The sequence below is a fragment of the Malania oleifera genome, chromosome 9 (genome assembly GCF_029873635.1).
Source record: "Malania oleifera isolate guangnan ecotype guangnan chromosome 9, ASM2987363v1, whole genome shotgun sequence".
Classification (NCBI taxonomy): Eukaryota; Viridiplantae; Streptophyta; class Magnoliopsida; order Santalales; family Ximeniaceae; genus Malania; species Malania oleifera.
Genome location: NC_080425.1, coordinates 57,076,023 through 57,148,111, shown reverse-complemented (window position 1 = coordinate 57,148,111; position 72,089 = coordinate 57,076,023). Strand labels below are relative to the sequence as shown.

General features: G+C 35.4%; 2 protein-coding genes across 6 annotated transcripts in view; one reads left to right on the top strand and one right to left on the bottom strand.

Annotated features, from left to right (window-relative positions):
* Positions 1-557, bottom strand: part of LOC131164158 (bifunctional adenosine 5'-phosphosulfate phosphorylase/adenylylsulfatase HINT4) — a 13,559-nt gene extending 13,002 nt beyond the window's left edge. For all 3 annotated transcript variants that reach the window (XM_058121150.1, XM_058121151.1, XM_058121152.1), the window contains exons 1-2: positions 393-557; positions 271-317 (exon numbers count right to left, since the gene is read on the bottom strand). In XM_058121150.1, the coding sequence (XP_057977133.1) occupies positions 271-317; positions 393-467 (122 nt within the window). In that variant the 5' untranslated portion in view covers positions 468-557. The remainder of the gene's footprint in view (positions 1-270; positions 318-392) is intronic.
* Positions 558-36,574: 36,017 nt separating this feature from the next.
* Positions 36,575-62,523, top strand: LOC131164804 (protein arginine N-methyltransferase 1.6). Of its 3 annotated transcripts, XM_058122270.1 has the most exons (15): positions 36,615-36,683; positions 36,795-37,053; positions 37,177-37,411; positions 38,225-38,350; positions 38,890-39,051; positions 39,131-39,249; positions 39,362-39,465; positions 43,745-44,016; positions 47,074-47,307; positions 47,659-47,732; positions 58,933-59,026; positions 59,107-59,256; positions 59,366-59,440; positions 61,292-61,388; positions 61,568-62,523. In XM_058122270.1, the coding sequence occupies exons 1-15, from the start codon at positions 36,656-36,658 to the stop codon at positions 61,723-61,725; spliced, it is 2,187 nt and encodes a 728-aa protein (XP_057978253.1). In that variant the 5' UTR covers positions 36,615-36,655; the 3' UTR covers positions 61,726-62,523. The 3 variants fall into 3 exon arrangements, with proteins under 3 accessions (XP_057978251.1, XP_057978254.1, XP_057978253.1); XM_058122268.1 differs by having other exon boundaries at positions 36,575-37,053; XM_058122271.1 differs by lacking the exon at positions 38,225-38,350 and having other exon boundaries at positions 36,592-37,053.
* Positions 62,524-72,089: the final 9,566 nt, after the last annotated feature.

Here is a 72,089-nt window from a genome sequence, read left to right as displayed (position 1 = left end):
AAAAGATAGATTTTCATAATTATAGCCCTTCGCAGGGCTCAGATAAATTATACACCCGCGGGGGGGAAGGGGAAGCAAAAAAGGCGCATATTGACACCCAATCAGGTGTTTGATCGATACCAGAGATTCTCAAATTTCTGACTTTTCCTGCCCAATTTAGGATCAACATCTCAATACTCAATCGCTGAAACAACCAAATCGGCGACTGAGCTAAATATAAAACCCAGATACAAAGTGGGTATCCAAAAAACAAAAAACATTACGAAGTACCTGAACGCGGACGGATTAATGTCTTCAAATGCCACAACCCTCTCATCCTGCGGAACCAAACCTATATCAAAAACCGAAATTATATAATATAATAATTTACACCAGAGAGAGAGAGATCAGACGGAGTGGAGAAGAGTGGTGGAAGTGGAAGACAGGGCAATTTGACAGAATATGCAGCGTGAGGATGCTCCCGCCATTGGCGTCAACGATCAAGTCCCGCCTCCGACCACGAGGTTCGGACTTTAGTTGCAGAGACAGTCGACGCATCGGGAATTGGGGTAGTCAAATATCCGGTTTCAAACGACGTCGTGTTTAAAAGTCGCCTCTTCCATGGAGATCGGGGCTTAGCACTATTTGGTAAAAGCGGAACTAATTGACCGACGGATCCAGTCCGTTCAATAAGAATTTTGTATATTTTTGGTTATTCCATTTTTTATTCGGCATGTATTTGGAAACATTCTTATATTAATTTTAATTGAACATCATGATTTAGCCTCATCATCGAATGTTTTAGAGGCATTTTGGTATTGGTCTTGATTAGCTTCTATAAAGAAGCATATGCATCTTGAAAGATGTTGAGGCTAGTTGAGACATTTTAGCATATAGTCTCATTATGCGATGTACTGAGACATTTTCAGTTTAATCTCGATAAGCTTCCTAGAAGTTAGAGCATCTTGGTCACATGCTCTTACCATTTGTAGAATAGGCATGTGGATTACATTTTGTCATGTTATTTTAACCACACTCTCATGTTGCATGTATAGTCATAAGATTGTGTATATTTTGGTAGTGTAAAGTTAGTACCCCTATGGGCATGTATACTTACATTGTTGGATATGCATGATTTCATTATGGACCTAGTGTACAGTCATGAGGTTACGTGTGTTTTGACTTCTATAATGTTAGTATCCCATTGGATATGATTTCTCTACATTGTTGGATATGCATGACCTCATTATGGACCATTGTATTGGATGATGCTTGTTTATGTTTGATATTATTTGTTATGGCTACATATTTTGTATTGTAGTCTAAAGAATTTATTTTTTTTCTTTATAAAACTTTAACTATGTAGTCTAAGTGGGAGAGTGCTAAACGCGGACTTCTATAGGTCTTTAATAAAACCTAGATTAAATGAATATCAAACATTTTGGGAGCATGGATCAATAGGGCTTATGGTAAGTGCTTATTTTTATAAAACCTGGATTGAATGAATATTAGACATTTTGGGAGCATGGATTAATAGGCCCTATGGTAAGTATTGACCAACATTATGGTTATGGGCCTAAAGTACTAGTCCATGGGATTTTTGTATATGTGGACCTTGTTTGCACAAGGATCTCAATAATGGGTAAGGTTTCCTTATGCTAGTACATAAGCAAAGAGGACAGGTCATGCCCTCACTTTAGTTATTAGTGTGGTTCCCCATCAAGTCACACATATAGAATGGGAAGAGGGTAGTAGATTCTCCTCAAACTTTTTAGAACTTTTCAGACCTTTAACGATGGAATCTGTGCAAGGTACACGTTATAAAACCTTATCTATTTCATATATGCATGCAATAGATTCGGTGATTGTTTTAATGTTCCAAAAACTATTATTGTGTTCCGAAGTAAAGTTTTCAAGAATCACCTACATTGTAGCTTCTATGAGCTATGATTACTCGCTACAAAAAACTTGAAGCCCTTCATTAATGGAGGATGCGTAATAACCCCAAAAATGTAAAATAATAATAATAGTCATTTAGTTAGTATCAAAACGAAAGTATTTTTCTGTTAGGATCCTTGATTCCATGTTAGATGCCTAAGAAAAACCTTGTCTAAGCGAATGCTCAGAGACCATTGTGGCTCAGTTGCACCTTGAAAGTCGGCTTGGTCAAAATAAAATTTCATAAGATAAATAGAGTAAACACTATTTATACACGTAAATAAGTACATACACATAAAATAATATTTTGACTGACATAATTTATAATAATAATAATAATAATAATAATATAGGCATCCTATGCGGGGCTCACAAGACCATGTGGGGTGCACATGAGTTTTCGAAATTTGAACTTAGTTCTTTTTTCATAAAAAAGAAAATAAAACAGAATTTAAAAATAATAACAATGATAACAATAATAAATAATAATAATGATTTCAAAAAATAATTAATTAATTAATTAATTAAATGGGAGTGTTGGCAAACACTCTCATTTTCCCCACATGTACTCCCATCCCCATCTCATATCTTCCATCCCAAGTCCATCTCATGTCCATTCCATGCTCCTTCCTTGCCCATTCCTTTATTTTAAAAAAATTATAATTTCACCCCTTTCTTCACACTTTTACAAACTTTTTTCTTCCCAAAAAATTTCCTATAAATAGGAAGCTCTCAACCTTCATTTTTCATAAAAATTTTTCAAAGGAAGAGATTGATAGTGAGTGAAATAATTAGTGGTGGAGGGAGAATTTTTGTTATAATTAAAATTCTTACTCACCCACTCTTTCCGCTCTCATTTTTAGAGATATTCGTTGTGACCGTATTACAAGGTTAAGTAAGAGGTAAGTAAATTTTGATTATGTTAATTATTTTCATAAAATTTTTTCGAATTTATTTTTACGCATATTTAATTATATTTGTTTTTTCTTTAATATACTTGCATTTATTTTTTAGTTAAAAAATGTTCTAAACCCCTCGGGTATTTTACAGTATTAATTTCTATTAAAGAAAATATTTTTAACATGAAAATCGCGTGGCATAAGTTTATTTTTATATTACATATTTCACGAAAATATGAGCAAAAATAACATGAGTTTATTTTTAGTTGTGTATTTCATGAAAATATGAGTAAAAATGAAATCTTTATGATATTATTTTAATTGCATAAATTATATATTAAAATGTTTTCAAAACCCCTTCTAGCTCAGAGGATACAAAAAATTATGAATGTTCGGTACCGTAACTTAAAATTTAAACAGATTAGAGTGCACTCACACTATTACAAAGTGGTTTTATATGACATTGAATTTCTCCTAAGTGCACATCTGGGTCGGACCAGGGCTTAATAGAGAAACTTTAACTTAATGATGATGTACGTTGATTTAGTTTGGCCGGCCAGCCAGCTAAGTCTAGTATTTGGACTGCACAACCCAGTCATAGAGGTAAACATGACTTACGATTAACAGGCTTAAGGGTGATTTTTACAGTATATGTATTACAACAAAACAACAAAACCAAGCCTTAGTCCCACTAAGTGGGGTCGGCTATATAAATCATTTTCCGCCAATTTGTGCCTAAATGATAATCTAAAAGAAACATACAAGGAAAAATATATATGTATATAATTAAATATTATAATTACAACTTTAAAGTTAAAAGTTTAATTTAACAATTACAATATATGGTTATAAAATTTTACTGCTGTAATTGATGGTGAAAGTTTTATGTATAAATTTTTAAATTTACATTTATTTTAAAAGCAGTTTTGAAGTTATAGTATTAAATTTTATTTTATGAAATTATAATATTATGGAAACTCATTTTGATCACACACTAATAATAATCTTATTTACTTACTGAGCGTCGTCTCACCCCAATCGTTATTCTACATTTCAAATAACCTTGAAGAGCACACAAAAAATCAAGAGTAGCAAATGCATGGGTGGGGATTAGAAAGAGTTGTTAGAAATAATATTGATGTAATATTAAATGGTTACGTTTTAAATGTTTTCTTTTTTATAATATTGAAGCTATTGATGTAATGGGGTCAATTAGTACTTTGGTAATAATAAAAAATAATTTAGTTTTATTTGCTTCTTCTGAAAAATTTATATTTAGGAACCCACTCGATTTTGGATCCTTACAGGATGTGGTTTCTAACAAAGAGTAAGAATGAATGGAGAATAAGAGGGTGAAAGCCTCTGCCTCCTAAAGCCTCTTGTCCAAAAATAGCTCCATTTGTTATGCACACAGGGCAGCCTATTCCTTATATAGGTTGTCGACTCCCTTTTTTTTATTTAATTATTTTTTTGTTTTAAAATTATTGTTGCAATTGATTGGAGAGAATCTCTAATTAACAATTCATTTTTCAATTATTTTTTTGCTTGTTTTTGTTGAAAAAACAAGGGGTTGCCATGTGTGATTTAGTTGGGGAGAGAATATGAGTGGTTAAGAGGGGGCTAGGGTGTATGTGTGCACACTAAACTAGGGTGTGAGGGAATTTTGGGTTAGATTAGGCGTGTACATGTGCATTTAGTGCATATGTATGCGATTAGTAAGATGAGAGGTTATATCAATGTGATGTAATGCACTATAAGTGACAAAATTAAATGTGATGAATGTGAAATTTGGTATTAAGTGCAGCGTGCAAAATTGTACACGGGAAATTGAGTGTATTGTGTGAATTTGGATAAGGTATAGGTGTGTTATGTGAAAGAAATGTGTGAATTTGGTTTCAATTTGGTGCATGTTGTGTCAATTTGTGTTCAACATAAAGGTTTGGGATTGAATTAAGTTTAAAATGTAAATTTGATCAGGGATTTTATTTTTTGCATTCAAGGCTCAATTGAGCTTTGAAATATTAAAGTTTGATTGAGCCTCAATTTTCAAAATCAGAATCCAATTTGACCTTAATTTTGCAATTAAAGGTCAATTAGGCCCAAATTCTAAAAATTAAGGTTTAATTGGATTTTAATTCAAAGATTAGAGATTAATTGAACCTCAATTTGAAAATTGAGTCAAATTTGGTGAAAGTGAGATTCTATGATTTAAGTTTGAAGTTTGTGTGACTTTATAATGCTCTTGTGTCTATGTCAGGCTTTTTGATTGAAATTTGATGATTTTGTGTGTGTTTTGTAGTTGAAAGTGTCATGAAGATGAAGCTTGTTGATTTTCTGTTGGTTTTGTGATGTTAAGATCGAATGTGGATTTGTTAAGTTGTGAAGATTGCATTTGAGAATGTGAAGGTGTAGCATAGACACACAATAAAGAACAAAACCCCTTTCATTTTTTATTCTTGATGAAATGAGAGGATGATAATGAAGAAAGTAAGACTTATAGGGAGATTGAATATGCAAAATCCTTAAGAGCCTGAGTAACCACTAGAAGATAGGGGAGAAAGGGAAAGTAAAGGAAAATAAGAGATCTTTTAGCATTTTAGTACTTAAAGAAGAACACTTTTTGATTTTATAATTTTTTAAGGCTTAAATAAAGAAAAATTAAGGGAGTTTTTGAAGATTTCATTTAATCAAAATGAGACAAATCAACTAAAAATAAAAATGATGTAAAAACGCAAAGAAAATGGCTAAGAGGCCTTATTTAAAGAAATCGCACTGACAATCCCCTTAAAAGGCCAAAGAGATCCTAAATAGGGTTTGCAAGGGCTCAAACTAGGCTTGGTCAAAATTGGGTGGGTACAACATAACATCAAAGTAGATAGAAGATAATAGTCCGTCATAGTACAAATTTATGTTCAAATGGAAAATAAGATTTATCAATCCCTTAACTCCAACTCTCTAGATGTCCTAGTAACCTTAACAATTCAAATGAAATTTTAAAGAGAAATAAATTCCCAACTTCCTTACTTAAGTCCATGGCCCTCACTCGAACATAAAAAATGGAGCACTCCAAATTAATCTTCAGCAAACATGAAATTTTAAACACTAACAAGTTAAATAACTAAAATACATGCCTTTTACATTTAAAAAATGAAATCACGAATTAATATCAAACATATGAAATACAGAAAAGAATATATTATAAAGCTACCGTTCTTAATTTTTTGAGGTCTTCCAAGTCTTCTTCCTCACTAATCAATTTTGTCAATCACTGATCTAATCTTGAGCACATAGAAAGGCTCATGATATCGTAGTTGTAAGAACCCTAACCGTAGTATGTGGATTAAATATTTGAAAGAAGGGTAAAGTGGTAATTTGGGCAAGCTTTGTTAACGAAGTCGCTTTTGTTCTCGGCGACGAATATCAGTGTCTCGTCAACGAGGAGATCCCGTTTATTGACGAGGCCACCGTCTCGTCGACGAGGGTAATGGTGGACTCATCGACGAGGACGCCAATTCGTCGACGAATCCACCTGAGTCAAAGGGCTATAAATATCCAAATGGGTTACTTCCAAGCTAAGTTAGCTTAAAAATCTCTCCCTCTCTCTCTAGAACTCGAAGCTCTCTCTCTCTCTTGATTTCTTCATCGTTCGTCGCCTGATTCGTAAACCCAACGTTACTGCGAGGATCAAGGAAGGATTCTCTACATTTCTAGCAGATTGGAATCCCGTTTCGAGCGTTTTTGGGTTTCGGACCAAAATCAAGGTAAGGCTCGATTTTCTTTTATGTTTCAGAATATGTATAGTAGTAAGGATTGTAAGCATGTATCGTACTATGGTTTCTAGGTTTCGGAGTCTCGGTTCATAGTTTTGGGGACCGTAGAGTTCGTAGTTGGAATTCAGGTTAAGTTAAGGGAATTCAGTTTATATCAGTTATTTTTGAAATCGAGATCGGTAAGCTTGTAGGCTACGATCGTATGTATGCTTTGGTAACTTATTTGGGAAAATATATCGGGTAAAATAAGAAATTTTTGGGTTACAATTTTCGGGAAAAATTGAGGATTTTGGGTATCATCTCTGCTTTGTTTGGAAAACTGTTTATTTTGTTTAAACTGTATTATTGAGATGACTATTATCCATGTTTGTATAAACTGTATACTTGAATTGGAAAACGATATGATTAGCTGTAAACCAAATAAGTGTGGTATGTATGGTTGTATGTAATTATTCTAGGTATTTTGTAAAACAGCTATGTGGCGACTAATTACCGTACGGTGATGAGTATAGGAACATGAGTTCCAAAATGATTTCAGGTTTTGTGAAATCGGCTAAGGGCGGCTAATTACTGTACGCCGAAACAGTTATATGGCGGCTAATTATCGTACGCTGCGCCATGTACCAGTGTCAAAATCATGGGCGAGAGTGTCCGACTCTATATCCGAGGGTGTGAAATATCACTACGTATCCCGGCTAGTTACCGAGGGGTGTGAGCTACACTGTAATGACAATGTAATCACTGTGAAGCTTCGGGTTTCATGGAGTAGTTGCGTATTAGTGTGAGCTACATCGTATTGGCAATGTAATCACTGTGAAGTTTCGGGTTTCATAGCGTAGTTGCGTATTAGTGTGACAACACTGACCGTATGTTTGGTAATCGTATGTACTGGAATGGATTTGTGAAAATACTAGAACTGTATGGAATTGTATGGAAATGTTTTTTAACTATATCGTATTGTATGGTGTTATATTTTACGTAAAATAACAGTGGTATGCCACACACTGATATAACCTGCTTTCTTCCTTACTAAGAGGTGTCTCACCCCGAATGTACGTACAAATGTTTTACAGGTCCTTCAAGTACCTGTAACTAGCATCCTAGCATTGGGAGGAGGGGGTGTCGTTAGCTGCTGTTAGTGCCTATTTAGGTACGAGTTTTTGTATCCGGGTCGTCGGGATGGTTTTTGTAGACAACCGAAGTATGTTTTGTAATTATAGGAATGTATATCGTAGCTTTGTATAAACTCTGGTACAGTATTATACATGTATAGAAAGACCATATTTCGTTGTGTATCTAATGAGTATGGATTTGTATGTAATGATTGTATGGGCATCCGTGTACCCCACGGGGTCGGACCCTCTCTTGGTATTGTATCATGTATGTTTTAATTGATACAGAGACAGGATAGGTTACAATAATCACACCTAGGACCCATCTACGAGTTCAGGGTCTGACAGTAGTAGTCAAATAATTTCTACATACATCAAGAACTTGCCCCACCAATAGTAAATGCATATTCGAAAGAAATTGTGGAGATGGGAACTACCAACAAGGGAAATCTTAAGCTATTAACTTTCCACTATTATAAAATATCATATAAAACTTCATTTTCTTTAGTGTCTTTACTTAAATATCTATCTAACTCTGATTTGGCATCCCCACTACAACTCTTGGTCTTGAAATTTTTCTACAAAATCTTCAATTGTAATCTTAACTTGTGTTATGGTTCTCCATCACTTGAACTCTAGCCCTTTGCATTTGAGAAATCACATAGAGGTTCTATCTTAGTCTTATATACATTGAATAATTCATATATGGCATCACTCGCTCTATTCTCTATGGATTTATCAAAATCACCTTCATATATTTTTGAAAGTGCAAAGTCAACATACCTTAATTAATAAAAAAAAAAAATACCAACCTTTTTTCTAACATTTTCCCTATCAAACTTGTAGACACCCTAATTTTTACCAACACTCCCTAATAGGTGAGGTGCATGAGATCAATGAAATTTTTAGGCCCCCGTTTGGAACATTCATTTGAATCTTAATCTGAAAGCAAGATCCCGTCTATGGACCCTTGAGAGCAAACCTTGTTATGAAAGTCCTTGACATTTAAGTTCAATCCATAGTCCAAGTCTGCAATCATCTTGTTGTTTTTAAATTAAGTCCATAGTTTCCTTTTACCATGGTCCAAGTCGGTAATCATCATGTTGTGTCCATAGATTCTTTAAATCATCTTGTTTTTTTTAGATTTAGTCCATAGGTCCTTTTGTTATAGTTGAATACTTAGTTTTCTTTTCAATTTTGTAGTCGAGTCCATATGTTCTCTTAGTTGAGTCCGTATTGTTAACATGATTGAGACCATATTGTTGAAATCTAGTTTTTGTTAAGGTGTTTATAAAGTCCTATTCAAGGTCAAATGTTTAAAATTGGGTCTTTCTGTTGATATGTCTAGGTTGTCTTCTTTATTTTTTAAATTACGCCTTTATTTTTTTGGGAGTCTTGGCTGACTTATATGAGTTTTTTCAAGAAACAAGTCCTTATTCTTATTGTAATTACCATTGAGTCCCATTTTTGAGTCTAGTGTTAAAATCCTGAAATTAGGGTGCCCATGTGGCAGCAAAAAGAAGGAGTCAACATTTTTATTATTATTCTATCATTAGAGTACACAGAGGCATGTGCCAAATAGGATATAGTACAGGATTGCAAAATACAAGGCAAAATACAAAGAAAATACACAAAAAATATCTTCAGAGGGGCAGAGCCACGCCCATGTGGTTGGGAATATTCCACTACATCTCCAAGATACTTGCTCACCAATTCAGAAACAAAGTCAATGCAAATGGGAGGGAAATTCAAATAAATCAAAGAATTAAAAGAGAATTTACAAAAATTGAAAAGCATGCGCAGAGATACCTTGATTCCGAATCAATTTGGAAACAATCCTCACTACAAAAAAACAGGTTAGTGACAAAAATATTAGTGACGGTTTAAAAACCATACTAATAGTGTTGTATTAGTCACAGTTCTTCAAAATCGTCACTAATACTTTCGTCACTAAAAACTGCACGGTAAACAATTTTCGAGCGAAATTTTTTCCGAGAAAATATTAGCGACGATTTTATGGTATTAGTGACGGATTAAATTTGTCACTAAAAGTCACTTATTAGTGATGATTAACCAACCGTCACTACTAATATTTATGAATATATAAAAAATTTAGTTAAGGATATTAGGTCAGAGTATTAGTAACAAATTACAAAATTCGTCACTATTGGTCATTATTAGTGACGGATTTGACAACTGTCACTAATACTTCACTTTTTTAAAATAAAAAATAAAAAAAATTAAGTTCAGAGTATTAGTGACAAATTTGTAAATTCGTCACTATTGTTCTTTTATTAGTGATGGATTCGAGAACCATCACTAATACTTCCTATTTTTTAAAAAATTAAAAATTTTAAGTTTAGAGTATTAGTGGTGAATTCATGAATTTGTCACTATTGGTCCCTTATTAGTGACGGATTTGAAAACGTCACTAATAATGCTTTTTTTAAAAACAAATTAAAAAAATTTCAGTTCAGAGTATTAGTGACGATGTTGTAAATTCGTCACTAATAAGTGACCAATAGTGACGAATTTGTAGATTCGTCACTAATACTTCTCTTTTAAAAAATAAAATAAAAAATTTTAAGTTCAGAGTATTAGTGATGAATTTACAAATTCGTTACCATTGGTCCCTTATTAGTGACGAATTTCTAGATTCGTCACTAATAGGCCATTATTAGTGACGAATTATGGACTGTTACTAATGTTATGCCATTTTAAAAAATATATATATTAGACGGAGAGTAGTAATGACGGTTTTGAAACCGTCATTAATGCCCAAAACTCTTATCCCTTCCCGTGGGATATTTTCCCACACTTTCCCCTGCTCCTTGCTTTTCCCTCCTGCTCCAGCTGGCTCCTCCTCCTCCCCTTCTACGCCCGCGAACATCTCTCCCAATCTCCCACTACTCTCGGCCTGGTACGTGCTGTTCGCCGGACGTCTCAGGCTTTGTAAGAGCCCTAACGGACTCGCGACCCCCGTCGAACCCCTTTCCCAGTCTCCTGCTATTCCCAGCCGACTGACGACCTTCTTGTCAGACATTTTGGGTTTGGTCAGCGCCCTAGCCAACTCGCGACCCTTGTCGAACCCCTCTCCCAGTCTCTTGCTACTCCCAGGTATCTCTTGAGACCTATACGCCTATTTTGTATTCTAGAAATATTTTGCATTTTGTTGGTGCTTTGGAGTATCTATTTATGTATTGTTTCTGCTTTTGCTGCTGCGTTTATTATTTGTTAATTTTGAATTTTTGTGCGTAAAATAGTAGGAAATCATTTCATTCAAATATGCTTTATTTGAGATTTTATTTTGATTTTTGAAGTGTCCAAAATTGGAACACTTCGGAAGCAAAAAAAATTCACTTTGTTGGAATTGTTTTAGGAAATGGTCTGCAATGTTGTGAAAATGTTGCCTTTCAAAATTGTTTGGACTTTGGATGCAGGTTGTTCTTGATGAGCACATCATCATCCAAGAACCATCATTTTGTGTTGTTCTCAATTAATGGAGAGTTCCCATTGAATACTCAAAATTTATTTTCTATCATTTACTTTTTTTTTTATTTTGAGTAATACATTGTAGTTTAAAAATGCATTGGCCATTCTCATTTTGCTTTATAAGCTTGAGAGAGAGAGAGAGAGAGAGAGAGAGAGAGAGAGAGAGAGAGAGAGAGAGAGAGAAGACATGAACTTTTGTGCATTTCAATTGATTTCAAGTTTTCTGACTGAAAAAGAGATTTCAATGGAAACATACAAATATTAAAAGTGATCAATTTAACTTTATTTTGTTTGACATAATTTCATTTTTATTTTAGGGATGATTTTATCCTATTTAAATTTAATGCATACCTCTAATAAAACCTTTCAAAATTATGTTAAATAGATATTCTGAAACCTGTCCATCATCAGATCAAGTAGGCATCATCACATCAAGTGGGCACTTTGTTGAAGCTTAAGAAGGTGATGTCCAACTCATGATGTGAATGAAATGCTAGTGTTTAAAATATTGCAAATAAATAATGACTTATTTTTCTTCAAAAATGAACTGAAGTTTGTAATATTTCATTTATTGGGATCAATGTCCAATGATATCAAATGAACTCAAATGTGCCAATATTTGTGTTTAATCTTTGGAGGGTAGAGGGACAAATGCGCCATCCATTATGAGTACCGTCATTATTAGGTTGAATTTGAATTTGAGTAAATACGGATAAATTTTAATTTAATTGTATATATTCAAATTGAAGGCTCTCTAAAATATAAGATTTTTATATTTACATGTCTTTTAGGAAGATAAATTTATCTTTTTATGAGAAGTCAAAATGTATAATAATAATAATAATAATAATAATAATAATAATAATAATAATAAAAATAGCATCTCGCTTTGATAGCACCGACCATGTACTATGGACTCATATAAGATTACATTTATGTAAATAATATTATTATGATTATTATTATTATCAAATAAAGTATTTTACTTAGAGTAGTTGAGTAGGCTATATACACCAATTATTATATATCCTCTATTATAATGATGATAGAGGTTTTTATTAGGCTCTTAAAAATTATGCAGCTATATGTTAGACTCTCTTTTCATCCCAAATGCAATGAATTGAGGGCGGGTTTAGGTCAACAATAAAGTTGCTCATTTGTTATCAATTAGGCATGGTCAACAATAAACATACACCACAAAGACATGGCATGATCACATAAATACCAAATGCGCCATTTGCCCTTCCTAGAAGGGGCACATGGAGGGCAAGTTCAATGCACATTATGAATAATTCTGATGATTTATTGTCCAAAATAGCGTAGCTTGCGAACAATCTTCAGATGTGGCACATCTACGTGCACAAAGTTGAGCAAGACTGCTAAGTGCTGATCCAAATGAGTAGCAATTTGAATAGTAGACCTAGTTTGGTTACATCAGCTGGCTGGGTCAGCTGGGGAGAGTGGAATTTTTGGATTTTGTAATTTTAAGGTTTTTCAACATTTCGAATTGCATACTGATAGTGGAATTAGGTTCTCGCATGCTCAAACTCACTGGTATCAGCATAATGCGTATTATTGTGATTTGTTTGTTTGAATCTATCAAGTTTTAGTGCAGGATTTTTTTGGGAAATGCCCAATTTACAGACGGCATGCTGCCAAAATTTCGTTAAAATTTGTCCATAATAAAATTATGTACAAAGAAATGTATGCATGATCAGTTAAAACTTAAAATCATTCTAACTCACGTCTATCACGTGTTGAAATTTGTAAGAAAAGAGATGATCTTAGGCTTATATATTCAATTATTAGATTCTGTATTCTGATCACTTTTTTTTTTTCATCTCCTTGCTTGAATTTTTATGCTTGGCTTCAACAATGTCCAACTCTTGTTTTCAACAATGTTAAACTCATCTACTATTCAAATTTAATATATACAATTTCATCTCATCCAAGCCGCTCCCACCACTAATAAATTTAATATAAGTCCCTAATATATTAACTTAAATGGTACATTCTAGTTTACACATAAAATAATGCACAATATGCTCGATATAAATCCATTCAAGGCAAAAGGATGCAAAGAACTATGTAATTTAAGAAATTAAATTAATAAATAAAATTATAATTGGTTGGTTTATTTCCTTATGCAAAATTTCATTATGCACAATATATTTCCTTGTGGCTTGTGTCTCTATTTAAAGGTATTCTTGTCCTTGTGCATGAGTTGCATATTTACGAGCTCCTCCATAGCTCCTACAGTTTGGTGTTCGTTTATGGAGTTTGTTGTGGATTAATAGCTTATTTGCCAAAATTAATTCATACAAATAATTTCATACTTTAGGATGTTTTAACACGTGGTGATAAAGATACTTTTATTTCCCAATATAATTACGTATATTTAATGAAAAACATTGACACTTGAAAATTTTAGGATATTTCTCAAAGAAATTGCAAATTAATTCAAGAAAATAATATGTTGGAGGAGTGACAAAAGAAACAAAAAGGAATCGTTTGTCTTTGCACTGTGTTTGTTAGGTAAGAGGAAGGAAAAAGGGAATGAAAAGGTGAGTGGAAAATCCTGTTTTTCTTCATTTGGTAAATACAATAGTTTGAGTGTTTTTAGGTTAAAGGGTTGGGAGTTGGAACTTCCATACTGGTCTCAGGTTTGAATTATTGAAAGGGTGGGATTTTTAACCCTGCTATAATGGTAGAATAGAAAGTTCGGACGACCGAAATTTTTGAGGTTCGGTCGATTGAGTAAGAAATGAACTATATGGTCGGTCGACTAGGGGAAGACAAATTTTTCATTTCGCGCGGTTCGATCGACCAGGGGAAAATGAACTAAGGGCTCGGTCGACCGAAAGTGGGCAATTTCCTATTTCTCCAAGGTTCGGTCGACTGGACCATTTTGAACTGGCTGGTTCGGTCGACCAGACGGCTGAGAATTTTCTCGAGGACCCTCGGTCGACCAGGTAGTTGGAGTACAAAATGGCTTAGTTAACCAGATGGTCAAAATGTTAACCAAAGAGGGTTTCGGTCGACTGGGGGGTTTTGAACTACATGGTTCGGTTGACCAGGGCCTTGGTCAACTGTTGACCCAGGCCTATTTCGGTCAACTAGGGCAAAATGAACTACCATGGCCGGTCGACCGAAAGTGCACCATGTGTGTATTTTGGTCCTATTATGCATCACACAAACCCTAATCAAGTGTCTAACAAACATATGTGCAAATGTGTGTGTCCTAGGGTCACTTAGGGTCCAAAATTAAGACACCAAAAAAGTCCGGTGTCGGTCGATCGAACCCTAAGGTCCATCTATGGTCTTGAACTTATCGATCCTACCATGCAGGTAAGACATTAAATTATATACCATATTCACCTAATTACTATTACAGACCCAAATAATGATTAAATTACAATACAACATAAATAGGGTCTTCAGGTCTTCACTTCATGTGTCGTGTGCGTGCACCATATGATACGTTCGATCGGTCCTGCACACAAACTCATCAAACCATTAAATATTGTATTTGTCACAATCAAAACAAGGTATGACCCATAAAGTCAACAATAGTGTAGCTTGCGAACAATCTTCAGATGGGGCACATCTACGTGCACAAAGTTGAGCAGGATTGTTAAGTGCTGATCCAAATGAGTAGCACTTTGAACAGTAGACCTAGTTTGGTTACATCAGCCGGCTGGGTCAGCTGGGGAGAGTGGAATTTTTGGATTTTGTAATTGAAAGGTTTTTCAACATTGTGAATTGCATGCTAGTAGTGGAATTAGGTTCTCGCATGCTCAAACTCATTGGTATCTGCATGGTGCATATTATTGTGATTTGTTTGCTTGAATCTATCAAGTTTTTGTGCAAGAATTTTTTGGAAAATGTCCAATTTACAAACGGCATGCTACCGAAATTTCGTTAAATGGAATATGAAGTAAAATGCCAAATTAATTACTGTCATTTCATGTATTCATTGAAACTTAGACCCGTTCAAGAACGATTTCTATACATTCATTCCTAATCCTACATGTGAGACAAATCAATTGTTATATTTCAATTGATTATTAGTCATACTATGTTGACTAATAATCACTTGAACATATTAATTATTTGTTTCACTTAAGATTAGTAATGTTTGTATTTCAACCATTCTTGGATTGTCCAATGTGGACAGTTCAGGAAGTTGTATTTACATTATTGTAATCGTTCACGCTTTGTCAATTGTCATTATATATTTCGAGTGCTTCTTTACTTATGTTCTCTAGGTGCATAGTGGGGTGTCGTGACAATTTGTTAGTGATGAAAAACTAGCAAAATTTTCACTTCCCCCATCTCGTGTACTTGGAGAGCCATGGGGAGATGCTGCCGAAATTTATAACGACTATAACGAAGGAATTTGAGCGATTGATCGCAATGTAAATGCAACATTCCTGAATGGGATAGGATCCGTACCCTTTAGAGTATAATGGTTGATTATAGGATTCACGATGCATGCATGATAAACATTATGAGAATATAATGAATACCATTTACTTGAACATATTATAGGGTAATTAATGAACATGCATAAGAGTTGGATGAATGCTTGGGGTAGGTTTTTTCTAAAATACGTGAAAGGGGTACATGATTTCATATAGTTCGCGCGTCCTCGTGCAGACAAAGCCAGTAGAATAAGGTGTCCTTGCAAGAAATGCCAAAACATAACATTCAAACACATTGATCTGGTCCATTCACATTTGTTAGACTTTGGAATAGAGAAAAGGTACACAAGATGGGTGTTCCACGGTGAAGATTACGCAGTTCAAAGCGATAATGATGACGATAAAGATGAGGGGGCAAATATAGTAGGTGGTGATACACGTTCGAAAGGGTTAATATAAATGTTAGGTGACTTGCAAAGGGGGATTGTAGTGGACACGGGTGATGTCAGTGTGTCGCGTACTGGTGATGAAACTACTTCAGCGGGTACCATACCTTGCAATCCTAGTACGTTGAATCGACTCAGTAAACCATTTGCTAATCTCATGAGGGATGCATAGGTGCTCCTATATCCAAACTGTAAAAATTTTTCAAAATTAGAGTTTCTAATAAAGTTGTTTCATGCAAGGACAATGCGTGGGTTATCTCAGAGCGCATTCAACATGCATTTAAGCCTCATTAAGGCAGCACTGCCTGATGGTGAAACACTTCCCAAGTCTTTTTATGAGGTGAAGACATACATGCGTGAATTGGGTCTCGGTTACACTCTAATACATGCATGTAGGTATGATTGTGCACTCTTTTATGGTGAACATGAAAATGCGAACGAGTGCCTAGAATGTGGTGAACCGAGGTATACAACTAATCAGAAGAAGGGTAAAAAGATCCCCAAAAAAGTTTTACGATATTGTCCATTAATCCCACGACTACAACGATTGTATATGTGCAAAAAGACTGCTACAGATACGAGATGACATCAAGAGAAACGTCTTCAAGATGGAAACACCCTTAGCCATCCAGCGGACTCTGAAGCTTGGGCCGAATTTGATAAAATGCATCCATGGTTTGCTAGTGATCCTCGCAATATCAGACTTGGCCTTGCTTCAGATGAGTTCAATCCTTCGATAACATGACCAACCCATATAGCATGTAGCCAGTTATGATGATGCCATACAATATGCCGCCATGGCGATGTATGAAAGAACCTTTCATTTATATGTCTCTGCTGATTCCCAGACCGAGAGCACCTGGTAATGATATTGATGTTTACCTGCGTCCATTAATTGACGAGTTGAAAGAATTATGGGAAAAAGGAGTGGAGACATTCGATGTTGAAACCGGGACAACATTTCGGATGCATGTTACAGTCTTGTGGACAATTAATGATTTCCCCGCATACGGCAACCTATCAAGTTGGAGCATAAAAGGTTACTTAGCATTCCCAGTATGTAATAAGGATGTTGGGTCCTTATCCTTGAAGTATGGCCGCAAGTTATGTTTTATGTGTCATCGCCGTTTTCTATGAACTGGACATCCTTGGAGGACTCGTGGCATCAGAAGCTTCAATGGAAAACTTGAACGAAGGTTGCCGCCAAAGCGGCTAAGTGGGGAAGAGATATTAAACCAGTTAAGGTTGATCGGAGATGTGAAATTTGGGAAACCACCGACTAGTAGAAAAAGAAAACGTGCTGAGTGGGAGTTGAATTGGACAGAGAGAAGCATCTTCTTCGAGTTGCCATACTGGAAAGATCTTCTACCATGCCACAACTTGGATGTCATGGATATCGAAAAGAACATTTGTCAGAATATCATTGGTACATTGCTTGATATAAATGGGAAGACAAAAGACACCGCAAATGCTCGCCGAGATATGGAAGACATAGGAATACGACCTGAGCTGCACCTGTTTCGTGATGGGGACAAAATTCTCATGTCGTCAGCTTGTTACACATTTTCGAAGGATGAGAAGAATAAATTCTTCGAATGGTTGAAATCAGTGAAGTTTCCCGATGGATATGCATCGAACATAGCTCGATGCATAAACATGAAGGAAGGGAAGATGCTAGGAATGAAAAGTCATGATTGTCACGTCCTTCTATAACGGGTTCTACCCGTTTTCCTTTTTGAACACTTGACTGAAGATGTTCGCTTGGTGCTGATTGAGCTGGGATTCTTTTTTCGGCGGTTGTGCTAAAAAAAATTGAGCATAAACATACTTGAATGGTTAGCGGATGACATCGTGATCATACTATGCAAGCTGGAGAAAATTTTTCCGCCAACATTCTTCGATGTGATGGTCCACTTAGCTGTCTATTTACCAAGGGAGGTCATAATTAGAGGATCGGTTCAATATCGTTGGATGTATCCTATTGAGAGGTAAAGTATAAAGTTCTTGTATAATGGTCACGTGATTTTCTTGTTTTTATTTTTTTTTCTTTATTGTGTCTACAAGTCTATAATGCTACGTAAAATGCACAGGTTCTTATCCACTTTGAAGGGGTACGTGCGCAATAAGGCACGACCGAAAGGCTCAATCATTGAGGCATACATTGACAGTGAATGTCTTGCATTTTGCTCAATGTATCTGCATGATATTGACACAATGTTCACTCGTGATGAGCGAAATGCAGACATTCATGCTATTAATGCCGAAGATGAAGAACCCAGGAGCTCTATATTTCGAGAAAATGTTCGGCCTCTCGGTGCACGAGTTTACGATTTCATTGATATGGACAATCTAGAAAAGGCTCATTTTTACGTCTTCAACAATTGTGATGAAAATATTCCATATATCGAGTACGTGGTTCCAAACTCCTTACTTTGCATTGTATTTACATATGCATAATTATATACTTACTTGACATTAACATGTACTAATGTTGCATATAGCGAACATAAAGCTGAACTTTTGACCCAAAATGAACAGAATGTTGACGAAAGACATAAAAAGAATTTATCAACTGGTTTGGGAGTCGTTTAAGTAACAAAAACTGCTTGAGTGAGAAGCAATGTATGTTTTCATTATTGATGGTTTATTCTTCTAAACTTCTGTTTATTTAATAGATGAAAGTCATGTTTTACAATAAGGAACCAATGGCAAGTAAAGATTTGTACGCGTTGGCATGTGGCCTCGATCAACGAGTTAACCACAACAGCAGTTGCAATGTTAACGGGTTACGATTTCATACAAAGTCCCTCGAACTATATAGAAGAACCCAAAATTGTGGGGTTGCGGTGCTAGGCACAAAAGGAGATGAAGAAATTGACTACTTTGGTGTGTTGGATGACATTATAGAGCTTAGCTATGGAGCAAACAGAGTCGTCCACCTGTTCAAGTGTACCTGGTGGGACATCGGCAATAAAAAGATTGGGATAAACACCGATGCCTACTTTCCCAATGTCAATTTTAGCAAGACCTGGTATCAAAATGACCCTTTCGTGCTTGCGACGCAGGCAAAACAAGTGTTTACCTTAAAGACACCAAATTGAAGGGTGAATGACATGTGGCCCAAAAGATTCCTCCCCGAAGTTTGTATGCTATTTCAAAAGTTGTAGATAGTGAGATGAGTGCCAGTGAGACTGCATTCCAAGAAGATGAGCCATCTATCCATGCAGCAGTGCAATCTGCTACAGATGTTGTCAAAGAAGGCGCTGATCCTATACCATTGCATAGGGATGGTGCTAGGGCAGAACATGTAGGGACGGATGACATTACAATTGAGCCTTTTGTAGACGTTCACTTCATCGACAATGAGGAAACTGATGGGGAAGATGAAATAGGTGGTCGAGTACTGTAGTGAAGAGGAAGACACTTTAGAAAGTGAGGATGATACTGATATTGAGGACGTATAGGGGGGTAAGCATGTTATTTTTGTCACTATATATCTAACATGTGTAAATAACTTAAAAATAGATGTATGCTGCATCCATCTGATATTCGTACTTCTTATATTTACTTGTCTATTAATTTGCAGATATGGCACCAGGAGGCCGACGTTGGAGAAATCCTTCCAGGCACACGAGTACATCACATGAGGATGATCCGACATCCTCTAGACCGGTAGACCTCGTCGATCCTGATGCGACGGCACCATTGTCTGAGCCATTGGAACCTCGGCCAGACATGGATACCACTTATGCGATTGACACGCAGGGTGAGTTGCCGACCGTTATGAGCAGTGTTGGTATGGATACAATTAATTTATTTACATGTCAAGATGATAGTTATTCACGTGTATGATTATAATGTTGTTCTTAAATTAACTCTACTTTTAGCATCTACGTCCACGGTCAGGTCAGGCCGTGGTGCAGCAAAGAACATGTCGCTGAAGAAGCACTTGGATAGGACTAAACAGCAGATTCGGATTGACATTCCTTCAGGATACACCGCTTCACTGAACGATTGGTGCACCGCGTGGATGAGGGAGCTCGACATTATATGCCGACAGTATGCTCCAATCACCGCATTCAACTACCCGTAGGTGACTCAGGAGCAGCGCATGGTTCTTTACATGCGCATTTTGGTAAGTTCCCAAACCCTATAAAGCTGTTTTTAATTTAAATATTTTTTTTACTTTTAATATACTAGTCAATTAACAACTGTCTAACATTGTAATTGTATTACCTATATATGCAGGAGGAGTTTGATATGGACATCCTCGAGGATGACCATATGAGGAGGGCGGTCGACGTCCAATTGTGTAATAAATTTAAGAGCTATCACTCGAAAATGCGCTCTCATTTTTTAGCGATGGGAGATAAAGCAGAAGCGCGGTCATACGATAAGATATCCCAAGAAGATTGGGACGTCGTGTCTCACCATTTCCACGACCCGCGCTATCAGGTGATGTGTTTGTATTATAATCACTAATTTTTCACAATGATGTCGCTAATATGTCGTCATTACATCTTCCTTGTAGGCCATATGTGAAACAAATTCTGCGAACAGCAGCAAACTCTTTACAATGCATTGCGATGGATTGAGGTTATTCGCAAATCATCGCTAGGTAATTACTATATATAAAATTATCTGACCATTACATGACATAATACTAATGATGTCTCATATGATAATGTAGCGTGATCCTGAGACTGGCGCAGAGGAGCCGCTGCCGGATCTGTATCAGAGAACACACCAACGGCGATCGAGGGAGTGGTGCAAGGGTGCGCAGGACAGACATGTAAGTGAAGCAAAAGATTTAGTTTATTACTTTATTCAAAACATCAAAGTTGTAGTCTTACTTATTCCTTTTTATCATTTTCATAATTGAAATTAGGCACGGATGGTCGAGTTGAGGGATGCACTTGTTTCAGAGGGGAGTCAGCACATGATAGATTTCAAGATCACTTCCGAGGTGCTTGGGCAACGAGCGGGGGGCTGGGTGAAAGGTCTTGTAAGTGGTTACATCGCCCCAACAGCATCATCATCCATGGGTCCGGCGGCTCATGCAGAGATGGAACGACAACATCGAGAGGCCAAGTATGATAAGCAGGAGATGGCTCGACAAATGCAGATGATCGCTATAGAGAACGCGGAATTGAGATTGGAGGTCTCCAGCTTTCGAGCCCAGATGCAAGCCATGATGGATAGGCAAGCGCGGTTAGAGGAAAGGATGCGCCAATCTGGACCAAATGATGCGGGTGGCTCCTCTAATTAATTATAAGGTATTATGATTACAAATTGAGTTTCATGTTAAATCATGCTAGTCTAGAATGCCTTCTGCATGGCGGATGCAGTTGATGTTTATTGCATTAATAGGCAACATAAATTTGAAGGCTAATTCACCATTGTGAATGTTTTGGGTTCCATAGAAGATGGTTGGACTAAAATTCGAAGAGTTATGAGCCGAATAGATCGAGAGAGGAAGGGTCTCAATGGAGTTAAAATGTAGGTTTTGAGATGTGAAATTTCTATTTAATATAAGGGTAAACTTAACATTACATATTTATCACTTTAAGGACTATCAAAATTTTCTTTTATTCTTTAAGAAGTAGTTCAATGCTAGTTGGAAGGTCATATGTATTGCATGTAATTTTATGTAAATAATAATGTGTAAAATATTTTTATAATTTCAATAAACTTTAGATATATTTTCAAGATGAGTTAATAATATATTGTCATAATTTAGTTTACCAATATTAAAGTGTGACTATTCAGAGTTATTTATAAAAATTAACACCTTGTTTAAAAATTATAAAATACAAACATTGATATGAGATATTATTATAACACCATATAAATATAGGACTTATGGATGTGAAAAATCTTAATAAAAAAGAATATGACACTAACCTTTTGAAAAAAATTGAAATTTTAATATTTACATAATAAGATGTTTTTTCATTGTTTTTTTTTTATTATAAAAATCTTGGTATATGAATTCTTAGGAAAATATTAATAATTTATTATAATTTATAAATTGTCATTTGCTATATAAAATCTTAATCAATTAGTGAGTTTTTTTTTTTTTGATTGTATACCTTTCCCTCTTCATCAATTCAGATAGCACCCAACACCTCCGGTGTCTTCAGTGAATACATAGGAGCTGAGTTCAAACATGTCACATTTTCAGACGTACCCATTAACCCACAAGTCCAATTCCACTTCATTCTCTCCTTCGCCATTGATTACACTGCCTTAACTTCTCCTCGTCCAACAAATGGAAACTTAAGCATCTTTTGGGATTCAGATGATCTTAGCCCCTCCCATGTTTCTTCCATTAAGGGTAAACATTCGAATGTCAAAGTAGCATTTTAAAGCTGATCCTAAAACTTTTGCTCAGTGCATAGGGCAGCTCATAGCAGCCCTTAAGGACAATGGGGTAATCTCTTTTGCTTCTTTAGCTCCATCTGATGATAACGAAGTTCAGAAACATTACTTGGCTCTGTGGAAAAGTTATGGGAACCTCATAGACTATGTTAATTTTCAGTTTTACGCATATGATAATAGAACATTTGTGTCTCAGTTCATTAGCTACTTCAATACCCAGATGATTCGGAGGCATGTTATTTTGTATATAGTACGTTAGTGGCAAAGCAGATTCATGTCTATTTGGGTCTCACATCGATTTTTTAGGATATGTTTAAGTCATTTAAAAACTTTTCAATGAGCATATTATCGGATGACTCGAGATAACAATTTTTATTTAAATTATGAATTTAAGATATGGTTACATGGATTACTGTCGTGAATATGCTACATGATTTCATGCTAGTCTAGAATGCCTCCTGCATGACGGATTCAGTTGATGTGTATTGCATGCTGGTAGTGGATATAGGTTCTCGTGCCTTCAACTTCTTATAAATGATCTATTTGAACCTATCAGGTGCAGGTTTTGTGAGAAAATGTCCAATTCATAGACGGCATGCTACCGAAATTGCGTTAAAATTTTTCCAAACAAAAAGAAAAGATAGGCTTAGTTTAATGTTAAAATATTTTTGAAAGGATGAGTGAAACTTAGGAATCATAATAAATGAGGCAATGTAGACTAAGTTCATTTAGAACGGACATTCATTTATATGGTTTTGGTTCGGTAAGCTTAAAGCATTCATTGCCGTGCCGAAATCATTGAAAATATTATATACACTTGGCTGAGGATTTGAAAATTTGAAAAAGGCATACGTTGAATATATACATAACTCACAGGGAGCATTAGTTTCATAATTATTTAAATTAAATGCTCTCATCATCTCATAACGTTCATGTCCAAATGCCTGGATGAATAACAATACTACACTGAACCCAATACTATCCACTGTTCTCTATTATTTATATTCTGAATTTAAGATATGGTTACATGTATTACTATCGTGAGTATGCTACATGATTGCATGCTAGTTTAGAATGCATCCTGCATGGTGGATGCAGTTGATGTGTATTGCATGCTGGTAGTGGATATAGGTTCTTGTGTGCTTTTAACTTCTTATAAATGATCTATTTGAACCTATTAGGTGCAGGTTTTGTGGGAAAATGTCTAATTTACAGACGACATGCTGCCGAAATTGCGTTAAAATTTTCCCAAACAAAAAGAAAAGATAGGCTTAGTTTAATATTGAAATATTTTTGAAAGGATGAGTGAAACTTAGGAATCATAATAAATGAGGCAATGTAGACTAATTCATTTAGAACGGACATTCATTTATATGTTTTTGGTCTGGTAAGCTTAAATCATTCATTGCCGTGCCAAAATCATTGAAAATATTATATACACTTGGCTGAGGATTTGAAAATTTGAAAAAAGGCATACATTGAATATATACATAACTCATAGGGAGTATCAGTTTCATAATTATTTAAATTAAATACTCTCATCATCTCATAACGTTCATGTCTAAATGCCTGGATGAATAACAATACTACACTAAACCCAATACTATCCACTGTTCTCTATTATTTATATTCTGAATTTAAGATATGGTTACATGTATTACCGTCGTGAATATGCTACATGATTGCATGCTAGTCTAGAATGCCTCTTGCATGGCAGATGCAGTTGATGTGTATTGCATGCTGGTAGTGGATATAGGTTCTCGTGTGCCTTCAACTTCTTATAAATGATCTATTTGAACCTATCAGGTGCAGGTTTTATGGGAAAACATCCAATTTACAGACAGCATGCTGCCGAAATTACGTTAAAATTTTCTCAAACAAAAAAAAAGGATAGGCTTAGTTTAATGTTAAAATATTTTTGAAAGGATGAGTGAAACTTAGGAATCATAATAAATGAGGCAATGTGGACTTAGTTCATTTAGAACGAACATTCATTTATATGTTTTTGGTTCGGTAAGCTTAAAGCATTCATTGCCGTGCCGAAATCATTGAAAATATTATATACACTTGGCTGAGGATTTGAAAATTTGAAAAAGGCATACGTTGAATATATACATAACTCACAAGAAGCATCAGTTTCATAATTATTTAAATTAAATACTCTCATCTTCTCATAACGTTAATGTCCAAATGCCTGGATGAATAACAATACTACACTGAACCCAATACTATCCACTGTTTTCTGCTATTTATATTCTGAATTTAAGATATGGTTACATGTATTACTGTCGTGAATATGCTATATGATTACATGCTAGTTTAGAATGCATCCTGCATGACGGATGCAGTTGATGTATATTGCATGCTGGTAGTGGATATAGGTTCTCATGTGCCTTCAACTTCCTATAAATGATCTATTTGAACCTATCAGGTGCAGGTTTTATGGGAAAACGTCCAATTTACAGACGGCATGCTGCCGAAATTGCGTTAAAATTTTCCTAAACAAAAAAAAAAAGAAAAGATAAGCTTAGTTTAATGTTAAAATATTTTTTAAAGGATGAGTAAAAACATTTGCCATGTCCGAGCAAAAAAAAAATTGCCATGATCTAGTGGCTTTTCAGCTGTTGAGTGAACACTATAAATCCCTTGGACTATCTTTGGTTTGCAGAATGCTTATTCCTAGGAATAGAGATAGTTGTAATAGAAAATTGATAATTTGTATTAAAAATGTATTATAATGCACAAGTGAAAATTTATAATTTCTTATCAATCATAGTAAAGAGTAGACAAGGAATGACTATAATTTCATCATAGATATACCTTCCATATTCCATGTTGAGTGGAAGAATGATGAATAAATATGAAATGACTATTATCTCTATTCCTAAATATCTTCTTGTATTCCGTCCAATTCATAGGAATAGCTATTCAGTGAACCAACAAAACCTCAATGTATCTAGTGAACTTTTATGAGGCATCCCACTCATCATCTAATGTCAATTGTTCTCATGTGGTGAGGTGCCCTATTTTTGTTAGTTGTTTGTGGTCACCTTGTGAAAGTAGTTTGGGCTTGTTTAGTTATCAAAAACAAATTTTCATTTTTCATTTCTAGATTTAAAATGACCAAAATATAACCTTGTTTTGAATTAATATAGATGTCTTCAAAACAGGGAAATGTGCTGACATTTTTTATTTCATTATATTTTGACAATAGAAAACAAAAATTATTTTCAAATACTAAACTAGCTGTTACATTTTCTGATACTCAACGATGAGGGGGGTATCTTTTGCATGGAAAATTTGTCAAGCATCAATTTATACTACTGAATATTGCTGTATTTGTTTTGATTTTTCTTTTATGTTGGACATCTCGGCTAAATGCATTGGTTAAATGGTTTTGCAGATATATTTTGGAGGGGAAAGAGCTGAAATTCCACATGAAGAAGATCCAAAGGAAGAAGGGAAAGAAGGGAAAGGGAGCAGGTGCTGCCTAAAGTTTTGTTGCCTAAAGATCGTTTTCATTTTTCTCAATCCCATATCTTATTTCAGGCATTGGACTCTCAAAAGATTTCCAAATGAATTTGTTTGTTTATCTGAACTTTTTTCTTATGTTACTGTTCAATGCCTCATTAGAATATATCAGACAGCATTGTCTCTTATAGTTTAATTGTTATTTTGAACAAATGGAGTTTTTGAATTTCAATTTGAATTTGTACTAGTATTTGTATTTGAATTTTGAATATTTTTAAATAATTTTTGTTATCTGAACATATGTTATTTCTTCATTTTAATTGAATTTGTATGAAATTTTGAATGGTTTCAGTTTATGTATTTGAAAATGTAATTATAGATTTTTATATAAGAATTCATGATTAAAAAAAATTAGTATTAAATTTTTTTTTTATTTTTCTAATTATTAGTGAATTATTCAAATTCGTCACTAATACCCTACTATTAGTGACGAATTTGAATCCTTCACAAATAACTTACTTTTAGTAACGAATTTCGGATTCGTCAATAATGCAATGCTAGTAGTGACGAATTTTTAATTCGTCACTAATACCACTGTTATTAGTGACGAATTTCTAAGTTGTCACTAATACTCCACTAGTAGTGACGAATTTCTAATTCGTCACTAATACTCTTCTAGTAGTGACAAATTTCTATTTCGTCACTAATACCCCTACTATTAGTGATGAAATTGAGTTGAGCCGTTCTATACTATATAGTGACAGTGTTAGGGTTTTAGTGACGGATTATATCCGTCACTAATATTCCATTATTAGTGACGAAAGTTATATTCGTCACTAAAAGTTAGTAGTAACGGCACATATAGCAACTATTTGAAAACCGTTACTAATAATCATAAATTCGTCACTAATACTATTAGTGACAGATTGGATCTGTCACTAATACCCTGATTTTTTGTAGTGCCTTGAAAAATATTGCACAAATAAATCAAAAATTGGATTGTATCCCCTCATATTCTCGGCCAGACTCTCCATTGAATGGAGAATTGGCCATATCGCAAGAACGAGGGATTACATTGCTGTAGGAAGGAAAGCACGCATTAGGGTTGCTGCTTAGAAGAAAACAATGAAGAAAGGAAAGACTAGACACTACCTAAATTGACCTAGGACTGACCCTATAAATAGAGGAGTCTCGCACAGACCAAGACACAGAGAAGAAGAGAGGAATACCTTGAGAATTTAGAGTGAAAGTTCAGAGAAGTAGTACAAGGAAATTATGAAGAAAAAGTGTCAAAGTAGTAGCACCCTAAAGACCCTAGAAGGTTGGATTCCTCTCCTTAAAAGGCACACCCACCAGTGCTTGACCATCAACACTCAGAGAGCACGTACATCAACGCCTTCGTCCAACACACAGAGACTGACCTCCTCGCCCAGAAGGCTACTTTAGATGGACCTTAAACGTTATCCCAGAACAAACTCAGAAAGGAGGAAAAGAAGACCAAAGGAGTGGAAGACTGTAGGTAAGATTGACCTTTCCTTCCCTATTCTAATATGCAATAATGGACTTGTTGACTCTACGAGTTTGTATCCCTTTTTGATAATGACAAATCACTGTATTTCTTACCTATGTGCTTAGCTCTTGAACATGATTACATTTGGCACGCGCGGATGGTAAGGATGTGATGGAAGCCATAATAGACATCCAAGCATATATACACATGGCATTTGAAGAGCAAAAGGGGAATGATGAGGACCATTTATCAATTATAATTGTATTTTATCTATTGGGTCTGTAATAATTATATGGTTTGTAATAATTGCATCTCATGCATGATAAGGGTTGAATGCTCAAGATACAACAGACCATAGACTGACCACTAGGACCCTAAACCCTTAGTGCAAAATGCTATAACTTCTTCACACATGGTTAAATAAGTTCAAGGACAAAAACAGAGCAAAATATACAACTTCAAAGAGCCCCGGTCGACCGAACTTTTTGAGTTCAAATCACCTCGGCCGACTGACGTTCTTTATTAAAGATTTTTTTAAAGGGGCTTGGGCGACCATCCTATTTATCACACATCTTCCTCGGCCACCCGAACGAAGATCCTAATCTGACTTGTCTGCCTCGGCAGACCAGCCCTCAAGGTTTAAAATTAACCAACCGACCAAGCATGACCATTCTGGTAACCAAACATTAGGCCAGGCAACCAAACCAACGAAGGTTTGGAAAATTGCCATGGCTCAGCCAACCGACACAGTGATCGGTCAACCGAACCCTCAAGATCTTTCAAATTTACTGTGTTTGTTTAGGTGACCGACCAATAGCTCTGGGCGATCGAACCTATTAGGTTCACAATTTTTTGTTGCATTAAACAGGGGTTAATTTTAATTAAACTTTTCCAAAATTCCCTCTGTGTCCTAGATGGTCCAAAATTTTGGTAATTCTATATATACCCCTTCATTTGTCCAAATTAGGAAGAGATCAGTATAATAATTAGAAAAAATTCTCTCTGAATCCTCTTGAACTCCCATTGCTTATACTCCACATTTTCAAGTCTATATTTGATACTCTCTCATATTCTTGCTTGCTAAAATTATTTTAAAACATAGAGTAATATTTTCTTATACTCCTCATTTGCAAATGAATTGCAAGTTGAAGGAAGTTTGATTCTCATTGATTGAGTGCATATTCCTATATCATCCTGAAGCTTATTACTCTCACATTCTTATATTGTATGATATTTTTTTCTTTTAGAGTAAGCTAAAGTTATTCCAATTATATTTGATTGATAGATACCATTTGGGAAGAACTCATATTAGCATCTGATTCTTAGCATCCTTATTGCCAGATTTGAAAGCTTGCTTGTGTTATTTGATAAAATACGTTTTTGCAAGTTTAAACCCTAATCTTGGTTGTGCTTGATACTTGAAAAAATATTTGTTAAGATATTTACTTAGGGTTTCAAAGTTCCTTTGATTGCATATTCATTGATTACATTATCTTGAATCAAAGGTAATCACTCTCACATATATATATATATATATATATATATATATATATACACATTTATTGAGAGCTAAAATATTGCTTAACCAAATCTCACTTGAGCATAAATTATTATCATCTGTGAGTGCATTGGTTGTATTGTGCTTATTGGTGTACAAATCTGCTTAGCTTAGAAGCATCTATGTTGTACAAAAAATTTATATTGATTGATTATATTCCAGGCATGGTCTCAGGGGGTGTTGATTTAGCCTATAATGATTAGTTTATTCCAGGCGTGGCCTAAGGGGGCGTTGATGTAGAGACCAAAACCAGGAAAATAAGGAAATTAAATAAGAAAAGGAATAAGGGGATTGCAGCAGACTTTGTCGATGAAGTCCATGTTCACGTCAACGAAGACCCTTATATGGTTTGTCGTTGAAATTCAGAGCATCGTCGACGAAGAGATCCAAAACGACGGAAAATATTAGGCTTAGGGTTCGTCGATGAAGCCCTTCTTTTGTCGATGAACGACCTTCTGTAGTTCGTTGACGAGGTGTCATTTTTTCGACGAATTTGACCAGGTCAAGGGGTCTATAAATAGGTTTTTGTTTGCTTCTTCCCTCTCTCTCTAACCTGTGCCCACACACTCTCTCTTTTCGATCTTTTGCCGATTGTTGCTCGTTTCAATGATCGAAAGTTACCATGAGGATCAGAGAGCGAATATCTACAAGTCTAGTGGAGTGAATTCTTGATCTCATGAAAAATTTAGGGTTCGATTTTCGAGCATATTGGGTTGTTTTCAGGAATTAGGTAAGGGGATTATATTATGTGAACTATGTTTATGAGTTCTAATGGAATGAAATGTTAAAACTGTTTTTAGATAAACAGTTACGACTTTTCTAGGGTTTTCAGGTCTAGGGTTCGGTTAACCAACTTTATTTTCAAAACCAACCTTTTAAATTTAAGTATAATATTTTTAAAGTATAGTATTGGACTTAATGAACGTTTTCACCGGTTGGAAAGTTGTTATTTCAAACTATAGACCAATTTTTTAAACCAACCAAAGGCAGTAGGGTTGATGGTCTCCATTTTTTTAGCTATAGATTTATATTTAGTAAAATAACAACCTGGAGATATTCATACCCCAGTTTTAGCGGCAGTATTTACGTTCTCAAGAAGATGATTTATTTATGAGTTACCAGATGAAAACTTGTGTGGCATGAGTATATTTTTAATTGGCATTAAATGAGTAGGTTTTGTGTAATACTGAAATATAATGGCTATAAGCCGAGATATGAGATATGATGACTATATGCCAAGAGATGAGATATGATGGCTAAATGCTAAGTTTATGAAATGTTGGTTTTTCCAGAACCAATTTATGACAGATATGATACGCCGATTTTTACCAGAGTCATATCTAGTAGATATTTTCATAGAATTATGTACAACTTCATGAAATGAATTATGATTACAGTTTACGATGTAAATTGCCATATATAATAGTAGAGCCCTGTTATGATGATCTTATGGTAAGAGCACGGTACCGTAGCTATATGTATGTAGGGGTGCAACCACACGTTTCAGATAAAGTGTGGATGGGAAAGGCGATTGGTGGTTTGGGTAAAGTACTCCCTGATGCAGAAATTTCGAGGCCCCATCCGATTGAGTAATTCCAGATGACTTAGCCTTCGGGTGGCCTTCGGGCACAGAGAGAGTAGGCACCACTGTACTACTTTATGTTTGTTCTAGCATTATTCGGCCAACTATTTGCTAGGTCCAACCTCCGAGCCACACAACTCGTCATGTGGGGAAGCATGTCGCACGTGTATGTGATGGCGCAACGACGCTATTCTTATAGACCAGGTTGTATCTTCTAAGCATATATGGACATATTTACTATAGAAAAGGTTATATTGAGCCAGTAGTATGTATTTTCAGATTTAAAGAGCAATACAGATTTTAAAATACCAATTAAATATATTTAAATGTTAGTAGTATATGTACACACAAAATCTCATGTTAACCACACACTGACAATAATATAATTTGTCTTACTAAGAGGCGTCTCACCCTAGCATACAAATGTTGTTTCAGGTCCTCCGAGGGATTGAGCCTAACATGTTGTCGGGCAGAGTTAGATAATAGAAATTCCTTGCCAGAGCTGGTGAGATTTTAGACAGTGTATGTCTCTTTTGGGGGTTGTAATAGCAGATTAAGTTTTATGTATGTATGGATGTTTATAGGAACATTTAGAAACTATGGTAAGTATTAGATGATGTATGTATTTCCGTTGTGCATGTTTATTCAGATCATTATGGAACACCCATTTTTCCCTTGTTTGGGCGGGTTGTATTTGTATGATATTAGAGAGATGTATGTTTAGTGGCACTCCGGGCGCACCTAGAGGGTCGGGGCTGTTAGCTTTATTGTGATCCCAAGAGGGGGGTGAATTGGTATTTTAAAATTGATGTCCTAGGTCAATATCCTAACAGTAGTATTTTCACAACCCTAAAGTCAATCTAGTGCATGTAAATTAAATCAATTGCAATATGTAGCAAAAATTAAATAGCACAATTTAATCAACCAAGCATGCACCATAAAGTAGTAAAAGTAAGTGACACCCAGAAGGGTTATCAAAGTTTAGCAAATTGCCTACGTCCCCGCATTGGCTAACAAGCATAATGATTACCACTATAATGCTCACTTAAAAGGGTAGAGCGACACCTAAACAACCAGGTCAATTAGCACAGGGCTGACCTCAACCTTTACACACAATTCTTACCGGGCTGAATTACCGCCCCCTCAGGCCACGCTTGGAATACAACATAATTTTTCTCAATCAAACCGATACAATGATTATGCTTTCATGTAAAGCAGATATGTACCCAATACGTGCAATCACATACACATCAACAATATGGATATAGTGTAAGCTCAGTGATGCAAATAGTTGTGCTAACAACACTCAATAGGGTATTATTAATGAAATGCTCAAGAGTGTTCAATACAAACAATATCTTGGAATTTAAGCAAAACACATTTCAATAGCAAATCAAGATTCCAAAGATATCAATCAGATATTCAAACTAGTTCAAGAAGATTTTCTTCAATGAAATAAACACACTATTAGTTTGAAAAATATTTTTGCTTGTTGAAAATATTTTTGCACAACAAAAATTAAAGCTATGGAAGTCTCACAACAACTACGCAAAGACCCCAAAGCTTGCTAGTCTATCCCAACAATGATTTATAGTATGAAATCAGTGGGATAAAACTAAGCCAAACTCCCCAAAAAGAATATCAATAATCACACAAGCAAATGAGAGTTTTAGAAATCTAGCAATCACAAGCACACTACATACGCTCTCACAATCTCAAAATGTATCAAGAGAATGGAAATTTGAGAATATTTGGACAAAAAGAGTATTTACAAAAAAGAGAATTATTGGCTAATGAATTTGCTAATTAATTGCTAATCCTCACAAATGAGCCTATATTTATAGGTAAGGTAAAAATTGTAACCGTTTGGGACTTGTTGGGAATTCTTAGAAAAGTTTCAAAATGTTTAAACACAATTAACCCATATTAACCTGTATTTACCTCAGTTAAAATATTTTTAACCCGGCGAGATTCGGGTGGCTGAATTGTGGTTTGGTCGCTCGAACATACACATTCATAAAAGGACTTTAAATCAGTTTGGCAGCCCAAGTTCCAGTTCGTTGGCCCAAACAAAAGTCAAAAACATTTCTTCAGATTTTCGAGTGCCCGGTCATAGGTTCAGTAGCCCGAACTCATGTGTTTGGTCGTCCGAGGCTTAATTTGAGTTGTTGATTGAACTACTGGAAAGCATGCTTGTGTTGTAAGCCTCCTGCATGGCGGATGCAGTGATATAATTTGCATGCTAGTTGTGGATATTAGGTTGTTGCTTGCTTTATATGTTTTATCTATTGAAAACAACCCACTATCAAGTACAGGTTTTATGGGAAAATGTCCTATATACAAACGGCATGCTGCCGAAATTTTGCTAGGATTTTCCCATATAAAACCATGTGATAAATATGATTATGATAAAATTAACGTTAAAATATTTTTGAAAGGATGAGTGAAAATCAATTAAGCAAATTAAACTTCATCCTAACATAATTATCAAATATTTAGAAAGGCTAAGATTCATCCCTAGAAAAGGAGCGTAAAGAACTCATTTGCGTCATGTTTTGAATTTTAAATATTAAGGCTCTTCTAAGAATCTTGAACATCATATCTAGCTCTTAAAGCTATATATTTAGATATGGATTGTTCTCGGTTATATGTTTTATTTCACGCCTTAATATATATTCTTTGATGCATTTTGAAGATTCTAGGGAGACTATACTGGTTGACATGTTTAAAATAAATCAGTTAATATCCAGTATAGTTATGTTAAAAGTTTTAAAATGATGGCTTATACAACTAGGTTTAATGAAATTAATCCGTATTAAGTATAAGTAGTTTATTTTATCTAAGCTAGTATTCAAATTCATAGGGGGAGACCTTAAGCTAAAATCACAATCTTGTTGTGCTCGCCCATTCTTAAGCTTAGATGTGCTTTAAGTTGTTTTGTGGCATGTGCTTAAATGTATTAATCTTATTGAAAATCCTAAAGCAGAAACATATTGTTTTGTCACAAACTATTTCAAAGTTTACCATATGATCTTGCACTTAAAATTGTCTATCTTTGAGTTATATATGGTTGTAATTTTTCTGGTCAAAAAGTTGGTTTGTGTTTAAATGATCATCATAAAAATTTGCTTGCTTGATCTTTGAATTAAAGTTTTTTTTCTTTTTTTTGGCAAGTACTACTCCTATGCTTTTATTTAAAATCATATGGGAGATATATATTTATCTATTTATATTACATACTTTTGTTTTTGGCAGGAAAATAATTTTACATGCGACATATCTTGTTTTCTTGATTGTGTGTTTAAATGACATATTCTTTGGTTATAAAACTGTTCATACCCAAAATTCTATATTAAAAGGGGAGTTTTCTAATAATTTCAAAGTCTAACAATCAATATAACACATATCAATATATTTATGAAAATGATGTAATTGTTTTCAAAACTGTTTTATACTATGAGAAATGAGAAGTGAGTACACATACTATTTTCAGTAAAAGAGAGATGTACGATTTGTATACACTGAAACACATGTTGACCACACATTGTCATTAACTTAATCTTCTTTATTGAGAGGTGTCTCACCCCGTATACAACATATCTTTTCAGGGAATCACAGAGATCGAGTTTAGTAGAACCAAGGGGGTGGAGACTAGTATAGTTTCTTTTTGTGAGTGTCTGCAAGAACTCAGATGTGAGATGTTTATGTTGTACGCCTTAGGGCTTGTATTATGGTCGTATGGACCGAGTAAGTAGACTTATTAGTTTGAGATGTAATATGAGAATGTAAAGACCTTGATGTATATTGATGGTTAAACTTTGGTAATAGATTGTGGAGAATGTTTTATTTATTTTACTGCATATTTTATATGATGAGATGGTATCAAGTACACAGACGTCACTAAAGTAGCACCCTGGGCCTATGAAGGGCACAAGGCGCTACATCTGCACTGATAAGTTAATCATTTTACATACATGCTTTCAATATTGAACGAAATATGAACTGTGGTGAATTGGCAAAACGTTTAAATTAGTCATAAAGTTCTAAAACCCAATTCACCCCCTCTTGGGATCACACAAATTCCAACATTGTCAATTGTGCCGATTTCTCCTGATGAGTTGTGCTCATTTGTTGGGCAGTCTTTTGACCTCACTAACGTTGCCCGTCAGTTGGGCTAATTTTGCATAATGAATTGTGCTTATTTATTGGGCAGTTTTCTGTCCTCACGAGCGTTGCTCATCAGTTGGACCGATTTTACCTAATAAGCTGTGTTCATTTGTTGGATAATCTTCTGGCCTCACGAATGTTGCTCGTTAGTTGGGCCAATTTTGCCTAATGAGCTGTGCTCATTTGTTGGGCAGTTTTCTAATCTCACGAGCATTGCTCGTCAATTGGACCGATTTCTTTTACATAATGAGTTGTGCTCATCTTTTGTACTAAAATCGAGTAGCGTGACAAAGAATGCACTTATAGATATGTATGCAAATTTTGATAATTTAATAAAGACACACAAAATGTTCGAAGATATGACTAACAGAGGTGTAATTTTATGAAACAATCTCCTTTTTGGGCATGCTAGATTGGGTTAGGCCCGCCCTAGGGCATTGGTTTGCGAGACGTTTATGGGAGTGTAGGATTAGAGCTTATGTGTATGTCCTGACCCCCTAGGGCTGCCAATCTGCTTTTCGTGGTTACTAGTAGTACTTTTTATTAAATTAATCTGGAACATGTATGTGTAGAATCATATAAGTGAAATTAAGTATGTTTCTCATTAGAACTTGCATCCTTGTTGGAGAATTTACATAAACAAGCATGGCATTGAGGAACTTAATAAGTCATGAAATAATTAAAAGGGTATGAACAAGTCCAATTCCACAATCCCATGCAATTGACTATTGTTATACCAATAATTAATGAGGAAAGGAAAACACTTCACATTTTAGATGCACCTCACAAATGAGGAGCTCCAATACCCTGAATCCACGTTTACTACACTCCAAAATGTAGAGAGAACAACATAAGATTGTCGATGAAGAAAATGGCACACAGACATACATATGTATGTGTGTGTGTGTACATACATACATACATATATATATCTCGAGGAGGAGGAGGAGGAGAAGAAGAAGATATAGGTTTTGCCATTAAGGTTCACTTCTCACCTTCTCGTTCTCTTGGTTCTCCAACACGAATCTCCTAGATCTTGACCGTAACCCTAAGTCAATTACTACTTAATGATACTGAAGTTAAAGTGATTCAAGTTGGGGTTAGCTTGCTGTGTGCATAAGTGTGATTGACCCATTTGGGAATGATCAATTTGGTTATCGAGTCGTAGCCATGGGCTTGGATTTTTGGAGTCTTAGATTAGGGTAGGGTAAGGCGCAAAGGCCTTGAGCCTTGGGCTATAAAGAAGTAAAAAAAAGTGATTCATACTGTTGCTATTTTCTGTTTTTTCATGGAGTCAACAAAAAAATTACCAAAACCATGTTTGTTTATATTGTCTTTTTTTTTTTTTACTTTTGTTGTTAGTTTTTAACAATTTACGAAAAAATTGAAAATTAGATTTTATGGTTTTCCATTATTTTGACAACTTATTGTTAGAGATTTTGTATCTAGAAATAATATTTTTTAAAAATTGAATCATTATTTTTATACATATTTTTAATTAAAATTAAAATAAAATGATCATATGAATTCAAATACAATTAAAATAAAAAATATATAAATTTTATAAAAATAAAAATAATTAAAGCCAATAACAATTTTTTTTTTACTATTTACAATAATATTGCTTTTGCAAAGTAAAATTCAAAAATATAAAAAAAATTAAGCAAAATAACTATAATAATTTTTATTTTTATCATAGTATTTTTAATTTGTATTATTTTGTAATTTTAAGATTTTAATAATTTTTTAATAAAATTATTTGATTTAAAGATTAAAATAAGTATTCTAAATTAAATTAAATCAATGGAGGCGACATTTTAAGCGGAGAAATCCAGCTTATAAACCACTCTCGAAAGGCTGAAAGCAGATCTCTCCCGCTCCAGAAAGTATTCCACTCCCGTAGTGGCGAAGTGCTCTGTGCTCTCAATGCTTACTGCTCGCCCATCGTCGCTCAGTATGTTCTCCTAGCATCCACACCTGATTCTCATGTCTATTCCGCTTCCCAAAACCCTAATCTCCACCTTTCCTCCAAACCTCTTACCCCGTTTCTGTCCTTCCCCTGTAGCTCTCCGCAAGGCCACCCCCCTTCTTCGAGCCATGAGCTATGCACCTTCCGAGCGCATGTTTCAGCTCAAGCTCGATCCACTCACTGGTACCTCCGAATGGGTCGTCATCGAAGAGGACGAAGTTTCCAACACTTCTTCGGAGCCCCTTTTGGCCACCACCTCGTACCTTGACATGCTTAACGATTCCCGCAGGAACAGAGCCTTCCGCCAAGCCATTTACAAGACTGTAACGAAACCCTGCCATGTTCTTGATATTGGGTACCGAGTAGATTCTCAACACGCTGTTAAATTCACGCCAATTACTGATTTTTCTCATTTTTTTATACACCCAGATAAGGATTGTTCGTTTTTTTGGATCATGAGTCGGTGATTGTTGTGCAGTGCCGGAACTGGATTGCTATCAATGATGGCTGCACGTGCAATGGGCTTCGGTGACTCGAATGTGAGTTCTTCTACAGAGGGAATGGTGACTGCATGCGAGTCTTACCTTCCAATGGTGAAATTGATGCGGAAAGTTCTGCGTCGCAACGGAATGGAGAGAAAAATAAAGGTCATTAACAAGCGGTCTGATGATCTCAAACTTGGTGTTGATATCACTTCGCGCGCGGATGTTCTTGTAAGTATCATGATTTTTGGTTTTTCAAATATCTTCAATGGTTAAATTGTTGTGCATTAGTCAAACTATTGATCCGCAAGGGATGCTCTGCTGATGGGCAAATGGGAATTCTGTGAATGCTAAAAATATTAGTGTAGAAAGTTCATCTAAAATAAATATTAATTAGAAGATTGTTGGAAGGAATGGAAGTACTGATTGCGTGAGGAAAATAAACTGTAAAAAATTCCTGGTTATTTTCCTTTGCACTATCTACTTCAGGGGAAATAAAAATTCTCTTTTATGCTATCTGAAATCAGTGTCAAAATGACAACAACAACAAAACCAAGCCTTAAGTCCCACTAGGTGGGGTCGGCTACCTGAATCCTTTTATGCAATCATGGACAATTTTTGTTTTGATAAATTCAGGGCTATTAAATCCTTACTATCTCATTCCAAGTTAGCTTAGATCTACCCTGCCCATTTTACTGCCTCGCACAGCAATTAACTCACTCTTCATCTCCGGCACACTATGTGGCCTATGTTGCACTATGATGTCATGAATTGTAGCTTCATGGGTTGCATTTGCATAGACGTTCTTCCTCTGAGCTGTAGACGCCCATTATCAAGAACCAACTTATAGACAGAAATTGTTACTGTTTATGCTACCTTTTGTTGTGTAGCCTAGGCCCAATTTGGGCCTCCAATTAACCAAAAAATGTTACTGTTTTATTTAATGACTTGTTTTAGAAATTCACTATTTGAATTGTCTTGGACCCAATACAATAAGTAACATAAATTCAATGTAGTTCAGATACTGAGGACTTCCTAATACAGGTTAGTGAGATACTGGACTCAGCATTATTGGGTGAGGGTCTAATACCGACTTTACAACATGCACATGACATGCTGCTGGTGGAAAATCCACAAACAGTGCCTTATCGAGCAACTACCTATGGCCAGGTGTATACCACAGCTTTGATATGTTGCATTTTTTCAAAGGATTTTTTCATTTTTTTTTTCTCCTTTAAATTTCCTGTATGTTTCCTTCAATTATGAGAACATGATAGTTTACATTGATGACTTCCTAATTCGTATTCAACATCTGATGCTCATGTTATGGGCATTATTGTTCCCATTATCCTTTTCTGGAAGATCCTTATGCTTGGGTTTTTTTGGGCTGTTGTTGTTCTGGGGGGAGAGGGGGAGATGATGATTCATATGCAATTTTCTTGCATGAGGGGTGCTGGCAAGATGACTTACTGCGCAGTTACCCATCCTTGGATACTGCTGTATTTTTCCCCCATTTTTTGATGCCTAACTTTTATTTTGCATGCATAGTCTCTGTCATCTCAATTTGATCTCTTAAGGTTGACAAAGGATTCTTCTTGATCTTATCTTTTGAGGCTCACAGTGGCCACTAGTTTTTCTCTTGGTCTTTTTCCTCAGGTCTATTCTTTCCTTTGTTTCTTTTTCATTTTTTTTTTTTAATCTTTTATCAGCTGGTTGAAAGTACATTCTTGTGGAATCTGCATGATTTATATAATAATGAGGCAAAAGCATTGGATGACATCCATCTTGTTCCAACTTGTTTGGAGACTATTTTACGTGTCAAGCCTCAACAATATGCCATGCATTGTGATGCAATAAGAGATATAAAATTGGTAAGAACTTTATTTAATTTTTGGTAAACCTGAAGAAGATAAAGGTGTTTAATTTCTACTCAATTTAGAATCTATCCAGCTGTCAGACCCCTTCAAAATTTTTGAATTTGACTTTTGGAAACGGCCAGACAATTATGGGGAAACTGAGCTACTTGTGAAGACAACTAGTGATGGTAGAGTTCACGCTCTTATTTCGTGGTAAATATTTTTATGCAGTAACAACTGATTTTTTCACGTCACGTTCCTCCATTTTTCTTTTGTTATATGGATATTTATGGCACTGTTTTTGTCTTTTTGTTCTCCTATTCAGGTGGATTCTTCAGCTTGATAGTGAAGGGACAATATTTTATACAACTGCTCCTAAATGGACAAGCTTGCCATTCAATATAGGAGATCTACATACACCATTACCTAGTGAGTAGAAGTATTTTATATCATTTTGCATGGTTTTTAAAGTCACAAGGTGCAAAGGCACTTGATGCCTAGGCACAAGGAATGGGTGGGCTTCAAAGGATTAGGAGTACATTTATAACAATATAAAATGCCCAAATAATAAATATTTAGGGGTCATTTGGTATCATTTTCAAAAACTATGAAAACGAAAACTAGAAACAAAAACTAAAAACTAGAAACAGAAACTAAAAAAAACCAAAAAACTGCAATTTGTTTGGTTAATATTTTTAAAGCTAAAACAAGCTAAAAACTTCATTGAACAAATGCTCATTTATTTCCTTGAATCAAATAACAATTAAAAAATATGATAAAAATAAAAAAATAAAAAGTAATGCTAACTAAAAATATTATAATAACAATAAAATTATTATAATTATTTTTCTTAATTATTATATTTCAGAGTTAACTTTACAATAGCAATCCTATTGTACATGACAATTAAAAAATAGTAAAAATATTTTTAAATGGATATTTAATTTTTTTAATAAATATTTCAAAATTTTACAAATATTTTTATTTTAATTACATTTTAAATTCATAAGGACCTTTTATTTTAATCTTAATAGAAAATTATGTATAGAGTTAATGATTTTTATCCATAAAAGTTAATTTTGGATATTAGAGTATTTTGGCAATAAGTTGCTAGAGCAGCCAAAAATCATAAAGTCTGATTTTTCAGTTTTTTCAAGAGCAGTTAGCAACCACAATAAAAACGAAAAAAAAATATAGCAGCATAAAAAAAACACATTTGCATCTGTTTCTTCACTCTAGAGAAATGAAAAACAGAAAATATAAATGATACACTTAGTTGTTGACAAATTAGCTGTAATATTTTATAAAAATGTTACGTCTGCACTCTACTACATTCCAATAAGGCACAACCAATTAAGTCAATACATTGTGATTAGATTTAGCTTATCGATTTAAAATTTTTCTGTACATTTTTGTGGCTTTAAATAAAAATCTTTTAAGTGATTTGGTTTGATTCATTGTCTTTTGAAGTGTTCAGAAAAAAATTTATATCAATGTCAGATAAGGTTCACCAGGTCTAGAACTTGAGAATGGTTTACGGTTGACCAAAGTTTGATTATGACCTTATATTTCAAGAATTATTTTACTGATATTTTGATTTCTAATCTTTTTAAGGCCTTGATTTTGAATTTACCTAGAGAAAGGTACCTTAGAAAGTTTTATGTTGAGTTCTAGAAAATAAGAGAGTAGATGTAAAATGTTTTAAGGATACGTATGATGTGATAATGGCTATTATCATGATTATAGGAGGAGAGTTTTGGGAATTTCCAATGACTATAGATGCACATGAAGGGTTCTTTGAAGCTTGCATTGTGAGGTGACCTCTAAAAGTCTCTAAGACAGGCATTCTGAAACTGTCTGAATCTTCTACTACAGTACAGAAACATACCTCTTATCCATGCTAGTCTGGGAGAATTATACTAAATGCTATTGCTGCCTTGGAAAAGCTTTGTAATCGCCTGAGTTTTCCTGAGACTGCTAGAAGAACAAGGAAAAATGCTTGCTTCATTCTGTGTCTGTACTAAATTCCAAATTAAGTGTAAAGGAGGATCATTCTTGTTGGAAGGTGTCATTCTTCCCCTTGGTTCTTAAAAAAGAAATGCAGGTTTCTCAAAAAATGAAGAAATTTAGATGAAAAAGAAAATTTGAAGTTGCTAAATTTGCAGAAGAAGGGGCATTATGGAAAAAAAAAAAAAAAATGCCTAGAAGAGAATGAAGAGACAAACTAAGGTGAATATCTTCGCAAAAATGTATGACAAACTCATTCCTATTATTGCCTTCTTTGATACAGGAGTCCCCTTTCATTTTGCCTCCATCTGATTGGTAATCTTACTATCGTCCCTTCAGGACGGCAGACTGCTAATGGGGAAAGTTTGTTCATAACACTTATGATCAAACCAATCTATATTCAACTTTTTCCTGAATCAACAGTAAAACATCAACTCTATGCTTCAGAACTTCTAGCAAAAGATTTCCTCATAGGGTTTGCTGTTATGCACTCACTGAAGTATCTTTGAGTTCCAATGGTCTCAAATATAAAAATTATCTTTTGCCTTTGGTTCAAAGAAGCTGTAGTCCAAAACTCTTTTGCAATTTCCAATTTAGAAATCCTCACCAATTTCCTCCATCAATATTGTAAATAAAATACATCAATGAAACAACTGTAATGCAATAAACATATTTAATATATTCAGTTAATATAAATGAAATTCATATATGAATTAAATATTATTTATTATGCAAATACAAATAATTTTGACATAGAAGGATTGATAAAATGTTGTAATTAATATCTAAGGACTCTTAAGCTCAATTTCGCACAAAAGTTCAAAAGTCTCAAACCTATTTTCATGTCCTCTAATACGAAATGATCTTTATTTTCAATAAAAAAGAGAAGATAAGAAATTTTAATTTGGAGGCTATAAATTTTGTTGAATGTTGAGAAGGATTTGGTTAGATGATCCCATATACTCGGGCTTAAGTCTGGGTGGTAATGGTGGTGGTTGTCTTGTTTTTGAGGAGACATCTTTGTAATTGAAATTTAAAGGGCCAAACTGTCTTGAAAATTTTCAATCTTGGTCTAAAACTAAACTGTGCTTTGTAGCAACTTTAAGATAAATGACTTTACTGGCCAGAAGAATGCTTTGAATGGTTTATTTCTTGCATCTTTTAGCGCTGAAGGGGCAGTAGTGGTGGGAGTGCTGGATAAGTGCCTTAAGCTGTGTAAGTCAAGTCACTTAAGCCCTTGGTTTGAGTCCCACTTTATGCACACGAGTCCTTGGAGCCATCCTAGGGCCTGCTTTAACTGGCACAACTGTTGGGACACTAAGTGGATGCTGACTGGCTGGATAATTTAAAGCTATGCTTCTATTATTATTTTTAAAAAAAAAGAGAAAAGCAAAATGAAGGGGGAATAGTGCTTAAATATGCAACTTTAGTGAATGCTTCTCTTTTTATCCTATGTCTTAAATTTCAATGTCAACTCAAATTTTGAAGCTCCAAAAGTATGGAAATTTCATAGACATTTTGATTTCGATGTCAATTTCAATTTCAATTTGAAAAATAATGGAAATCAATAGCAAAGCATGGAATTCTTTTATGAAACTTTAGAAATGATTAATAGACATAATAATTAAGTTTTAGGGCTATTATATTACAAGTTAAATACATCTATGTTATGCATTGGGTTGAAAAGTTTTAGTATAATATATGTATCAAACATATTTATAAGATATAAACATATTCAATTAATACAAATGAAACTCTTAAATCATTTAAATATTATTTATTATACAAATAATGATAATTTAGACATGAATGATTAAATAAAATGTTGTTGTAAGTTTATTTTTTCATATAATTTCAAAAGCCTTCGTAATAATCTTTTGTTTCGGAAAAAAAAAAAAAAATTTAGAGAGACATTTCACTGCACTCATGAATCTCTTATTTGAATTCTGAGGAAATTTCATTCTATAGCCAAATTTTTGACAAGTTCGCTAAAATTTCAAGATTTTGATAAATTTCAGATGATTTGCCGAGATTTCGACAGAAATTATGCAAGACAGAAATCGACTGGTAACCTTAGAGGTTTAGTGATGCAGATTATTAACCAGAAGGTCCAGAACACATCTGGATGTGCAAAAGGATTAATCACTGGCAAAAGTGAGACCAAATAATGAAAATGCCAAGTTGATGACTGGTCTTCTGATCTATGCGGTGAGCAATAAGTGAAAGAGAGCTGTTTCTTCAAATTACTGAAAAATCTAGAATTTTCTCTGTACAGCTATAACAACCTCTTTTACAATAAGAAAAATAGAATTCAATCCTAGTGTAAATCTTATATAATAATCCGAATGAATAACCATAATAAAAGACATGAAAAGTCTGAACAAGTCCTGACTTTTCCTCTTAGTGTGAAGTCGTGAACAGTGATTGTGCTCCAGTAATGCAAACAGTAACTTTCAAAAGCCTTTGCCCTTACATTACTTATGATAAAACTTAAGTTTTTAGAATGCATTTTCCCTTTTAAGTTGTCTTTAGATGCATTCTTGGAAAATATTCACATCCACATTACCTTTTGTTTAATGATGGATAGTTCTTGGTAAAAACTGGACCAAATAAAGATAATATGTTAAGTTCCTGTGCACATACTTTAGTTTCATTTGCACATATTAAAAGAAGCTGGTGGTATGATTGATGTTTTTGCTAGGTGCTGGTGATTGGTGTGACCATTGGAAGCAGTGTGTTTGGTTCTTTCCTGGGAAAGGTCTGTTTGTATCTAAGGATGAAGAGGTTCATTTGCACGCTGTTCATAATGATACTAGTATTTCATATGATCTCAATACTCAATCCTCAAGAACAGAAATTGGGCAGTGTGATTTTAATGCTGGAGATTTTCATCTCACATTGTTGCCTGAAAGAGTTGCAATATATGGAGACAGTGAATGGAGATTTTCTATATTTACAGCCATACAGAATGCTGTAAGATCTCTCTCTTTTTCTCCCTCTCTCCCTCCTCCCTCCCTCCCTTTTTATCTGTCTCTCACAAGCACCCGTGCGTACACACACACACATGCATGCTTGTGCACCCACACATGCATTGTTGGGTACTATATGACCTGTGAAGGTGCACCATTTGATGTGAGTACAGATACTGATAGAAGCTCCTGAGTTTCCTTCTGCTTTGTTTTCTCAAATTTTAGGTTTCTTTGTGATACTCAATCCTAGCTTGCTATGGATACAATATGTCCAAAGTCTATGGTTGTTTATATTCCATGCCTCTGTTGATATATGCCATTGCCTGCTTAAATTGGTAGTGCTTGATGAATGGCACTGTGATGTAGTACAAGAAGCAAGATCTTGAGAAGATCCATGTTGGAGACAACTTAAGAAGAATTGGATTGATAATTGTTGGGTTTAATTAGTAGGTTACTGTGTGTTTAGTATTAATTAGAATAGGATTATATGTATTTGGGGGTTGCTTGTAATCTTTGTGTAAAGTAGGGGTATATTTGTAACGTAATGTAGTTTTAGGGGTCTATGTATAATTTCATGTAAAGAGGTTTTCTTATAAATAGTGTGTGAAAGCCATGTTGTAGTTATTTGTTGATAAATTTGAATTGAAGTGAACGGGGAGTCCCCCCCCCCCCCCTCCAATGGTATCTCCTCTCTCCTCTCTTCCCCTTCCTCTTCTAATTTCTCCATGGCTGCAGAACCTTGATGCTGCCCTTGAGATGATCATCTTAGGGTGATCCTTTTGTCGACGGATGCTCCTATTACACTTGTAGTCTCTGAAGGATGAGAACCAACTATGTAGCATCTACATCGAGAATTCAAGTATTGTATATGTCATTAGACCGATCCTTTGTAGAAACTACCCGTAATAATGAACTTGCAAAATGGATCTGTTTATCATAAAGAGATTCGTTGTTCCTGATCCTTTGCTGCCCCAGCAACCATCTGCCCTCTTGCTTCTTCTCTGTTTGTCTTCTCCTTCGCATCTTTTTCTTCTCTTTAATTCTCTCCCGTAGCTCTCTCAACTCTCTCATTTGTGAATTCTGTGGCTGTCTCTTGGCAGTTCTGGCAGTTTCTGTCCGGCAACTCCTCCAACCTCCCATCTTCTTCTTTTCTTTCCTTCAGTTTCTTAACTCTCTCTCTCTCTCCATTTCTGAATTTCAGTTTAAAAAAAAAAACTGAAAAGCAGTTCTGCAGTTTCTGAACTTCTCAGAAAATTCCAGCCGTGTCCCTATTTCTTCAAACACCACTTTCCAGCCACCATCCTGCAACAACACCCACACCATAAACACAGAACACCCTGACGCCCCTTTGCCTATAATTTCATCGCCTTCTGATCACCGGAACAGGCTCACGCGCTGGCCATTGGCCCCCTTGAATCCCCAACATTTGGCGATATTTTATAACACACTGTGACCACTGCTAAACTCCTCATCCCTTGATCTCTCCTCAACCAAAGTTTCATTGCTGGAGGTGCCTCACCAGCGGCGCACGTGCCCCACGCGCTGGTGACCTGCAACTGGGAAACTTCCATACTGTTATGCTATTTCCAATCTTGTGAAAAATTGCTTCAGTTGCGAGATTTTGGATTTTCTCCATGATATTTTGACCTACAAGGAGATATTTTGTCGTGGACACAACATATTGCCAATACGCATGATAGTTTCGGCATGAAACCTTGAAATTGCCACTACCAGCATTAAAAAATCAGCTTTTCTTTTTTCGCTGTAATTTGTGAGTTTTCTTCGTGAATTTGTTTCATATCTGCAGGAGAATCAATATCAAGATGAAATAAAGATAGTTTTTGATAAATTGGGAGTAAGGCTTGTGGGAAATTGCGTTAAAGGGTTGTGAATTTTGTTCTTACCTTCGGCTGGTTATTCTTTTCAGGCCTTCCACTGCATCCTTAGTCATTGATTGCTCGTGTTTTTGCTGCACTATGTAGAATATTTGTTGCAAGATCCTTTTTCTATTTTTACGTCCCTTCTTACTCTGCACTCAGGAAAAAGTTGCAGGAGAGAATTTTTTTTTTTACTGGTTTTATTTTTTTCCTTTTATGCATATACAATTTTATCTTTTGGACCATTGTATTTATCATCCCACCACCCCTCTTATTTATTTTTTATTTTTTTTCCCAAAGTTGCTAATCTTTCCTCACATGTCAAGTGAATTTTTATGGTGTTTCACTGTTATTGGTTCTGGGTCATTGTCACATTCATAAAATATGTCATCTAATTTCAGGTGGGCCAAATATTATGCCTTGTCTGTATGAGTGCCCCAACCTCCAAGTGGTAAACTGATCCAACAGCTTATAAGTCCACCCACCTGGTCCAAAATGGCTATCCCCATCTCTAGTAATTTAACCATTTGGTTTATACATACATAAGGTCCTCATTTCCCAGTTTCCTCCAATTTGGATACTACAATTTGTGCCCCTTAAATGGGTGATGCCCTTGCTGTGCTAAGCCCTAATACCCCCAAAGGGCTCCAATATACATTCATTGTCACTCAACAGATGAGTGCAGTACACTTCTACAACACACTTTTGCAGGAAAGGCTGCATGGGTCCTCCATGCTTGCTGAGTTGCTGTCTGACTGTCACTGCTACTTCAATGCCTTGAAGCCCACAACTCCTGAGAGTGGTTCTGATAGGCTATTTTTTTATTCCTCAAGTAGTAAATTGACCCAACAAACTTAAAAACGAAACGGGCTGGTCCACTTGGCCCCAAATGGCCCCAAATGGCTTACTCAAGTTGTTAGTAGTAGTATGTCTACTTGAGTTATATATACCAACATTATTAGCAGTTTGCTACTGTTGTAGCATATTACTGCCATCGTATAGGTGCTATCATTACTCTTTTATCTGCATGCTGAAATTTGAAACTTTCCCAACTCATCCTCCTTATTTTACACCTAAATGGGCTATTTTTAAATTTTATGAAACAAAGTTATCTCTTGCATTTTTATTTCATTTGGTGGCAGCGTCTTCAGTTTGGTAATATCATTCTTTTTTGTTGGTTTCAGCTACTGGGAAAAGCTCCCTCTTTATGTGTTGTTGCAGATGATAGCCTTTTCTTGCCAATTCTCATTGCACATCTTTCAAAGTCGGCACATGTAATATCTTTATCTCCGGGACTCCCTGAGAAGGCTTCCCAATATTTTCAAGCTGTTGCTGATGCAAATGGTTATTCCATGGATCAAGTGAAAGTTCTTGGCAGGAGAAAATGCTTGACTCTGCAGGACACCCATCAGAAGAAGGTAATTTTCCTCTGGTTCAGCTAGTACTACAGCATTTCGATGCTTTGTTTGGGGAAAAAATTGCCTTACACCTATGCAGGCTGTGAGGGTTATGTTCAAAATGTTGCAGTAATTACATTCAGTTAATGATGTAGTTTAACTTGCCAAAATATTATTATAATGACTAATTTTATGGATGTGTGCTTGCATACTTTCTTGAATGCAGGCTTGTGGCTTACATGCTGGTTGAGCGTCATACTATTTCTGTTCTTCTCTGCTCTTCTCATATATATTTTTGATGAAAACTTTACCTCAACCTGCCAAATGGCCAATAAAGAAATGGTTATAAGCAAAATCTCGTTCTATCTGCAGGTTGACCTGTTGATTGGAGAACCTTTCTATTGTGGAAATGAAGGAATGCTTCCATGGCAAAATCTGCAGTTTTGGTCTGTAATATAATTATTATTTGCTTTTATGCCTTTTATTGTGATTTTGAGCAAAGATTTTTAATTATTACTTTTTTAGGATAAATTGAATTTTCTTATCCGAATATGGAGAATCAAGATATTGGGAATATTACTGGTCTGACATTTGAATTTTGGGTTGATGATATCATTCATTAAGCAGATGTTTTCTTGATGTATTTTCCCCTACTTATTTATAAGTCCCATCCCACTGCAAAATAAGCGTGATGAAGTTTCTGAGTTTACTGAATGTATCTTTTATATATATATATGCTTGGTACATTTACCAAGTTCCAATTTATTTTGACAATTATCATGAGCAGAAAGTGTTGACGCCTATTCTATAACGCTGTAAAATTAGATCATATTGCCTAGAATCTCTTGATAGCTGTCAGTGTTTTATTGAAAAAGCTGAGTATATCTACATGCATATTTAGATATTTACTTTGCATTGCAGGTTACTGGACTATTATGTTATTTATTTATTTATTTTTCCATCTTGTTTAGGAGAGGGGTTTGGAGAGAGATGAGAGGAGCAAAGAAAGAAAAAGGGGGTTAGTTAGACTGGCATTAACTATGATAAAAATCCTGAATCACATATTGGTGAAACAATGTTTTAGTGAAATTATTGGCTTCTTAGTGTCGAATCAACTGTTTGCACTAGCTGTTTTCAAATCAATGTGGAAAAGTTTGCCTGTTTCTGGATAGAAAAAAAAGAGAGATTTCATTAAAGAGGAAAAAAATGAACAAAAATGGAAACAGGCAACTGTTTTAGTGAAACTATTGGCTACTGAGCGTCCAATCAACTGTTTGCACTAGCTATTTTCAAATCAATGTGGAAAAGTTAGCCTGTCTCTGGATAGAAAAAAGAAGAGAGATTTCATTAAAGAGGAAAAAAATGAACAAAAATGGAGAATGAGAAATATTTCTAAGAAAAAGGAAAACCAAAAGAGACTACCAGTCTTGCTGAAGATCCAAAAAGGGCATCCCTTCAAAACAGCCTGCTGCAAAAGACCAGAAAGAAGCCAAGTATGGAATCCTTTCCCATGGCAAGAACCAGGATTCTTCTTCCATGAGAAAATACAAGCATTCCTTTACAACCAAAATTTTCATAATATTGCAAAGATCCTGTAAGTCCACAAAAACAAACCATCTCCATTCTTCCCAAATCCTGTAAAAAGGTTATTTAATAAGTCCTCCACTGAACCAGACAAGCCTAATTCTCCCAAAAAAAACCATCATCTTATTTCAAATCCCCGAGGAGAAAGAGCAGTGCAAAATAGTTGCAAAGCAGATTCTGAGCTTTTAAAACACAAGAAACAAACATCTGGAGATAGTGCCTTTAAAGGCCTCCTATGCTGCCAGAGATTGTTTGTGTTAACCCTATTAAGAACAACCAACCAAATAAAAACATTTTCCCTTGAGGGGACTTTGTCTTTCCAAGTAGAACGACCAAGGGGAAGACATAAGAGGGGTTCCGGTCACATGCTCAAAGAAAGAAGAATAGACTCCAGAAGAATCCAAGTCCCAGACCCAGCTATCTCAATCGCTTTAGAGTGGACTCCGCCTGTTGTTATTCCCCATGGTTTAATGACTTGGCGTTACTCATAACATGTGGATCCTTATTCCTTACATTAAGTAGTCTGGTGGATTGCTTTTCAACTTGAGAAATGGATATATCTACTTATATACTCCAAAAAATGTGCACAGCAATGTTTGCATTATTTTTTATTCCCATATGTGCAAATTAAGTTGTATTTCTTCTCTGACATTATGTTATGCATTGGCATGGAAGGAACCTCAAGATGTTGCTCATGTGATTGCTTTTCTTTTAGTTGATTATTGAGGAAGGCATTGGATTTTCTTAATAGAAAAGTGTAAAAATGTGTATGCTTTCGTTGTTTCATAAAACACATACAAAAGGCATATATCATGTGTTTTCTCATGTCTAGATATTGGGAAGTTTACACGTTTAATGCTCTATATTCATGTCAAAATTTGACACCCATCATTTGATAGGTCATGGCTTTAAATCATTCAGCGAATTCCAGCCTTATTGTGCCTGTTGTCATGGCTGCTGAAATGACATGATTTTTAGACTGCAAAGTATTGGTTGAATTGTGTCCTTTCTATTGACATCTCCGCAATATTATGTGTTTTATGGAAACTACAATTTTCCAAGTAAAAAATTTTCTGTTGTAAGTTTAAAACATGAATTATTGTCCTACTGTCCTTTTAGAACATATCTGATTAAGGTCCAAAATTTGTCCCAGAACCAGTAGCACTGTAAATGCTGCCTGTGCTGATTCATTTTATTGAGGTATTCCATTTGCATAATTCTAATTTAATCATTGTTCACAAAACAAACATGTGTTACCCAATTGATTTGGGAATCTGAACACATTAAGTAAAAGTACCAACATTAAATAATCCTAACATTAAATAGAATCTCAATTGATTTGGGAATATAACACATTAATTAGAAGTCCCAATTGATTAGGGAATTCTATCGTTAAATAGAACCAATTGATTTGGGAATCCGAACACATTAATTAGAAATCCCAAATGATTTGGAATTGTAACATTTTCGCCTCCTTCAAATCAGCCTCGTCCTCAAGGCTGAGCAGCAATGAATTCTTGGAATCTCTCCTCCAAGGATAGTTTCCCAACTTGCATCTTCATATGGCAAGTGAGATTAGTGAACTAATATATGATGTCTCAACTTCTACGTCTGGAAGCTTGACAATCTAGAATTGTTTGTGGCTGCATTTGAACCTCACAAATAGGTGCAACATCAGGCAAGTGGCACTGCACAGTAACTTGCTCCCCTAACTTCTTTTTAAGGCTAGAGACATGAAAAAATGGATGTAACTTATAACCTGTTGATAAGTCAGGACGATAAGCAACAAGGCCTATACATTTTAGGATCTTATAAGGCCCATAGAATCGAGGAGACAAATTCATTGAAGAACGAACAGTCATAGATATCTGTCTATAGGGCTGTAGCCTGAGAAATACCCAATATTCCACTGCGAATTCCCTTTTTACTATGGTGCTTATCAGCTTGCTGTTTTATACAAGCTTGAGCTGCGACAAGATTTTCCTTGAGGAGCTGAAGCACTTTGCCTCGATCATGTAACTCCCTGTCAACTTGATCAACTCTGGATGATCCAGCTGAATAGTTAGCAATAATAGGAGTTCGACCATAAACAACCTTGAATGGAGTTAACTTAATGGAGGAATGATAAGTGGTATTATACTACCATTTGGCCCAAGGGAGCCATCACACCCAATTATTCAGTTGTCGCTAGCAAATCAATGAAGATAAGTTTCCAAGCACCTTTTAACAACTTTAATAAGCCTATATAATTGTGGATGATATGTAGTGCTCATATTCAATTTTGTTCCTTGCAAACAGGAAAACTCCTTCCAAAAGTTCCGGTAAAGACTTTGTCACGATTACTGTCAATTGACTGACGAATTCCATGCAACTTGACAATATTCTCAAATCTCAACAAAGTGCAATCAACACTTATAGAAGTATACGGTTGAGTTATGGCACAAAAATGAGCATATTTTGTGAGACGGTCCACAACAGGGATAGGATATTTATCCTTCAAAGTGTTCTTGTTCAGTGCTTGATAATCAACACACATCCTCCAAGAGCCATCCTTCTTCTTCACCAATAAGATATGGGAAGAATATGGACTGACACTTGGTTGAATTAGCCAGCATATAACATTTCTTTCACTATCTTTTCTATTTCTGATTTTTGAAAATAAGGATTATGATTAGGGCAAACATTAGTAAGGACGCTACTTGGCTATAGAGGAATGCGGTGGTCATGTGTTTGCTAAGGTGGCAATCCCAGTGGCTCTGCAAAAGGTTAGAAAATTCAAAAATAGGATAGTCTAGCCCTTTGTCCTAGCCAGATTGATGTTTTAACTCCTCTGATGCTTGAAGTTGTACTAGGCAACCATGTTGCCCCTTTTTAAGCAGCTTCTCCGTACAAAAAATAAAATAAAATAAAATAAAATAAAAACAACAACAACAACAACCTAGCTTTAGGTGCCACTAGGTGGGGTTGGCTACATGAATCCTCTTCCACCAATTTATGCAATCATGGACAATTTCCTTCAAAAATTTAGGGCTGTTAAATCCTTACTGTCTTGTTCCAAGTTATTTTAGGTCTACCCTTACCTCTTCTTTTGCCCCTCACATTAACGAAATCACTCTTCCTCATTGGCATTATGTGGCCTACGTTGCAAGTGCCTAAACCATTTGAGTCGTCCTTCCCTTATCTTATCTTCTACAAGAGCTACACCTAACTTACTGCAAATATGTTCAGTTTTTAATTTATCTTTTAGCGATATACCACTCATCCATATAAGCATTCTCATCGCGGAAACTTTTATTTTATGGATATATTGTTTCTTAGTCGTCCAATATTCTGATGCATATAGCATAGCTAGTCGTACAATAGTTTTATAAAACTTTCCTTTTAATTTTAAGGGTATTCTACGATTACAAAGCACAATCAAATCACTTCTTCATTTTACCCAACCTGCTTTAACTCTATGTATTGCAACTTCTTTCAATTTCTTCTTCATCTTGCATAATAGATCCAAGGTATCGAAATCTACTAGTGTTATTGATTTTTCATCATTAATTAAACTTTTTATCCAATATTCCTCAGACTATTACTGAGATTACATTTCATATATTTTGTCTTATTTCCACTTATGCTAAAGCCTAAGGATTTTAAAGCTTCTCTGCATAATTCTAGCTTAGGTTCTACTCCATCCTTAGTTTCATCAAACAAGACAATATCATCTGCAAAAGCATACACCATGGAACCTCATTTTGGATACTCCTAGTCAATTCATCCATCACTTAAGCAAAAAGATAAGGGCTCAAAGAAAAATCCTTGATGTACACCTATTGTCATTGGAAATTCTCTAATCTCTCCACTTATAGTCCTAACGCAAGTCATTACTTCATTATACATATCTTTAATGACATTAGTATACCTATTATATACATCCTATTTTTTTTAAAACCCACCACAGAAATTCCCTAGGTACCCTGTCATACACTTTCTCTAAGTCAATAAATACCATATGTAAGTCCCTCTTCCTGTCCCTAAACTTTTCTATTAATCTTCTTAAAAGATATATAACTTTTATAATAGATCTCTTAGGCATAAAACCAAATTGATTTTTAGAGACCTTTTAATATTTGTTCATCTACCCTTTCCCGCAATTTCATTGTATGACTCATAAGTTTAATTCTATCATAGTTATTACAATTTTGAATATCTCCTTTATTTTTGTATACAGGTATTAAAGTGATTTTCCTTCATTCTTCTGACATTTTCTTAGTTTTTATAATTGTGTTAAATAAATTTGTTAACCATATAATTCCGTTAGCTAAGCATTTCCAAACTTCAATTAGGATGTTATCCAATGTTATAGATTTTTCATTTTTCATCTTTTTTAGTGCAAACTTAACTTCGTGAGCTCTAATCTTGCAAAAATATCTCATATTTTGGTCTTTTTCTCATTTTCAATTTGAAGTTTAAGCCTTTTACTTGGTTTTCATTAAATAGCTTACTAAAGTAACTTCGTCATCTTTCATTTATGTATTCTTCTTTAACAAAGACAATATCATTCTCATTTTTTATACATTTTACATTAACTAAGCCCTTACCCATTCTTTCTTTAGCTCTAGCAAGTTTAAATATGTCTCCTTTCCTTTCTTTTGTGTCTAATCTAGCATATAAATTATTAAATGATCTATGTTTAGCTTCGCTAATAGCATTTTTTGTAACTTTTCTCGCCTCTATATACTTTTCAAAGTTTTCCATGTTTCTAAAGTTTTCTGGCCATTCATAGTGAACTTCATAACCAATTTAGAGAAATTCCAAGCTATTTCACCTAAAGTCCTTAACCATTAAATTCCCAAAACCACTTCATAGTCTTCTAGTGACGACAAAAATAAATTAACATAGAAGCCATGGTTTTGCATAGTAAGTTTAACGAATTGGCTATTATTCCAATTTGTAGTCTTGTTTGATAGCCGCTCAAATCATGTATGGTACTCCATGACAGTGCTAGTTTGGCGAATTTTGGTAAGCTCTCTATTGATATTCTCATATCCAATGGGCCCAAATCGGACAAGTAATCCAAAAATAAATTCTACCCATGAAGGCATTCCATAACGAGTTTCAAACTAGTCATACCATTGAATAGCATCACCATCTTGTAGAAATCTCGAGTATCTTGGAGTAATTTAGGGAGGTATTTATGTAGAGGATTGTATATTATTGAGAGAGATTATTTTAGGAGATTGTTTCCATATTTAGAATACCCGATTGTATTATAAATATTGTGTATTGGCTTGTACAAAATCATTCAAGAAATACATAAAACCTATTCTGATTTCATGGTATCTGAGATAGGGTTTCTAAATCCTAGTTAGCGATGGCAGAAGGAGCCGTTAATAGCAGAGAGTCGAGCACCTCTGAAACTCTTGACGGCAAGATTGAAGCTACCTCCACCATGGGTTTGAATGGGCTAGACAACTCGTCCTTTCCTCTCTTGGTGGAGAGACTGAACGGAAAAAAATTCAGTGAATGGGCTCAGTCCATCAAACTTGTAATTGACGGCAAAGGGAAGTTAGGATATCTTGCTGGCGAAAGGAAGAAGCCTGCCTCAATCGACGCTGCAGCTCTTCAGAAGTGGAAGTCCGAGAACTCCATGATGACTGCGTGGCTCATGAACTCCATGAAACCTTCAATCAGAAAGATCTATCTGTTCCTACCGATGGTGAAGGATGTCTGGGATGCTGTCAGAGAGACATACTTAGATGTCAAAAGCTACTCCAAAATCTTTGAGATTAAGACTCAGCTATGGCAAATGCAAGAAGGAGAGAGAGACGTCACCGACTACTACATGGAGATGATGAATCTCTAGCGAGAACTCGACCTGAGCGTTGAGGAAGAATGAGAATGCCATGGAGACAATACCCGCTACAAGAAGAGACTCGAGAATGAACGAGTCTTCGAATTCTTGGCCGGACTCAACCAAGACTTGGACAAGGTGCAAGGGAGGATTTTCGACTGACGTCCTCTGCCTTCGACTAGGGAAGTTTTCGCAGAGGTGAGGTGAGAGGAAAGTCGTCGCAAGGTCATGTTGAAGGCGCCGATCGAAAATAATGAGCTTGAGATGTCAACCCTAATTTCGAGAACTCCTGTGGGTACAAGCCAAAAGGCGTAGAAAGGGAGACCTTGGTGTGAGCACTGTCGCAAGCCGGGCCATTCAAAAGAAAATTGTTGGGAAATACATGGGAAGCTCGCAGATTGGAAAAGCCGAGACAGAATCAAAAAAATCGTGGCTACCAAGATGCTATTGATAATCCAGCTGAGAAACCACAAGGTGAGAAAAATAACAATTCCACTTCAAGTGGCGCATTCAGTCTAGCACAGTTGGAGCAACTCTATAAAATATTCTCTACCATTCAAGCATTGGGTCAGTTTTCCACATGTATTTCGTCTGGTTCTTTAGCCCACCGAGGTAATTTTTTTACAGCCTTAAATACCGTCTCTCATTACAAATCACCATGGATAATTGATTGTCGTGCCTCTGATCATATGATTGATTCTTATCATTTGTTCTCATCTTATTCATCTTGTGTTGGAAATTTGAAAGTTAAAATTGCAGATGAATCACTCTCATCTATTGCAGTCAAAGGGAGTATTCGAATCTTTGATTCTGTAATTCTAAAATCTATCCTACATGTCCCTAGGCTGTCTTGCAATTTGTTATCCATTAGTCAGTTGACAAAAGATTCCAATTGCTCTGCTAAATTCGTTTCCTCTCACTGTGTTTTCTAGGACCTATCATCAGGAAAGACGATTGGCAGTGCTAAAGCGTGTGAGGGATTCTACTACTTTGAGGAGGCAAATACGAGTGAACAATGTAAAACTGCTATTTGTGATTCTGCATTTGTTTCTAGGGATAGTGAAATTTTGTTATGGCATTCTAGGATGGGTTATCCAAATTTTCAATACTTACGACGTTTATTTCCTTCCATTTGTTCAAATAAAGCGTCTTCTGAATTTTAGTGTGAGATTTGTGAACTTGCAAAACACCACCGTAATTCCTTTCCAAAATCCACATACAAATCATCCAAACCTTTTACTATGATTCACAGTGATTTATGGGGGTCCTCACGCTCTCTTAATCGCACTCACCCGAAATGTTCCACTCTATGATTCAAACACAATTCCAAACTCACATTCAAATTTTACGTACTGATAATGGTACAAAATATTTCAATAATATCTTGGGAAATTATCTTAAAGAAAATGGAATTGTTCATCAACGTTCTTTTGTGGATACCTCTTAACAAAATGGGGTTGTTGAATGCAAAAATAAGCATATTCTTGAAGTAGCTCGGGCATTGATGTTCGCTACAAATTTGAAAAAATATTTGGGGTGATGCCATTTTAACAGCTATATATCTCATTAATTGAATGCCTAGTTGAGTTCTTTCTTTTGCCACTCCTCTCCAAAAATTTTAAGAATGTTTTCCCAACTCTCGGTTCAAATCCAATCTCTCCCTGAAAATTTTTGGGTGTACATGTTCATGCTCACAATAGGGATAAAATGGAACCTCGTGCCATTAAGTGCGTTTTTATTGGTTACTCTTTTACTCAGAAAGGTTACAAATGTTATGATCTTGTCACAAAAAAATTGTTTATTAGCCTTGATGTCACGTTATTTGAAACCACTCCTTACTTCCAAAAGCCCTCTTTTTAGGGGGAGAATTGAAGTGAAGATCGGTTATTTGATTTCTCTGTTGATGAATCTGTGCCATATATCTCTGTTGATGAATCTGTGTCATATACTGAGTCTGCCATTGCATAATTTCCTAACCTGTCATGTACAAAAGACCACTTAAACTCAGGGGGAGATGCAGAAAAACAACATGACAAGGAAATACTTGTTTACTCAAGAAAGCTAAAAACAAAGAAGAGGGAGAATCTCATACTTGAGGCACCAAGAGAGTTGGAACCGGTGATAGCTTCGACCAACCACGAGTCCACGCCCAATCTCGATCAGGTAATAGATGGCCATGAGCTTCCTTCTGATAAGTTTGCACCCGATGACATCAATTTACCCATTGCAGTAAGAAAACAAACTAGGTCATGTACTCTATATCCCTAGTCAAAATACATGTCTTATAAAACTTTGTCTACAGGGTGTCGTACTTTTACTTCTAACCTTGATAAGACAAAAATTTCAAAGAATATCCAGGAAGCCTTGGAGATTCCTGAGTGGAGGGAAGCTGTCATGGAGGAAATGTGGACCCTGAAAAAGAATGGAACTTGGGACTTTATGAATTTGCCAAAAGGGAAGAAGCCAGTAGGCTGCAAATGGGTCTTCATAGTGAAATATAGAGCTAATGGGACAGTTGAACGGTATAAAGCCCGACTTGTTGCAAAAGGGTTTATACAGACCTATGACATTGACTACATGGAGACATTTGCACCAGTGGCAAAATTGAATACAGTTTGGGTCCTCCTGTCCTTGGCAGCCAACTTAGATTGGCCACTACAACAACTCGACATTGAGAATGCATTTCTAAATGGCGAGTTAAAAGAAAAAGTCTACATGACGATTCCACCAGGTTTTATTAAGAAAGGTGAAAAAAACAGAGTATGTGAATTCAAGAAGTCCTTGTATGGAGTCGAGCAATCTCCTAGAGCATTGTTCGACAAATTTGTGAAGGTGATAAAGAACCAAGGATATCGACAAGGGCAATCAGATCACACTATGTTTTTCCAACAGTCTGAAAGTATATCCTTGATCTCCTAACCGAAACTGGCATGCTTGGATGCAAACCTAGTGAAACCCTAATTGAAGCAGTAAAGAGAGTTGAAAACTGCGGAATATCAGTTGAAAAGGAGAGGTATCAGAGATTGGTTGGTAAGCTAATCTATCTATCACATACCAGACCCTAAATTGCATTTGTGGTAAGTGTGGTAAGCCAACACATGCATTCACTGAAAAAGAATCACCTAGATGCCATGTACAAGATCCTCAGGTATCTCAAGGGCTCTCCGGGCAAAGGACTCTTCTTCAAGAAGTGTGAAAGCAAGGAAGTAGAAATTGGTTGGTAAGCTAATCTATCTATCACATACTAGACCCTAAATTGCATTTGTGGTAAGTGTGGTAAGCCAACACATGCATTCACTGAAAAAGAATCACCTAGATGCCGTGTACAAGATCCTCAGGTATCTCAAGGGCTCTTCGGGCCAAAGGACTCTTCTTCAAGAAGTGTGAAAGCAAGGATGTAGAAATTTTCACAGATGCGGTTTGGGCAGGATCAGCGGAAGATAGAAGGTCTACCACCGGATATTGCACCTTTGTATGGGGAAATTTGGTGACTTGGAGGAGTAATAAATAGAATGTAGTGGCTCGAAGTAGTGCTGAAGCTGAAATCATGGTAGTTGCACAAGGGATATGTGAAGGACTGTGGTTACGGAAACCCTTGAAAGTGTTACAAATCCCGGTGAAATTCCCTATCAAACTCTATTGTGACAACAAAGCAGCTATCAATATCTCTCTTAATCTAGTTCAACTTGACAGGACTAAGCATGTAGAAGTTGACCGACACTTTATCAAAGAGACGGTTGAAGAATTGCTTGAATGGATAAGCCTCGTAGGGTTACATACATATAAGGTGGGGAAACTTACTCTTATTAGGAATGTAAAATATCCCAATCTAAGTCTTTAATGGACTTGATCCCAATTGATTTGGGAATCCTAACACATTGAATAAAAATCCCAACATTAAATAATCCTGACATTAAATAAAATCCCAATTGATTTGGGAATCCTATTATTAAATGGAAAATCCCAACTGATCTGAGAATCCTAACACATGCCTACTTTAGATATTGGACTATTGATGTGTTGTGATTTTTCACTTTTGTCTTGTCTAGAAGAACCAATCACCTCTTTGGGAGTTCAGTATACATTCTAGTTTTCTAAATAATGTCATATGTTCTGTTCAGCAGGCTCATTTAAAGGATATGCCCATTGTTTTCTATGGCGAGGTCTATTTCAGGTTAAGCAATTTATGTGAATTTGTTTTCTTGTTTTGATGTGTTTAGGAAGGAGCGGACAGTGCTAGACCCTTTCCTATCCAAAGACGTATCGATAATGCCTTGTAAAGGAATACTGAAGGCTTGTGCCATGTCTCTTCCGGTAAGTTGGGTTATATCTACTAATTGAAGCAGGTTTCAATCATTTTTGTATAAATTTAGTGGTTTGTGAATCGTCCATAGAATCTCTGGCAAAGTCGTTGCTGTTTGAAAAAGATTGAAAGTTTCGACCATTCAGTTGTAAACAGTACTTTGGGGGCATGTGGCGGTTTACATGCATCACAAATGGGTCCTTGTCTGCCCTTTTTTATCTGGCAGTGTGGGGAGACTAAGGTAATTTGCTTACAATTCTTAAAGGTTTCCTTTGATAAATAGGATGCTGTTCGTAGAGTGACAGGTGTTGTATCAGTGGTACTGATTGAATTCTATTGGAAAATTTCAGAAACTCAGCGAAATGTATACAATCATGGAGTTTGATTTCTTAAAATTGATAGGTCCATGTTCTGGGAAAGCCAAGGTATTACTGTGGCTATTTTTATAAGCAAATTGGGATTAGTCCTGCATGTGCATGTTTACATTCACTCATTTTGCAATACTAGATGGTTCATACCGTTGCAAGTATTTCTAGATCTCAGCTGCAAAATTGTATGCTTGTTATATTCTCATTTTCAAATATCAAGATGATTGTGATGAGCTATCCCATCCACACGGTGTTCAAAATTTGAGTTGTGCTTGATGTTCGATGCACAAAATGTCTACAGAAGATGTGTGATATTTTCAAGCTTTTTACAACTGTGATTTGATTTTACCTGTTCTGGTTCACACTACAAATTATACATTGCATGCACGCGCATCATATACTGCAATATAAAATCTATTTGATTATAAAAATTTTAAAATGAAAAGAAGTGCCCTCAGCAAAATTTTAGAATGGGTCTTAGGACATTTTGGTTGAGTTCTGCAGCATAACTTGTGTAGCTCGCTTAATGAAGAAAGCAATGTTTTAGAAGGTGAAAAGGCAAGGCATTTTTACCCTTAAGAGGCCAGGTGTAAGCCTTGATGCATTGGGGCATAAGCTTTTTGAGAATTTTATTTTTGGATGAACATTTGCAAATAAATGACATATATTTTAGACAATAAAGAAAAAAAATTAACAAAATCACAGATATAATATAAAAAAATAAATCAAATATAATTTACAAACTACTTGTTGGCCATTCAAAAAAGTGCTAGCTTGAGTTCATTGCATAAATCATGACAAGTTATGACTCATGACATTATGAAGTCCAAATTATTTTCAAGATCTAAGATATAACTCAATATTTTGGAAAAGTTGAGATTCAAGAATTATGGAAATCAACTCTTGTTATGATGTTTCTTTTATGTAAACATGGAGTTAAAATTTTCTAGCCAAATCTAACTTGAGAATCATGTACCCAAAATGGTGCAAGCCTCAAAATAAAAGGCACAAAATGTGCTTCTTTTGTACAAATGTGTAAGCCTTAGTGTGTAATGTTTTAGCCTTTTCTGGATTTGGTATATTAGATTAAGCCTCAAGGTGTTTTAGGTATGCCTCCTCTTGAGGCAAAATGCCTCGAACCAAGCCTCAAGGTTATGCCTTTTAAAACATTGGAACTAAAGTGAACATGTTTATGGTACTGGATACGTGAACTTCCATTAGTAAGACAACATCAATTGGCAAAAATGAAATTTTTGAAAAATAAATATTGTATATTCAAGTTAGTGTATGGATTAGTGCAATGCACGAGGTGTATGACTATATACATTGTGAATGTAATTTTTTTGGTTTTTTTTGTTCTATTTAAGGAGTCAATTGCTCAAATCAAGTTACTAGTATAGATCAGTTAGATGCATGAGATATTTGACTATGTAAATTGCAAATGAACTATTTATATTTTATTCTATTTAAGGAGTCAATTTCTTTAAACTACTAATAGTATGTTTATCATGTGTCAACTAACATGGTGTATGCATGGGAGGCATGGGATTGTGAGTGAAGAATAAAAAATTAATTAACAAGTTTGAGGTAGTTTCTTAACAGTACATGCAATTAATCCATGTGTAAACCTGTCATTAATGAATGTGTTTAAAATTATCATCTTAAATTGTGTGGGGCCTATTCTAATAAATATCATTTATTTATTTAATTGTACAGAAAGTTTTGAATGGTTTATATAATTGTTTAATTTTTTATCTTAAAATTACCAGAATTTAGCTTGGGGTTTTGGAGACCAAAGAGAGCCTTTAGTTTTGCTTATTTATACACATACATACAAATATACATATATGTGTGTGTGTGTATTTTATATGATTGATAAATTATGCTTAAAGAGAATTTTTACTGCAGGTTCAATTCAATAATTCTGGGACTTGCCATGGTTTTGTGTTTTGGATAGATTGGATGATGGATTCAAAGAACTCCATTGTGATATCAACAGGCCCAGGTCTGTTTCACTAGTTCCATGGTAGTCAGTGAATTAGTGGGCATATCATAACTGTGTGTGCTGCTTCATGTCATTTCATTCAGTAGTATAATGCTTGTGCATTTGCATAATCCAATCACTTCATTGACCTAAAGATCTCCTCTAATCTTTTCTAAAATTGATCCTCCATACGGTTTTAGATAAAAAGTATTGGAAGCAAGGAGTGAAGCTTGTGGCCAACCCTGTTGCTGTAGCTGTCCATGGTTCAGTAAGTATAGGCGAATGTTGTTCAGCTGCAGTTGAAGCCTCCTTCGACCCATCTAGTGGCGGACTCAATGTTGAGTATGAATTCTCATGACCTGGATATTATGGTGTCTGCACCTTTAGGTGCCCAACTTGTTTCCAGTTCATTGGGAGGCCAAAAGGGCCTTCTTCAATATAACGGGGTCACCCATCCCATATTGAAAGTCAGACTAATGAGCTGTTGTGTCTTCCAGGGGACTATGGTGCCTAGTTTGATGCATGCTAGTTTCCCATCTGATCTGTTGCGAATTATTTCCATGGATGAAAGGGCTACGGATAAAAATCTTTTAGTGTCTAGTTTATGGTTTTGTCCCCCCTCCCCAATTTCTTTATCCTGTCTCTTGTATTTTATTTGGCTTTCGAGCCATTTGATAGTTACTGTGTCATCATTTGAAGAATACCAAATAAGACTTCTGCTGCGCGGGGGGTGGGGGGTGGGGAGGGGATTGTTGTAATTCTATAGGTCAAATGACTCATGCGAGTTGAAATTCAGCACAAAAATCAATCATGGGCTGGCCCGGGCAGACAATTTATACAGAAAAGTAGCATATTGTTAGTATGGAAGTAATGGTTCTTAATGCTTCTTATGGCTGCGCTTGGTGTGGGATTCTTGAGAATATGCCTCTCAAATGTTAAGGTTGACATAGAACCAATAGAAATATTTGGTGGCATATATGTGGGATTCCTCATGAATGCTTGATACCCTTCAAAAATGGGTATAAGCCATCCTCTTTTGCAGATCTGGAATTTTTCTTCCCCCCAAACCGGGCTTTCATATTGAGGCATTGTTTGGTTTGGGGCATCAAAAATATTTTCCGGAGATTGACAATTCTGAGAATTTTATTTCCAGGAATGGGATGTTTGGCTCGTGTAAATATTTTTTTCTTTTTTGGTTGCCTTGTCGATTATAAACAGGATGTTCGAGCTTGTGCTTGATTAGACATGAGAATTTGATCTGCATTTAAGAAAATTACAAGTATACCCTTGATCTGCAATGAATGGTTATCATATTTTGACTACAAGATTTTTCGTTTAAGAAAATGCATCAAATTAAATTTGTCTTAAAATTTTTAGCACTTTCTAAGAACATGTATCAAATTAACTCATGTCTTATAAAAATTTGGGCCAAAAATATTAACCTCATGACATTTGTTAAAAGGATATGAACTAGAAAATTTTCACCGACCTTTATGAGGTTTGGCGAAAAAGATAGATTTTTCATAGCTCTCTTGATATTTGATGTCTGGGATTCTTTGGTTTGTTTCTTCACTAAATATGTAGGAAAAAAAATTAGTGTTTTTTTGACAAATCTGAAGAAAGGTCTAGAATTTTTGAAATATGGTCTCCTAGTCTTTTCACCAAATCTTAAGGGAAAGTTAGTTTCTTTTATCTTAAAATTTTAAATCATCATAAATACCAAAAAATAATTTGACACATTAGAATAATATTAATTTTGTCTTGTATTGCTTTCTATAATTTTTTAAAATTATAATACTTTATTATAGTGTGTAAGGCTACTATATCATGAGGTCATTAATTTATGATTAAACTAAGTTGTAGCTTAGTGCCATGGTGATTCTCTTAAAGTATAACCATTGGAGAGCATGGGAATGAGATTCCCATGTTTTGTGGGAACTCTTGATTCCTACATGATGAGTGAATGAAGTACATTGACATGTCATGTCATAGAGACAACACATTGGTATGCCACATCACTCAAGTTGATACACTAAGGTGCCATGTCATTTAGGTTTGTTTGGATAGAAACCACTTTGTCCACACTATAAAGGTTCCTGATATTGTTGCAACAAGGGAACTCTTTACCTTCTGCCTCTACTAAAGTAAAACATGGATTTCAATGGAATACAATTCAATATGACAAATGATATAATTTCATGTGCCAATGATGCAACAAGTTACAAGAAATAAAACATTGGAACAAAAAGAAGGTCAAGATTCTAATATTTCAATACCAATTATTTTGACTCTTGATTCATGATTCTTAAGATAAAGTGATTTAGGCATGGAAGGTCCATTGCGAACTTTGTATTTGGCATGATTTAGTTTTTTAAGTTCTTTATTTGGGGCATGACTCGAACACCATGTTAGATAGATTTTGTTTATATTAGTCTGCAATGGTTTTACCATTTGGAGGAATATTTTTGAATCATTTCAAGTGAAAGGAATTTGGTTACTTTTAGGAATGGGATAGTACAATTGGATATACTTCTTGAAAGTAATTAAGATTCCTAAAAATTCATCAAGGTGAGTGGTGCAGATTGATCCTCCTATACCTCCTGCACCCCTTGCACAATATGATAATGTGGTTGCTAATTTGAAAGCGATGATGAACCATGTCATATGGACTGAGGGTAGAAAGTCACTAGTGAGGGGCTAGCTAAAACTTTTATAGTCCTTATATATTGAGCATAGTGCTTAACATAAAATGGAGATGGGTGTTGAGGCATCTTGACGACGCACCATTATTGTTCAAAGGAAGGATCTACCTATTGTGAGTCCTATGAGAACAAAGGTTTGGTTAAATGGTGATTATAGGAATGATGGGAGTTTCAAGGAGTGATGGTTGATTAATTATCGTTCAAAGGATGAACTTGATATGCGCATAAGCATCCCAAGAAAGAGGAAGTAGAGAGTTGCACTAGCTTTACGGAATGAGGGAACTCATCCTTTGGAGAAGGGATACGAAGTATTGTATAATGGATAAGAGGTTATTGTTGTAGCAACAACTTCAAACAGGCATCCTTTGCCCTTTATCTAGAGCATATTAGATGAACTTGTTAGTTTCTGAAAAATCATTATTTTCTAATTATGATGGGGCATAGATCCAAATAAGTACTTGAAAAGTTTTAAAACAATTATAATTCTCCATGCCATACCTGACCTAATCTTTGTAAGTCCTTAGCTGTGACTTTGAAGGGACCAATGTTAAACTAGTGCATGAGTGTACCTTCCAATTCAATCACCCATTTCCATATGAATTGTTCAAGCCTCATTTCTCAAGCAGCAAGAGGATATGAAAGACAATTGTGGACCTTATGACAATCATGTAAGGGACTAGCAAGTTGTTTTAAGTATTTCATGCAAGAATCAACATGATACATCTTCTCTCAAAACTTAGCTAGGGCATTATGATTATGACCTCTATGTCAGGTGTAAGGGATTCTGTAGACACCTCAATTTTAATCGGGCCTTTCCCTTTCTTGCAGAGAAAACCCGGCATTTCGGGAAGTTGATAATCTGATTGAGTCCTTTAAACTGAGTCCTAAGCTTCTTTTCAATTCCTTTATTTTTTTTTAAAAAAAATTGGGTCCCAGTATTTTCAAATTGAATCTTTTATTTAAAAATAATCAAGGCATGATATTTTCAAATTGAGTTTTTTATTTTAAAAATCGAGGCATGATGATTTCAAATTGAGTCTTTTATTTTTAGAGTCCCCATATTTTTAAAATTGAGTCCGGACATTTTAAAACGAGTCCCCACTGTTTTCAAAATTTGAGTCCTGGAATTTCTATGGGGGTTGAATTTTTATTTATTTATTAGCTTTCTTCTTGGGCCTTTGTTAAGTAAATGTAAAAGAAAATAAAAAAGGGGGGGGGGGGGGAGGATGAGGTTTTTGCATGGGCCAAATAAAGGCCCATGCGTATGTGTTTCAAAGAGAGGAGGGGGCGGCAACCAGGGCCTCTAGGGCAATGCACTGACGCAGGGCTTCTTCTTTTCCTATAAGAGTAGCAGCGCACACAGAGGAAAGACACGAAGAGAGGAAACAACCCTAGCCTCTCTTCCATCTCTCTCATCCTCTTCCCAGACCCTAGCCCTGAGAGACCCCAACCGTGAGCCACCCATAGCCTCACGGCCACTCAACAAAAAACAAGCGGCTCATCTGCTCGAGTCTCTGAATCTCCAACACCTTTATCTCCGGCAACTCCCATCAACTTCAGCAACGCACCGATCACGCATGAAACCGCACCCACACAGAGCAGCAACATCATACCAGTCCCAACCTCCCTGCAGCCATAACCCACTCGCCGTCGCTCCCCACTCGCCGACGCCATCGCTCCCCATTCGTCGTCACCGTCTTACTTTGGCCATGCTCAGCACCACGGCCATCTGCCACTCAGCGCTCTGGCCTTTGCCCTGTCACCATCGCTCCCCATTCGCCGTCATCGTCTTACTCCGGCCACGCTCAGCACCACGGCTACCTACCGCTCAACGCTCCGTGTAAGAAAATTTTCATAAATATATTGCAACCAAGGATCTTCAATTATCATGAACTTCACATCAATTACTTTATGCGGAAAATAAATAAATCATAAACTGTAAACTTTACATACCGAAATCGGCCATATCGAACCTATCGAGAAGAACACCCGGAGAATTTGAAGAAATCGTTTCTCCCACTTCTCCTATTTCTCTTTTCTTCCTTCACCAGATCTATGGGATCTCCTAATGATTAGAGAAGTAGAGGCAGAGAGAGGACAATTCCTTTCTTCCTATGCCCTTATAGCTACACCCATAATAGTAGCTAGTATATATATTATATATATATATATATATATATATTATATACATATATATCTATAATATTTATGTATAGGAATCTCTTCATACTTCCATCATTAATTTCTCAAATTAAATAAGCTAACCTTTTAGTTAACCCATACAACCATTAATTCATATCCTTATCATATGAGACACATTCCCTATATGTGGGATCCACATCATTCATGTGGGACATATCCTTTGGGATATAAATCCTACATTCTCCTACTTGGCACATATGAATGATATTAATATGGAATAACAAACATCCATAATGTGCACAAAACATTAGCTTATTTATACTTTTCAATGAGATTAACATAAAATCATAATCAAACAACCCATTAGTACGAGTCATGACGATAAATATCATTAGAGCAACATCTTCCATTCCATGTACCACAAAACTAATAAACTACTTAACTATGATATGTAATAGGAAGTTACCATACTGTCCCTATAATGTCTTTGTCAAAGACCATTTTTGTTTAGCAGTGAACCATCTCCATAATCACGTGATTTATGGTAAATAGAAATAATGTTTAGAAACACTTTTATTGATATCATTATACATATTATAGAACAAAACATAAAATCCATTATTATACATCAAGGATTACAACAAAGACCCATGTGATCAGCATGTTCTTTAAATGCCTTTGGTGTTAATCCTTTCGTTAAAGGATCTGCTATCATGAGCTCAGTTCTTATATGTTCTATAAGTACTGTCTGTTTCCGAACTTCCTCCTTAACGACCAAATACTTGAGCTCCATATGCTTTGCGCCATTAGAGTATTTGTCGTTTTTGGAGAAAAAGACTGCTGCAGAATTATCACAATAAATTCTCAACGGCCTGGCTATACTGTCGACAATCCCAAGTCCTGAGATAAAGTTCCGCAACCACAAAGCCTGAATCGTGGCCTCAAAGCACGCCACAAATTTAGCTTCCATAGCAGATGCTGCTATGATAGTCTGTTTGGCACTCTTCCATGATATTGCTCCTCCAGCTAACAGGAACAAATAGCCATACGTTGACTTATGACTATCAACGCATCCAGCAAAATCTGAGTCAGAGTAGCCAACCACCTCCAACTGATATGTTTTCCTATATGTGAGCATACAATGTATGGTTCCTTTTAAGTACCTCAAAACTTTCTTTGCAGCTTTTCAATGCTCTATTCTGGGATTACTTTGGTACCTACCGAGCATCCCAACTGCAAAACTAATATCTGGTCTCGTACAAGTCTGCACATACATCAAACTCCCAACAACAGATGCAAAAGGAATATTTTCCATACTTTTCTTTTCGAATTCATTTTGCGGACAATCTTTTAGACTGAACTTGTCCCCTTTACAAATAGGAGCAGGAGTTGGTTTACAATAAGTCATATGAAATCTTTCTAGAACTTTATTAATATATCCTTTCTGAGACAACCCTAACAATCCAAGTGATCTGTCCTGGAATATTTCAATTCCAATCACATAAGTTGCCTCACCCATATCTTTCATTTCAAAGTTCATAGAAAGAAATCTCTTGGTATCATTCAATAAGCCAAGATCATTATTGGCAAGTAAAATATCATCAACATATAGAATTAGAAAGATAAACTTGCTCCCACTTACCTTTAGATATATACATCGATCAACATTGTTTTCTTTAAAACCAAAGATCGTGATGGTATCATGAAATTTGAAATACCATTGCCTTGAAGCTTGTTTGAGTCCATATATTGATTTCTTTAATTTGCAAACCATGTGCTCTTTTCCTTTAATCATTAAACCTTCAGGAAGATCCATATATACCTCTTCATCTAAATTCCCATTTAGAAAAGCAGTTTTCACATCCATTTGGTGTAACTCTAAATCAAAATGAGCCACCAAAGCCATAATGATTCTAAGAGAGTCCTTTTTAGAAACAGGAGAAAACGTCTCTTTATAATCAACACCTTCTCTCTGAGTGAAACCCTTTGCTACAAGTCTAGTTTTATATCGTTCAATGTTGCCATTACAGTCGTGTTTGGTCTTAAAGACCCATTTACACCCAACTGGTTTAAACCCTTTAGGCAAATCAACGATGCCCCAGACTTTATTTTGTTCCATAGATTTCAACTCATCATTTATGGCATTGATCCACTTTTCAGAATCATCACTTTCAATGGCTTGTGAAAACGTAATTGGATCCTTACTAGTTCCTAAATCATAATCAGCCTCTTGCAGATATATTGAATAATCATCAAAAATAGCTGGTTTCCTTACTCTTTGAGATCTCCTTAATGCTATTTCTTGTGATTGTTTTGCAGTTGGCTCGATGGTGACATTTTCATTACCAAGTGATACATCATTAGACTATTGTTCAGTGTTATCATGCCTTTCAACAACAAAAGGAACAACAATGTCTATTAAAGGTCTAGATATCGGTATAGGAACCTGAATTTCTTTAATGACCACATTTCGCGATATATCACTCCCACTGATTTCACCATTTTCAAGGAACTTTGCATTACCAGATTCAACTATTCTCATACTATGATTAGGACAGTAAAACCTATACCCGTTAGACTTTTCTGGGTATCCAATAAAATACCCACTCACAGTCATTGAATCCAATTTCCTTTCATTTGGATTATAGACTCTAATCTCTGCTGGACAACCCCAAACATGAAAGTGCCTTAAACTCGGTTTCCTTCCTGTCCACAGTTCAAAAGGAGTTTTTTGAACTGCCTTACTAGGAACTCGATTTAGCACATACACTGCTGTTTTAAGGGCTTCCATCCATAATGAAATGGGTATTGAGGAATTACTCAACATACTCCTAACCATTTCAATAAGAGTACGATTCCGCCTTTCAGCCACACTTGCTGAGGCGTACCAGGCATTGTGTATTGAGCACAAATACCATGTTGTTCTAGGAATTTAGAAAATGGTCCTGAACATTGTTTATGCCATCATACCTACCATAATACTCACCACCTTTGTCAGATCTAATGATTTTCACTTTCCTATCTAATTGTCGCTCCACTTTAGCAACATATGCCTTTAAAGCATCTATGGCTTAAGACTTTTCATGCAACAAATAGATATATCCATATCGTGAAAAATCATCAATAAAGGTAATAAAATACTTTTCTCCACCTAAAGATGGTGAGTCAAAAGGCCCACATACATCAGTATGAACAATTTCCAGTAGATTCTTACTTCTTGTGGCTCATTTCTTTATATGTTTAGTTTGCTTTCCTTTAATGCAATTAATACATACATCGAAATCAGTAAAATCAAGGTTCGTGAGAACCCCATCCTTTATCAATCTCTCCATTCTTTCCCTGGATATATGATCCAGTCTTTTATGCCACAAGAAAGAGGAATTCTCGTTTATTCTACTATGCTTAGTTCCAATATTATGATGTAGAGTGAGGAGTGTTTCAGCAAACTTTTCATTAAGATTAAATTTATACAACCCCTCACACAAAATACCAGAGCCAACAAATAAGTCACCTTTCATAATACGGAAACCTTTATGTTCAAAATACAAACCATAACCGTCATTGTCTAATCTAGACATGGAAATTAAGTTTCTAGAAATATTTGGAACATACAAAGTATCAAACATGTTTAAACAATGACCCGATTAAAGATACAATTGAACAGTTCCAACACCCATAACTGGCACTTGATTTCCATTCCCCAAGACTATCATGTGTTCATTTTCCTTTACGCTCTGGATCGTAAGGTATCCCTACATCGAATTGGAAACATGAACAGTGGAACCAGAGTCAATCCACCAAGTGTTAGAAGGAACTTGTGTCATGTTTGATTCGAAACATACATAAGCTAAAGACTTACCTTTCTTTTCGAACCATGCTTTACGTTTCGGGCAATTTTTCTTTAAATGCCCATAGCCACGACAAAAGTAACACTTGGGACCATAATGTTCCTTCCTGCGAGCCTCACCACCATACGAAATACTCGCCACCTTCAATGGATCTTTCTTTAAACCTTTCTTTATTTTCTTTCCTTTACATCCAACTGTGTGACTTATGACATTTACTGAATGTTGTCCTTATTGTTTGAGTCTTGCCTCTTCTTGAACTAACATGCTTGCCAATTCATTCACATTCCATTTTTCTTTAATTGTGTTATAGTGAATCTGAAAAGGCCCGTACTGAGGAGGCAAAGAGTTCAAAATAAATTGAACAAGGAAGTTTTCATTAACATTCATTCCCAAAGTATTAAGTCTAGCAGCCAGATTAGACATTTCTAGGACATGTTCATTCATTCCTTTGCTGCCATCAAATTTCATTGTGGTTAGTTCAACCATCAACCTTCCTGCAAGGGACTTATCAGCTGAACGAAATTTATCTTCCACTGCCTTAAGATATTCCTTTGCGTTGTCTAGTTGAGGGAGTGTTGACTTAATATTTATTGCTATACACATTCGCATAAACATCATACTTAATCTATTCGACCTTTCCCATGACTTATACAAAGCTTGCTGTTCCGAACTGCTGGTTTCAGTAATAGCTGCCGGTTTATCCATTCGCAGAGTTAAGTCCAGATCTAGAACACCAAGGTGAAACTGAATCTGTTCATTCCAGTCAGAGAAATTTGTCCCATTAAATATTGGAACAGAAGAAGCCAGCGAATGCAATGAAACAGGAACAGACACTACAATAACACAAAATGGTCACTACATTAATGCTTTGAGTTTAAAACATTTCATTAGTAAATTGCGTTCAATCTTTGGATCAACTCATGCAATATACTAATCCTTACATTTACTGGTAATTTTCATTCATCAAGACATAATTGATAACCTTTATAAAGTTTGATTGGTCTGTCACCTTTGGGCAGACATCCCAATCTCACTATCATTCATTAATTATCCTGATTAAATCAATGACTATTTGAAAGTTGGTGCACCTTTGGGTCAGCCATAATATTCAAATAATCATTCTGTAATAATTTTTGCAAGATTATATCTCAATACTATGTTTATAATTTTTCTTAACGAAATCACTTTGGTGATAACAAGCTAATCATAATATAAACATTGAATGACTCCATACTCAGCAAAATTAATTCAAGTTTAAAGCAGATAATTAATTTCTCATAATGACAATTTTACTTGGATTAATATTTTATTTTATTTTATGTAAAATCTGGCAGCCCATGAATGAAAAACACTGCAGCCCGTTTATTAAAAAAAAACTTATAGCCACTGCCAGCCCATGTATTAAAAACAGTAGCCGCATGTCTTAAAAAAAAAACTATAGCCCGTATATTTAAAAACTGGCAGCCCATATATTCAAAAATTGGCAGCCCATACATTTAAAAACTGGCAGCCCATATATTAAAAACTGGCAGCCCATACATTTAAAAACTGGCAACCAATATATTCAAAAATTGGCAGCCCATACATTTAAAAATTGCAATTAGTTTTATTTTATTTTATTTTATTATCTATGCCATGTTTCATATTCATCTCAAAGTTCATTTCAAAATACCAATCCATAATATACAACAGATAATCAATTCCCCAATATAAGAATTTTACTAACTTACTTTCATGTAAAATTCTCTAACTTATGCATGTATATCATTCAGCAGCCCTACTTTAATATCACTATATAGGGAAAAACTGTCAACGATCCACATGTAAGAAAATTTTCAAACCAACAAAAAAACCCCTTAAATCCATCAAATATCACATATATTTTCAGGAATCATTTATCATATGAATTCTTCAGTTTGATTCCAGAAAAGATCATGAACACAAATTTTCACACGAACCCATAACAAGATTGTAAGAGGTTAAAAGAAACGATCTTTATCATGAAAGGAAGATCATGAAAATTTCAAACT

Coding starts and splice junctions, on each gene's coding strand:
- LOC131164804 (XM_058122268.1), top strand. CDS start 36,716: ATGTCTATTCCGCTTCCCAAAACCCTAATCTCCACCTTTCCTCCAAAC. Junction 38,351..38,889: donor GAGCAACTACCTATGGCCAG/GTGTATACCACA, acceptor ATCTTTTATCAG/CTGGTTGAAAGTACATTCTT. Junction 44,017..47,073: donor TTACAGCCATACAGAATGCT/GTAAGATCTCTC, acceptor TGTTGGTTTCAG/CTACTGGGAAAAGCTCCCTC.